Below are 72,089 nucleotides of genomic sequence, written 5' to 3' on the forward strand. Positions count from 1 at the left end.
TAAAGTAACAATTAAATCCCCAATCGTTGCTATTAAGAAATTGATTTTATTCCGTGAAGTGTTTGTCTTGTAAATAGTAAATACAATACCTTTCAGTTTTAAGATACGAGAAAACGTATTTCCTTTTAAGTGTTTCCCTGTTACCTTGGCAGTTTGCAGATAGAAAAGAAACCTCTCCATCATGTACCATTCCCAACGATCGTACTTTTTCATGTCCAGACAAAAGAGGAGAGGAAATGAGAGATAGCCGAGCGGAGATAGAGAATATAAAATCATACCCGAAAACGAAACAAAAATGTCAATTTTTCTTGATATCGCATGATAACTGAGATTTTTATTCGGAATGTCCAAAATTCAGTAAATTGATATAACTGGCATATACTAACTTATTTACATTAGTTGTTTGCTAAACCCTTTCTTCTTCCCATTTTGCGCAATACAAGTTATCCTATACGTTCCTATATTGATCTTACATACAGTTATCAATATATTTTTGATTCTTCAGATCAAGAAACGCATTTCAAATTTCTTTTGACTAAAGGTTATATTTGTTCCATGTTATTCTTTACAATTATTTTTTTTTAACATGCAATATTCTTCTGTCATCATGGAACACAAGCACAACAGAAAAACTGACATTTGATGGGGAAAAACTGTGCAAGGAAGATATCAGATAATGGAACAATGTGTTACGGCCCAATAAAACGCCTGCGCTTGCTTCGGGAATTATTTTTTTCCTTTCTTCTCTTTGTTTTGTTGTAGACAAGACAGTCTGTTCGGAATACCTCGTGTCCGGACTCTATGGCTTGGATGATTCGGCATTAACTGCATCAACTACACGAGTTCTTGGTTCCGATAATCCCAGACCAAAGAATGCCAGGCTTTATCATAATGGTTGGTGTGCGAACGACAAGGATGTGAAACCGTTTATACAGGTATCGCTTTTGATATGAAAATTCAAAGCCTAAAAAGGGCGTGGCACTTACCAGCTTATTACACCTGTATTCATAAGTACTAAAACAGAGGTATCGGTCAGAAATAAATATATCAGAAAATAAAAACGTAGGTGTCATGTAGCAAAAAAGCTCGAGAAACTTTGGACCAGATATCTCCAAGAGTAATCGACTTATTTATCGGTAACACATGCTATATTTGCAAGAGGAGTTATGACGTCATGTTTAAGTAATGATAGGTTAAAAACAACATGGTCATCATGAATGAATTACTTTGATTAGGGTATTTTATTAGGAGTATTGAATAGCATATATACGTTTTGAAGGTATTTTCATAATGATTGTAGATTCAAAGGCATCAATACGCACAATTATATACTGGGCACACTGTTGGAAGATAAATGTATCTATATCAAAGGGTAAAAAGTTTTGAGATATAAACACGAGAGAAGCTAAAGAATAATAAAACAATTTTAACCCACTTTGAATCAATGTCATTCATGTGTGTTTTGTATGATTGCACAACCCTCTAAGACAAAGTGAAAGTCCCAGTGGCGCTGAAAATTCAAAATACTTCAGTGGGTTCAGCTTCACTATCAATAGTGAGCGTGGTATCGATTGGCTCCAATAATTGCACAACAAAGTCTGTATTCGCTGTGCAAACTCGGCTTAACTCTCTGCTTCCTCATCTTTAAAACATTAGAATTTTCGGCGGGTCACTTCAGGCACATCTGTCCTACTAAATCTGATTTTCTGTTTCGATATTCGACAGGATCGCATCATCATTAACAATAATCATACTGAGTAATTGTTTATGTCACCCGTTTTCCTAAAATATACACCCAAACTTGAGGGCAAATAGCTTCCATCTTTCCTCCCTATGTGGGTATGTTATATCTCTGGTGGCTTTTACATCTTTGACGACGACGATGGCCCATCCGTCCATCATCAGAGCTGTAACTACTCCTACACTATGTGGCTTTTCCCCTCCCCCTAAGTTAGGACATCGTCTGGGGGGTTACTACTTGAAGTCCGTTTGCCTCTAAAAGTGGATTGTTATAGATCACATGAACGACATGAACCGTCAGTCAAGCGAGCCGCGTCGCGAACCATGATAGTCAACACCCACTCTCAACGCCTATATCAATCTTGGGTATGGATGGTAGGGTTCAGTCTACTAGTGGAACCCCTCCAAGTATTCGCTGGTTCTATAACCCTAAGATGAGTTCTAGATTGATTGGGGTTCCCGCTTGTAACATTGTTTTGTCCTGACAGAGAGGTCTTGAACTCTAGCAAAGAGTGGATAATCTGGGTTTGATCACCTCTTGTAACTGGGCCCCATGTACTCCTATCATCTATTTGATAACAGATTGTGGTCTGCTGATGGATGTTTGCCGGGGGTACCTAGTATCCTAGGGTGTGTCCCAATTCATGAGTAGAATAGTATCTAGAGCTAAATTACCAACCTGGAAACTTTACCCCTGTGCTTCAGGTTCTTAACCGACTGACTCCTGAGTTGACACTCTCCTGTGAATCACAAGGGTCTGATTCATATGTAAATCCTGATTTACTAGCCTTATGTTCAGCACCTGATAATGTTGAAACATGTGTATTTTGTTCCCTCACATACCTGCCGTCCCTCGGCATGGCTTGTAGCAAGGATCGAAAACAGTTACCAACTTCCTCACAGTGTGATAAAGTTGTTGATTTCTATACCTTAGTAGCAATAGTCGTGTTATCCAATAAATACAAACGTGGTGTAAAAAACTCTGAGTGTACACATATTGATATCATATTGATATTAGTGATCGTTGTCCATGTCACAGTTCCTGGGTTTGCCACATCATCAGTGTTAGTTGATTTCAGGCACTATTTTAATGCCTGCAACAGCACGTCCTGGTAGCCAACCCTGCTATATATATCCATGCCTATTTCTGATAACAGCTGGAAGACCCTAATGCTAACCCTACAAAAAACGTTTGAGCAGCGCAAGGTTTGTTCCGAACTACCTACGACTAATTGTAATAAAAAATAAAATCTAAACAAACACGCTTGATCTTGCGTTGTCCATTTCACTTTGTCAGTAGTTACAACCAGGGAAGGTAATTTTCCCCGGTTTTCACTATTATTTTGTCTAGGATCTGATAATGTGGGGGATATCAGCTGTCCAATACAGAAATGAAAACACGGTATTCCGATTGGTCAAAGTAGAGATATATTTCACAAATAACATTTCATCAATGAAAGAGAAAACAAGCATTCCCCATAGAAGTTTTAAAGGCATACTTTCCAATTAAATTCTTCAAACCAATCTTGAATAGCCAAGCAGCAATCAATAAGTAATGACTGATATATCGGCATGTTTTAGGTTCGTTTTCCGAGAGAGACAGTGTTTAACACTGTGATATTACTGGGCCGAGGAGACATGTGGTATTGGGTCAAGACATATATCGTTTGGTACAGCATGAATGGCAACTCATGGACTTTAGCGACTTCACAAAACAACCAATCGAAGGTACGCTTGACTTCAGCAGTGAACACAAGGGATTAGTGTTAAGAGTATATTTTTTTTCACAGATTGATACCAAATATCATGAAATATAAGTATTTTCTTATATACTATATAACAATCATAGGTAAGTTTGTCCTTAATGATTGAGTTGCTTTATCATGATACATTTTGTTCACCTTAGCTTATTTCAGCACCCAGGATATAATTTGCAATTACTTTAATTTAATATAACTTCATATAAATACTACTTATGCACATTAGCTTTAGTTTGCAGTTATGGAAAATGTCCTATTCTAGGTTATAAAACGCTTGTTTTGAATAAGTCGTAATCTACAAAATGATGACCAAATTGATTTAATCACATAACTGGCCTGTTATGTTATGTCATATGTCCAAGCAAAACATGTGTCTAATAACATCGATGTGACGTCATAAACAAGTTAGGTCTTGATGAATACGTACCGTTTGGGTCGAAATAAATTTGTCTTTTAGTATAATTAATTTGAGAATTTTCGTTTGTTTTTAAGAAGATTTTTATGTATCTATTTAACAAAATCTTATATTCGTGTCGATTTAATATTTAACTTCACAAATAATTTGATATGTCTATATAGGTAAGGCTCATGATATATCATTTTTTTAAAATTTGCTTGATGAATTCGGTATTCTGTTTCTTTTTCGAAATGTATTTGAAGGATTACATGTTTGACATATATCGATATGCAATTAATTCCTACATAATATGTTACACTTTCGTGTTCGCATACACTTTGTGTATTGTTTGTATCAATCAGTGTACTTGTAAACTGAAAAGGGGCGATTTAAATGACGTTTTAAAGAAATTTCGCTTATGGACTTCGTTTTGATGACTTGATCCGGTTAATTTCAAAGCTTTCTGTTTGCTAAGGTATTGTGTAGTTGTCAAATAGATTTTATTTGATTTATCACCACGCAAATTTCAAACTCCGACTTTTCTAGAATCTTATCACACAAAATAAATATTTCAGCTTGTTTCTTGATCTTGAGAAAGAGTGAAAATGTCAAAAAAATAAGATAACCACTCTTTTTGGCAAAATCTATACTGTATCGAGCATATTGAATCAAATGAAAAAATAACATTTTAACAATATCTGCTCCTTAAAATTTTAATACCATACAATAAAAGACGGAAATATATTCTTAAAAATAAAACATATTTTTTTCCTGTTACACATATTCTGACGGCTACACTGCAGTAACCTTTCTAAAATGTATTTGTTCAAATAAACCGTAGGAGTACATTCTTGATTTGTTGGAATATTATCAAACATCATATTACATTCTATAAGCATGTGTTCTGCGTCGGGTACATATATCAGTATTTTAGTTTACTATTTTTGTTTTCATGTAAAACGGTAGATATTTACCGGAAACTATGATAGCAATACCTTGGTGAAATCAACCCTTGTTCCAAACATCACTGCGCGGTACATTCGAATCTTACCCCAAAGCATACATCGACACATTTGTCTTCGATTTGACCTTAGCGGTTGCTACAATGTTGAAGAAACAGGTATGTAAAAACATCGCTATTAATTTTTTTTCCTTTCACAATACAGGACAGGGAAGCACCTATATACATGATTTGTATATGATAACGTACCACCAACACGAAAAACTCATCCTTTGGACCTTTGTAACTTGAAAACTGAAAAGAAATTAAATACTTTTTTATATATAAATTGCGATTTCAATAACTTTCTCAAAAAATATTAGGATATTTTTTTAAGTATATAAATCTGTCATTATCAGATGGCAACAGGTTTAAATCTCTTATATGTGAAAATAAAGTAATATTGTCAATTATTCTATTATCTTTCCCTTTAATATCCATGCAGAAGAAATTAACTTGTTTATTTTAAAATTATAGTCCTTTATTCCAGAGCGATACTCAGAATTCAACAGAGTGCCAATTTCACCACCTATAGAATATGAACAGCATGTTTTGCTTGAGACACAGTCAAAAAATCTTCCAGTGTGTGGTAAACTATGCCACATGGAAAAGGAATGTCGTTTCTTCAACTTTGACATCATCCAGAAAAAATGTAGTATGTTCTCCTTAATGCATACAACATCCACAACATTTTCTGCCGAAATGACGCCATTTTTTTTCAACAAAGGTAAGCTATATATGATTGAACATAATTCTTCATAAATCACCACAAATGTACAAAAATCAGGTATGTGCATTACTGAGAATCGATCTTACCTTTTAACAAACTATTCCACTTTTATGTATTAAATTGCAAATGTTATTTTCATGTAATAATGGTGAAGAGATGTCGGGGTTTAAGTAGTTTTCAATATCTTCTATGATATTCATGTAACAATGTTAGAGGACTGCGGTAGTCATGAGGTGGTTGGGATATAACGCTAATTCTTGCAATCGTAAACTATTTCATCTTAGCAGCAGTAATATTGTTAAGTTAAATGATTAAACCTTATAGCTTTTAGAGAATTGATGAACTTCAGCAACTTCACTGTCTTTTGAATTTATAGCCATAGTTTATAGTAATGCCAAACACTGCAGTTGTCTTTCAACCTTGCAAACACATGCACTGAATTATGCACGATATCGTTGCTGTTTTCCCAATATTCAAACAGCGAGTTTCTCCAATACAAAATTCATTTAATCCACTAACATAACACAATTTCCTGATCTGTAAGTAGTATTTCAGCCAGTTCCTTCAGTTCATGAAATTATCCTTTATCATCAAAGTAATTTATCATTAGCAGGCGATACCTTGATGAATATAACACCAGGCAGAAATTCCCAGTGGAAAAAAATCCACTTATATCAATAAAAGGTTAGGTTGTTTTGAACTTTTAATCATACAGTTACGGGACAATGATTTAGATTGTATAGCCATGTAGCTCTTTTTTCAACTTTAAGGTAAATATACGTCTCTTGGTTACCGTCAAATTCAACACGGAAGGTTCATGTATAAAGTGAACGAAGTCAGTATGAATCAGGAGAGTGCTTCCAAGGAGTGTATGCAGCAACGTTCATGGCTGATCAAGATCGACTCCGAATCCGCCATGTTGAGTCTACAGAATGTCATCGCCGGAAACGTTAGACTGGGTAGGAATAGACGTCCATTTTTATTTCTTTAAACTTTTAATCAGCTGTTTCGTGTCTGACAAATGGATGATATTTGATAGTTTTTTTCGCTTAATATCACATATCTCGAATTGACATCATATATAAGTACAACTAAAAAACATACATGTCGACTTTTTGGTTTGAAAAAAATTGTCGAGTTAAGTCGCGATATTTCAATAGACCTATTTTTAGTGTTTCTAACTGTTCTCCAAGTCAAGTGTTCTCAAATGAGAACAAGGTTTAATTTACCAAAGAAACCAAGCAAGCCAACAATGGTTATGAAAAATGCCAATTTCACATATAATGTACATGATGTTTGTATTTCAATAATAAGGAACATCCATCTTTATCAATAACGTAACCGACATGGATAGCTTTTCACTAAGCTTTATGGCAAGTGTGATAATTCTAATTTCCTTACGGTGAATTTTCAAAAAATTTCATAAAAAAATATATAGTATCTACAACTGATTATTCTCTGAACATGTCGAAGCTGATCTAATATTCAATAGCATAATCCAGTGTCTGGATTTTCTTGCAAAAAACACGGAAGAGTAAGCGTCTTCTGCTTCATCGTCGACACCCGCAACGTAAACTTGGTTAATCGAAATAATTAATGTCAAGTGTTCTCAAATGAGAACAAGGTATACAACAGTCTTTCCAGCAAACCTGAGGTAAGTATAAAGACCTCAATTTTATTCACACAACCCAGTAAAGTATTGGTGAAGCATCTCTTAACCGATGTAAGTATTGGTCAGTCGTTCCTAAACCGAGGTAAGTATTGGTCAATCATCTCTAAACCGAGGTATGTATTGGTCAGTCGATCCTAAACCGGGGTAAGTATTGGTCAACCATTCCTTAACCTAGTAAAGTATTGGTGAATCATCTCTTAACCGATGTAATTATTGGTCAGTCGTTCCTAAACCGAGGTAAGTATTGGTGAATCATCTCTTAATTGGTGTAAGTATTGGTCAGTCGATCCTAAACCGAGATAAGTATTAGCGAATCATCTCTAAACCGATGTAAATATTGGTGAATCATCTCTTAACCGATGTAAGAATTGGTCGGTCGTTCCTAAACCGAGGTAAGTATTGGAGAATCATCTCTAAACCGAGGTAAGTATTGGTCAGTCTTTTCTAAACCGAGATAAGTATTGGTCAATTAGTCATAAACAGAGGTAAATAATGATAAGTAACTTCTAATGATATGATATTCCTAGATCGAATTCTTTGTTCATGAATCTATCATGTTAGGCATGTAAATTGCCAGTCAATCCTATTTGTTAGTTTTAATGGCTCTCTGATATCTCATACTGTTTATTTATTTATGAAACATGACACAAATATTTTCCTTCTCATTTTTGCAGAACTTGGCTACCCTAACTTGTTTGTGTCTGGTAGGTATTTGTCCATGAAATGGCAGCACAATGACGGCTCAGCGATTAACAGCTCCCTCTGGTCGCCAGGAAACCCTGACCCAGGTCAAGGTCACTGTGTAGTGATGACACCGTCTGGCCTTGTCAGCGCTAATTGTTTGGAGAAACATTTCTCTGTTTGTGGTTTTTAGAGCAAATCACTCTGGGAAAACGCTATAGAATTAAATTATATAGTGGATTAGAATATCATTTACCACCCAAGTACCATATTGTGTTTTTAGCATAATATTGAAGTTATTTGTAAAAATCAATTAAATTAGGATCTCTGAGTATTATTCCTGAAATCAAAATATGTAACGAAGTAGACTATATATGATCAATGGAGTAATAACGACAAAACAGAGACATAAACAACAGGTAGATAAAATATTACTTATATTTGTTTATAAGGATACACACTGTCGATATAACATACTATATATAGATTTTATATTCATACGTTGAGTTTACCTTTTTACGTGTCTAACTGATGAATTTCGTATTGACTGTTCTTTTTTTCATTTCTTGTACATGGAGTTATTCTACAGATACTGAAACTAGTGACAATTTGTTTCTGTAATGTTTCTATCCATATACCACTATTCAGATTATTTCTTCAAAATACTATTTGAACTTCTGCAAAAAACGTTCCATGTCTTGGTGATAGGACATGATCGAATGGAGTTTTGGAAATGTCATTCAAAGATATAATAATAACTGTGTATTCTAAGCAGGTCTCTTTAAAATCTGAAGTGATCCGTTTTTATTGGCTGCATAATTCATTTTATCTTATACATTAGTATATTTGATAATCAAACAAATAAAAAATACTATATATTTTTTATTTTACCTCTTTTGCATTTTGTATAATTAGTATCCCTTTAGTGTGAAGTTCTGTAAAATGTACAATATGCTTTTAATTTGAAATAAAATTCGCGTTAATTTTTTTTCTTTTTTTGATAAAATATATACATTTTTTAATCTATCGTGGGGTTTTCTTTTTCAAAGCAATGATAATGCATGTAGTACTGAATTGAACGAGTTAAAAGTAGCAGTATACTGTGTTGTCACTGGCGATATATTTGTTCATTAGATTATCCCGTAATACAGGTTTTAACTAAAATTTAAAAAAAAATAGATCATTGTTAAAATTGGTCTTGCTATGTTGAAGTGGGGTCTAATTCTTTTCAGAATGATATTTTAGCCTTGTGTTCGAGATTACTATTTGCGCAGTCTCCAACCTGTGTCTAGGTACTAAAAACTAGCTTCACAGGATATGAAATTTTCATAGTGTTTACACGTGGTCATGTTGTGAAGGATTTTCAAGTTGGAATTGCTGAACAGTAAGTAGTTTGTTACAATGACAGTGTTGTTAATTCTAACCCAGGTGGTCAGAAATAAATTTCTTCTACGTTGTAGCGATAGTTTGGAATATGCATTTTTTTGTTTGTTTTTTTTTTTTTGTTTGTTTGTTTGTTTTGTCTTTTTTAATTTTCTAACTACTATACTTTATATCACCGACATTACCAATAATTCAGAAAAAATCAAATAAGCTGTTCCTGCTACCTTATTTTTAATGCATACTCATCTATATTACTCAGTCGACGTAAATCTAATAGGTTGCTTACGAATGTGCTTTCACTGTTTGATATCTTTTTATAACTAATATACATAATATTTAACTTAACAAATAATGTACGCATTTTAACATATTTATAAATCTTCCCGAAATCCTCATTAGTTACTGTATTTGTGACTTATAATTTTTGATGTGTAAAATTTACCGTTTTGGAGTGAAATATTCGAGAAATCATGAACCTTTTTCAGAAAAAAATATGCATGGAAAAAAGTTACGATCACTACGAAAAGACCGTAAAGATTCAAGGTAGTACAACATTTCTATTAGAGTTGTCGTTCTTTACAGTCACGACGTAGGGTACCACAACGCACTCTTGGATAGATTAAACCAGTCATAAATTCTTTCAGAAGTGAAAGACGAAACATTTCTACGATTGGGTTAAAGGGACCATTTTATGACCCTTGTTGTATCAACTGAATGTTTTGTGGCAATGTGTGTGTTGTTTTTGTGGCAACTATGTACTGTTTGTGGCAATGTGTGTGCTGTTTTTATGGCAAGTGTATGTGGTATTTTTGACAAATATGTGTGTTGTTTTTGTAGCACTTGTGTGTGTTGTTTTTGTGGCAACTGCGTGGTTTGTTTTTGTGGCAATGTGTGTGCTGTTATCTCGGCATTTGGGTTTTGTTTTTATGGCAACTATGTGTGTGTGGTTTTTTTTTTCAACTGTGTATTGTGTGTGATGCAGATTGTATAATCTACAATTTTGTGAATTTCATAAAGCCTTGAATTATATAGGTGAAAGGTGTCAGGTGACGGAAATGTCGTTAATTTCGAAAGAGTTGTCTCCCCTACGCCTTTTGGAATTTATTTCATTGCTAATTACTTTTTATCCTGACTCTCTTCAAATAAAATATGACACTTATATTAAAAAATATATGCAAACTAAAGGAAACAGAGCTAACATACCCACCCGCTTTAGACCACTGAAGGCTGGTAATAATTGTAAATTGTTCCATCCTCTAACCCGGACGTTTAGAGCGTCAGGAAGATTATGATTATATAACAGTTCAAGAAGTAGATCTGCAGTTATATACATATAATTGCTATATTATCTTATCATAGTACATATTCTTTAATCGAGTGTAAAAAAGACCTATATTGGATTCCGAAACTTCACATGAATCCATATATGCTGGCTCGTCTAGCTGTTTAACCAAGCCATTGTCGAATCTTCTTACCATTGTTAGTACTTTCAAATCAAGGTCTTATTGTGATAATGATTAATTTAGAAGGAAGTGGAATTAATGTTAAGTCGATTTTTAAGAACTCAAAAAGAGATTTTGACAAACTACCAACACCCTTGTATAAACATATTTGATTTCCCTACTCTGTACACCACGATACCCAATCCTAATTGAGAGATCGCCTTTGATTACTCTTGATAACTTTCCTTTCCAAGAAAGGTATACGGTGGTGCAAATATATGGTTGTGAATTCTACTGACACGTAAACTTCCATATCAAAGCAAACCATAAACGCTGGACGCAATCATACAAATACACGAGTTTCTGCTCAACTACATCTTCGTCAACAGCATTATGGTATACCTATGAAAACTTGCTTTTGTTTTCAAACAAGGCAGAATTTATCGAAATGTTTATCAAGACTTTGCAAGGTCCTTCAATTTCACCTTCATATATATTTTGTTTGTGTCTTATCCTTAAAAAGTCAGGGCCATGGTAGATTCTTCTACGATAGCCACTTTTCGTGATCATTTCCTATATTGAAACCAACAAGGGCAGCTTTCAATAAAGTTGTATGAGTAGCGTACATCACAGGCAAATATGGAGTATTGTTACAGTTGATAAATAGCGATCTCATTGGTAAATATGTTATTTTGTATGTGATATGAAGCTTGACGTGTTTGATGCTCGTTCGTTTCCTTCTTGATATTGTATTTGTGTACCCTGTTCTATGTTTAGAATGTTACATTACATACATGTATAGACAAGGATTTACATGGCGGGTGTCATCGATGAAGCAGAAGACACTTTTCTGGAATATGTTTTTTATCTCCAATTATTTCTCAGGAGTCTCGGTGTAATTTTTTGTTTTCATATTTTGCCCCGATCGATTTCATCCCATTTGGGTATAGTATAAGATTATAATGACGTTTTTATTCTATTGGTTCTTATTGTAGAGTTAATGTATAGGAGGTTTAACAAGAGTTTCAATTCATGCGAAATAGTTCTACTTAGAAATTTCAAATGGTCGAACGAAAATTAGAATATCGAGTCGATCATTCTGCAATAAGTCTTAAACACTTTTGAAACAAATGAGAACATACATTTATTAAATCGGAATAATTTCAATCATCGTCGCATTAATTTTCGTTGTGCTTCATCTTAACATCCTTGTACAGCCTCACTTTTATTTGATATGATTGAACGCGTTACATATTTGTATTCATATGTTCAAATCAAAGCTTTAGTCAAGTTTATTTGTCACTTAGATAAACGGTTATTCTGCATTAAAATGAATGATTACTTATTTAAGGGACTAAATGGTAGGGAATGTCGACCAGGGTTAATTTGAAGCTGATAATCTTTATCAATCAATTTATTTCCATAAAGTGCTAAAATATGGTGAATAATCTACTTTTAAGTATCACAACGCTTGCCCGATATAAAACGCACGAACAAAATAACGAAATATAACCATTTAGTCCCTTCAAGTTGTTTATGTTTTGTTGAATACATTGTACAAGTATGCAGTTGGCTTTCATCAATTTTATCCGTAACAAATAGGAGTTTAATGTCTAGATCTTGTATTTAGCAATAACGCAAACAACAGCTAGTTTGATTATGTTGTGTTAGATATCGTTTGTATGTATATAATAAATATTTGGGCAAAATCCATATGAGTTTTTCTTGTTATCTCAGAACAAACGCAGATACCGCAAATTATATATTGTGGTTTTCCTGGATACTCTTCTTCTTTTTAGAAATAGCAGATCTCTTTTGATATTGTTTTCATATATATGAAGGCCCGTCTGTCTGTAGTTTGAAACTTTTGACTGAAAGTGTTTTACGAAGGTATACAAAGTTAACTGCCTCCTCGGTAAATCAACCAAGAAACTTTTGATCTAGAAGATGTCACTTGTCAACTTGTACTTGGTGGTAAAACATATCACTACAAAGGTCAACAAAGGTCACTGGTATATTGCTTATCAATATGGTATACTTTCAATGAATTGTACTCAAACAGATATGAAAATCAAAGATATATCTATATTGATTAACACCATTGACTTACTTGACCTTTGATCTATGGTTACCTATGTATTGACCTTTGACATAATATGATGTTCTGAAATAAAATAGTATACATGCAATCTGTTCTCTGATATCAAAATGTATGAAATATCAATAAAACTCGATGACCAATTTGAATTGTGACCTTGACCTTGGATCACAGATATACATGTATTGACCTGTGTAATATTTTTGTACTAAATGTGCTATTCGTTGGAAAGTATACACTATTGATAAGCAATGATGACCTATGCTAACTTTTATCATAGTAAAAATCTAATATAAAAATATATGAAATTCGAAAAGAGCCAACCAGCATTTTCCAAGAAAACGCGATAGCAAAGTTTCGTTGTCAAATCTAAAGGATAGTTGAAAGGATAGTTGCCTGTCTGATTTCCTTTTGATAAGTCACAAAATAACATAGGCACAACAGGGACCATGGGCAACATACATATGATATTTGAGATAACTTCATAGAGTATTGTCCAAGAATTAGCGACAACAATTATTAATTATCGAAATCGAAGATGGCTGCCTGTCAGTTATGATTTTGTTTTTGATTATCCCATAAGCAAAATGAAAAATAAAATAATACAAAAATACAAGAGGAACCTACATGTGAAATTTCGAAAAGATCCATCCAGTATTACTGAAGGAAAGGCAATTAGAAATTGCATTGTCAAAATCTAAGATGGCCGGATGGCAGTCTCTAGATATCTTTTTGTTTTGTTTTTGCAAGAAAATCCAGACACTGGATTATGCTATTGAATATTGGATCAACTTCGACATGTTAAGACAATAATTTGGAGATACAGGACAATTTTTCATGGACGTTGTGACCTGCTTCGATACGCTCTTTGGTAAATTAAACCAGGGAACACAAGAGAACAGTTAGAAACACTACAAATAGGTCTGTTGAAAATATTGTGACTTTATTCGACAAAAATATTCAAACCAGAAAGTCGACATGTATATTTTTTTAGTTGTACTCATATATGATGGTGTGATATCCATCTGCAAGGTATCGCCTACGCTAATGATAAATTACTTTGATGATAAAGGATAATTTCATGAACTGAAGGAACTGGCTGAAATACTACTTACAGATCAGGGAATTGTGTTATGTTAATGGATTAAATCAATTTTGTATTGGAGAATCTCGCTGTTTGAATATTTGGAAAACAGCAATGATATCGTGCATAATCCAGTGCATGTGTCTGTAATGTCGAAAGACGACAGCAGTGTTTGTTTGGCATTATTATAAACTATGACTATCAATTCAAAAGACAGTGAAGTTGCTGAAGTTCATCAATTCCCTAAAAGCTATAAGGTTTAATCATTTAACTTAACAATATTACTGCTGCTAAGATGGAAATAGTTTACGATTGCAAGAATTAGCATTATATCCCAACCACCTCATGACTACCGCAGTCCTCTAACAATGTTACATGAATATCATAGAAGATATTGAAAACTATTTGGTAGCTTCAAACTTCAAAACAAACCAGAAATGTAGGAATTCCTCAAAAATTCAAATTATCTGAACGCCCGTCATTGTAGACTCAAAATGATGCTTCTTTTTCAAAATGAGTTTTAGGACCCTTCACTACATATCAAGTGTCTCAAGCAAAACATGCTGTTCATATTCTATAGGTGGTAAAATTGGCCCTCTGTTGAATTCTGAGTATCGCTCTGGAATAAAAGATTATAATTTACAAATAAGCAAGTTAATTTCTTCTGCAGGGATATTAAAGGGAAAGATAATAGAATAATTGACAATATTACTTTATTTTTTCTTATCAGAGATTAAACCTGTTGCCATCTGATAATAACAGATGTATATACTTAAAAAATATCCTAATATTTTTTTGAGAAAGTTATTGAAATCGTAATTTATATAAAAAACGTATTTAATTTCTTTTTCAGTTTTCAAGTTACGAAGGTCCAAAGGATGGGTTTTTCGTGTTGGTGGTACGTTATCATATAAAAATCATGTACATAGGTGCTTCCCTGTCCTGTAGGGATGGCAGGTTTGTGAGGGAACAAAGTACATGTGTTAACATTATCAGGTGCTGAACAGAAGGCTAGTAAATCGGGATATAAACATGAATCAGACCTTTGTGATTTACAATGGAGAGTGTCAACCCAGGAGTCAGTCGCTTAACACTTTATAACCAAAAGCACAGGGTTGTAATATCCAAGCTGGTAATTTAGCTCCCTTGGATAGGGACACACCCTAGGATAATAGGTACAACCAGGCTGACATCCACCAACTGACCACCATCGGTTATCAGATGATAGGAATACATGGGACCCAGATTATGCACTCGTTGCTAGAGTGCATGGACTCTCAGCCAGGACAAAACAATGTTAAAAACGAGAACCTCAATCATGATGAAGTACAGTTAGCTAGAACTAATAATAGGGTTACTGAACATCGGTTCCACTAGTAGACTGAACCCTACCATCCATACCCAATAGGGATATAGGCGTTGACAGAGAGTAGAATAAATGTTGACTATCATAACTCGCGACGCGGCCCGGTTGACTGACGAGACAAAGGTTTAAGTCGTTCATGTGACCAATATCAAACTACATTTTAGAAGCAGACGTACAAGTCCCTCAAGTAGTAACCCTCATGCGATTTCTCAACTTAGGGGGAGGGGAGTAGTCACGTAATGTAAGAGAGATGACAGCCCTGATGTTGGACGGATCGGCGATCATCGTTGACACAGATGTAATTATGGCCATGTAGTCAGGGAAGGGAAGATGAAAGCAATTTGCCCTCAAGTTAGGTTGTATAATTTAGGAAAACGCATGGAGCCTTTAAAGAATTACTCAATTTGTTTACTGTTATATTGGTGATGCAATCCTTTTAAATATTGAAACAGAAAATAAAAGAGATTTAGTAATAAAGATCTCACTGTAGTGACCCACCGGGAAATCTAGTGTGATAAACAGGAGGAAACACAGAGTTTAGCCGAGTTTGCACAGCGAATACAGACTTTGCTATAAGCTATTGCTCAGATTTATTTCTGGTAAAACACAATATTAAGATACATACAAACATGTAAAGTAACAATTTTGTTGAACCAGGATAACACAGTAAAGACCGAAGACTTAATTCCGCTGTGGTCCCTTTACTTAAAAAAAAGTTACATTACAACATGAAATACCTTACATAATACAAAATGCACAAATATTATTGATATAATATATATATTTTGTAAAGAACCTAAAACTATTTAAACTAAAAGTTTGGCAGGAATATCATTGTATCACAGAAAATGTATCCAATTATGAGGTATTTTGTAAAAAAAATCTCGAACAGCTTTTTTAAAACTTTGTTTCCCGCTAGACAAATGTATTTCCACGGGAAGAGAGTTCCAGGCCTTTACTCCGTTAAAATAAAACGTTTTTGAAATTTGACCTTTACAAGAAGGCACAGCAAAATTCAGACTAGAATTCCTTGTACTATAATAGTGTTGGTCACAAACCGATGTCGTGCAATTATTGGGGCCAATCGATAACATACTCACTATTGATAATGTCGCTGAACCCAATGAAAAATTTGAATTTTCAGCGCCAGTGGGCCTTTCACTTTGTTTTAGAGGGTTATGAACCTTTTGTGAAATCATACACGACACACATGAATGATGCTCATGCATACAACACCACATAGGACCAGCTTGATGCGGAAACATCTCTGAGGGCTGTAGAAAAAAGATGACAGCACAACGTGTGATAGAAATAAATGCTAAAACAATAAATAAGTATTTAATAAGTATTTTAAGGCATCGGTAGCTAACCACTGAGCGTTGTTTGAATCTCGAGTCCGACACCCATTCAGTTTTATATTGTCATAATGAAAAAGAAACAATAAAAAGCACTTCAACAAGTAGCGAAATAGTTAAGAAAGTCATGTCACGTATACATGTAGGTAGCGGATATCACCGTCCATACCACTGTATCTGAAAGATCAAAGTTCCATAAACAGGGAGATTTCGTTTCATGCTCCCTGAAACTAATGGAAAATTTCCACGTCGGTCAAGTTCTCCGACTCCCCCACCTACATCATCAAGAGACCAGTCTCCTATGAGGGAGGTGGAGCTAGTGGTTTCCCTTAATGTAACTCAAATCAATGCCGAAGTGGTCATGTGGATGACATGATGTTAGGAACTAACTATTTATCACATGAACGTGTGTGTGTGTGATCGACGACATATATCGCGCTTATGGACTGGCCTAATCTCCATCCGACCTCAACTGAACTGGCATACGTGGGACGTGTTACAGCCACGCATTAACGATCGTCCACGACTTCATGTCAACATACAAGAGCTTGCTATTGATATTCGTCATAAATTTTCATGGATTCCACAAACAACTATACGGTTCCTGATTCGCAACTTCAATAATCCTAATATAAAACCCTAATCAAAGTTTTTCATGCATGATTATTATGTTGTTGTTAACCCATCATTACTTAAACATGACGTCATACCGATAAAGAAGTCTTTTACTTTTGACGATACCTGGTCCTATGTTTCTCGAGCCTATTCGCTACATGACACCAGCTTTCTTTTTTTGTTTCCTCATATCGTTACAGATACCTATGAATTATTTCAGTCCGATACCGCTGTTGTAGTAATTACGAATACATGTGTACTAAGCTGGTAAATGCCATGCCTTTTCAGGCTTGGCCTTTTCATATAAAAAACGATACCTGTATATACGGTCGAGTATCCTCGTTTTTCGAACACCAAGCAGAGAGCTTTCCATTAGTATAAAGCCTGGCATTTTGTGGACTGAGAATACCGCCGAAACCTGAAGTCTTTGAAGATGATGCATCTAAAGCCGAATCATCCAAGCCATAGAGTCCTGACACAAGGTATTCCGAACAGACTGTCTGGTCTAGAACAAAGCAAAGAGAAAATACAAGAAAATATAATTCCCAAAGCAAGCGCTGGCGTTTTATTGTGCCGGAAAACATTGTTCCATTGTAAGATATCTCAAGCAGTGTAACGTTCGTTCCTTGAACCTTTTTTCATCAAATGTCATTTTTGCTGTTGTATTTGTGTTGTATGTTCACAGTTGCATGTCCAGTAAAACAGAAAAAAATATTGGATGTACAAAAAACAATATATTGTAAAGAGTAACATGAAACAAATATAGGATCTGATCAGAAGGAATTTGAATTGCATTTCTTGATATGAAGAATCTGCAATTTATCTATAACTGTATGTAGGATAAATATAGGAACATATAAGATAACTAGTCATGCGCACATTAGACGGACGAAAGGGTTTAGCAAACATTTACTGTAGATAAATTAGTATAAGTCATTTATATCAATTAAAACCGTCATATCACAATCTTAACATTGACAACAATAGAAATTTCTAGACAAAGACTGTGTATTGGCATGTAAACGGAAAATAGAAATGTAAATCTAGTTTCAACAAAACAATGGAGAAAGGAAAACAGATGAAACAAGTAATTACTAAAATAAACATAACAAACTGGAAAACACCTTTAGGTTAAACGATATTTTCTTATAGCTGTAACTGATTCAGTCATCATTCAAAGGGAGAAAACACTTACCGGCAATGACGTGACATAAATTCCACCATGTCGTGGCAAAGTCAATCCAAAATCGAAGTTTTCTCACTTTTACATCCATCTTTCCCATAAGTGAAATTAAATTGTGTCACACGTGGTCTTATATTTTGTAATGGTAAATGTTCGGCACCTGGAGAAAACTACCTCAACCGACCAGCTCAGTCGATTACTCAAGATAGGTATGGCAACGTTCTAGTGGATATTAGGTTTGTGATAACACATCTGTTTAAACGATCCACGTAAAATAAATGATGACAGCGACGCAAATAAATATTTTCGTTAATTGTTATAGTATAGCTAATTCAAATGAACAAGCATAAACGCAGATTAATCAGAATTTTAAGGACTAATATTCTGATATAGAGTTTTCGTCTCGGAGAAAACATCTGCTGGTGAACCCATCAAGCAACTTGATTCTATTCCTCTCAGTAGTGATGGGAAAATACATATATATTTCAATATTTCATTTCAAACTATCGATTTTTTATGGAACATGACTTCATCAAGGAATGTAACGACGACAACAAACTTACAAATAAACTATAATTCATCGGTATACATATTATAGTGGGAGTATGATTAGTACAGTACAATATTAACACATGAAGAAGGCGAGAGGAGACGTTATAAAACAATGCTATATACGAGGGCTCCATGAACGCGGCGTGCGGTAAGTGTCGATTTGCTGTCGTTTTGATGATAATAATACATTTTATTTCTGAGGATTACATATTTAGCCAACGGCTAATCTTCCATATGGGCCTCTTGTTAGTAAAATACATTATATATGTGCTAGTTAAAAGTTACATATGGTATATACATAGTAAACCTGTAGTAAGATAATAATCTGCTAAAATATTGAATACACTTTAAAAAGTTCTTTAGATAATTTTCTTATAAAATCTGTTCATCCATGCTCCATGAGGTGATTACTGAGGGAACGTTTAAAGATTGCAAAACGTGTTGCCGTCCTTACCTAATTCGGCAAATTGTTTCAGAGTTGGCTTCCTGCAACTACAAAAGTTTTCCCATAAAACTTGGTACGATGTTTAGGAATATGTAAAATATTGCTATAGCTTGATCTTGTACATCTGGTATGGATATCAGACTTTAAGTCAAACAAACTACATAAATATTCAGGAACAAGAGGATGAACACATTTGTTTACCATTGAACTTATCCTGTAACGATAAAAATCAGCTAAAGGCAACCAGTTTAAAACACAAGACAAATCAGCAGATGGAGTGTCATATGGTACATCTAAAATCACCTTTGCTGCCTGCTTTTGAGCTTTGTAAAGCTTTTGTGACGGATTGTTTTAAACATCCGCTCCAGACTAGTGAACAATACAGGAAGTGGGGGAAAACGCATACATTAAAATATTTGATTCTAGCGTTCTTTAGAAGGTATGTCTTAATTCTTCTCAACAGACACACACCTTTAATTATTTTTCCTAATACATATTTGACATGATCTTCCCAGCATAAACACTTATCAATTTTTTACATCCATCATTTTAGCAGACTGTACCTGGTCAAGCTCTGTATTGTTTAAAGACAGATCTAAGACATAATCATTTCTACTATGTTTCTGCTTTGTGGTTATAACCATACAGTTTGTTTTGTCAGCATTAATAATCATTCTATTTTCTGTACACCAGTTTTCGACTGCATTTAGATCACATTGTAATTTATTTTGGACATTTAAAATAGAAGAAACAGAAGCTGATAGAGTTGTATCATGTGAGTACATATCAGTTTTACACTATATTTCTCAGGGAAGATCATTAATAAAAGTTAAGAATAAAACAGGTCCCAATATAGATCCCTGAGTAATAGTCATGCTTTGGTAAAATTCACCTGAAATACTTACTTTTTGTATTCTATTGGTGGGATAGGATTTAAACCAGCTCACCACTAAATCATTGCTGTGGTAGAGTTTCAACTTTTGGATTAAAACTGATCTACGCAGTCAAACGCTTTTCTAAAGTCTAAAAATACAACACCATTTATATTACCTTGAGCAACTTCCTGTGTCCATGAGTTAACAATATTCAATAAGGCAGTTGCACAGGAGTGATCTTTTCTAAAAACAGATTGAGGGGACACCGACAGGTTATTTGCACATGGATATTTGTAAAATTCACAGTGTACATGCCTCTCAGGAATCTTAGATAATGCATTTAAGACAGATATGGGTCTAAAATGGGACACATCTGATTTAGATCCACTTCTTTGAATTGGTAAAACTTTTGCAAGTTTCCAATCACTAGGGAACTTACCAGACTTTATGCTAAGGTTACAAATATATGTAAAAGGCCTAGAAACATGAGCATTTGATGATTTGAGTACTTTAAAATTAATTTCATCCAGACCAACGGACTTATGCTCGTCAAGACTTTTAAGAAAGTTTTGGACAAATTTACCAGTAATTAGTGGGATAGAAAATATGCTGTTTTTTCTTTCACAAACTCAGTAAATTTGACAAAATTTGACGAAACTTTAGAAAGGTATTCTGTAAATTTACTAGCAATAGCAGTGAAAAAATGGTTAAAAGTTTCAGCTATTTCACATTTGTAAAATATTTCACAATTTCCGTTTAGGACCATGCCAGACGTTGAAATATTCTTTTTCAGGGCAAGATCCCATACAAATTTTCATAGTCTACTAGGATTCTTTAAGTTACTTTCGATGATAGATTGGTAATATGAGGATTTTGCCTCCTGACCTTTTTTCAGATCAACCAAACGCTCACCATACCATTTCTTCCGTAGCTAGATGGCATGGACGCCAACAAAACGCTTGTGAAGGATTTGTGTAAATATTTGTAAATAATGAGAATTTTACAAGTAATCGCTTACACAATGAAATTTTGACCATGATTAAGTCTTACATAAAAAAGAGAACGGCTAAGATCTTAACTCCATATGTTCTGATAAATTCAGTTTAATGGTATTACATATTTAAACTATTGTGTTATTTAAAACTTGCGTTATTTGTTCTCACCGTGGACTTTTGCTTCTATATAACCTGCACATGCAACTTGTGCGTTTCATTTCTAGTGTAGCCTCTCTGTTTCCCTATATTTCGCTATTTGGTATTCATTTGTGTGTTTCTGTATTTGTTGTGGTGTGTGTATGTGTATGTGTGTGGTGTGTGTGTGCGTGTGCATGTGTGTTTGTGTGTGTGTGTGTGTGTGTGTGTGTGTGTGTGTGTGTGTGTGTGTGTGAGAGAGAGAGAGAGAGAGAGAGAGAGAGAGAGAGAGAGAGAGAGAGAGGAGTATGTATACGTATAAATGATGGTAATGATAATAATGTGTATATATGCCAGTTGATGAATATGCTGATGAATGCGATAATGTACCAATATGAAGACATAGTAAACACTCTTGGTAGCAGTGCAGTTTATTTGTGCATTAGATTATACCATTATAAAGGTTAAATTAAAATTTCAAAAAAATAAATCCTTGCTAAAATTGTTCATATCATGTTGAAGTGGACAATGCGGGGCTTCGTAATTTTTTTCAGAATAATATTTTTCCATTGTGTTGGATATTACTATCAGTCTCGAAACTACGTCTACACACCAAAAGCTAGCTTTAGAGGAAGTGAAATGTTCATAGTGTTTACACGTGGTCATGTTATGGAGGATTTCCGAGTTGAAATTTGCTGAAATGTAAGTAGTTTGTTGCCATGACAATGTTGTTGATTTTAAAACAGGGCTTCAGAAAACCATTTCTGCTATATATTTGTAGCTGTAGTGTCAGGTTGAAATTAGCATTTGTTGAGGTGGTAACAATGACAATCACATGTCAGAAATTTAAACAATTTTAATATCATTAATATCAATGTAATTGTTATGTAGTTTATAAATATATATGCATGTAAGGATGTATTTTCATAACCAAACTGCTACACTTGTATATCTCAAACAGGACTGTTCAAAAAGATTTACAAATAAACTGTTCCCTGCAACTAATCCCCGTAATAATGTGTACATGTAAACTGATGATGATGATGATGTTTACATGTTACATGTAAACTGTTGATGATGATGATGTTTAAGTGTAAACTGATGATGATGATGATGATGATGATGATGATGATGATGATGATGATGATGATGATGACGATGATGATGTGTAAATGTAAACCGAGCATTGATGAAAAAATATAAACAGTATATCATTCTTAAAAGAATATGCAGCTTGAAAGATAAACTCAAGTCTGTTCTCCAGGATCCTGGTGTTGAATTAATACATCAAGATTTACATAAAACCTTTGTGATTGTTCCGACACACAAGATATCTAGTTATTTGATCCTTGATTGCATTTTTGTACTTCTTGCAAATAAAAATAACAAGGCTCAATAATGGCGGAATCTATACCTGTTCACTATTCAATATTAACAAAGAAAAAAAACCTGGCAAATCAGGATTCATTGAACATCAAGAAAATATCAACTTGGCAACATTATCATACTTCAAACTCAAATTCAATAAAACTAGTACAAGGATAATAATACCAGATGTTCTGAAAGAGTAAGCGTCTTCTGCTACGGTTACGACACCTGTTGTGTAAGCCTTAATCAATCCAAGCAAATAATGTCACGTTCTCAAATGAGAACAAGGTATATATCAACGGAACCAATAACCAAACTAAAGAGCTTCAAATACGTCCACCTTCATGTCACACACAGAAATAGAGTAGTTCTCAATCAGATCACTAATTTTGATTCTAATTACATTCAGTTATACTTACAAATAATGATACGGGTACAGACCTTTCTTGTTTTTAATAGATTCCCAAACTTCATCAGAGCGCATAAAATCAACGTTTGGTTGCAGACCCATCTAGATTGAAGTTCCTCAACTTAACATTTACCTGGTTTTACGAACAAAATATTCGTATAAAAAGGTATTATACACTTGTGTCTTGTAAAATATTCAGGAATGTTCTTCACCAATAGTTTCACATTCAGTGTCGTTCTATGTATCGACATCATTCAAATGCCATAACTGCACATTTTCTATGGATACAAGGAATTTTTATATACATGACAAAAGATGAATATGGATAGAAAAATAATCATTTTGAAACTGTGTGGGCTTCATGAACTGGGCCGCAGAGGGGATTAACAGTATCATGGCGCTGCAGATTTAATCGCTACGAAGCAATTGACACCGCAGATTGATAACTACTTTACTAATTCTCTGTTTCTCAGTATAAGTGTATATTTAAAAAATCAAAATTTTCGATATTTACTATGTCATAACCGCATTGATTTGGTGATGATATCATAGTAGTGTATGATTCATTAATCATTTAAATATATATATCTATATATATATATATTATATATATATATATATATATATTTAAAGATGCATTGCCAACAAATTTGCGGAGACGCCGAAAACGTCAGTAAAAATATGCTTAACAAACAAGTTTTATGCTGTCGCCTTTAGAAAAAGCATTATTGGAGTTTCAGGCAAAAATATATAATTAATTGTTTGCAAATTAGATTGGGAAGACCTAATTACATTTTTACTTGTAGTTGATGACATTTAAACAGTGTTGTTCAGGATTGCTCAGAATTTTATAATTTAGTTTAAAATATTTCAGCGGGATTATATAACTCTTGGCACACAGATGAACAACAGGAATTTAAAGTCACAAAGTGTAAAAATCCACGCTGTGGTACATGCGATTACATGATGGAAGGAAAATCATATAGTTTTGAAACAAAAGAGTTCACCGTAACTTGTGATATGACATGTTATACAAAAATGTTATTTATGTGATAACATGCCCAGGCTGCAAGGAATTTTACATCGGAGAAACTAGTAATAAATTACAAGCTCGAGTCCGTGTACATAAACTACATATAAATGTACCACAGTATCGCCAGATTAAATTAAGCAAACATTTGGACATATGGGGAAAAAAGAACTTTCTTATATTTCCATTTTATCAAGTCTAGTCAGACAGTCATATTGTTAGAAAAAAGAAGAAAAAATATTTCATCAAAACATTTAATTCCAAACTAAATAGCTTAACCTAGACTTATCTTATTGTACATTTATTATCTCCCATATAAATATGACGTCACTATTGAGTAGCATTGTTCATGACGTCACAATTGTAGCTATGTACACAATGTAAAACATCTGAAGAAGAAATGAAAGCAGTAATGTTTTACAGCTCATCGTGTTTTCCGTTATTTTATTTTTTTTTTAGTTTTTATATGTTTTCTAGACATGGAGAATTTACCATATTTTCACTATATATATAATTTAATCGTTAAAACACATCCTGTTCATGGCTATGATTTTCTCTGCGCAATGTCACGGTTAACAGTCCAGTGATGCGGCTCCGTCATCCGCTGTACTCGGTTCGGATGTGTGTATCAACTGTGATCCGAAGTGATATATACATATCCAGCATTAGTGTTAAATGTTTAAAGGTATATCATCATCTGAATTGATTTCATCCTCACCGATTACTCACCGAATCTATCACTGACTATAATACCTAACAGAACAGGGATTATCTAGCTTTCATAGTCATAAGAAACACATCTTACTGGTGTGTTTCATATAGTTGATGGCAGCAGAGATGGAAATTTGGTTTGTTTTTTTTTTTTAAATTACGTTTTGGTGTGAAATGACTCCGTGTTTCAAAATGTTTTGAGAAAAAATCGAAACCAATTACAGGTATAACACCAAAACACTCGACATCTTGTTTATGTTATAGAAATGGAAAAAAAAAAGGCAAAAATAGTTTTGTTGCAAATGTATTCGAACATGAGGCTACGTTAAGTTTTTGAAGTATAACTATATATAATGAAATTATAATCACGGCAAACTACCACCACACAAACTACGATTATTGTTCTTCGTCTTCCTCACAAAATCCTGTTTGAAAACAGATTTCACGATAACGTCCTCAGAAATTTCAGCAGTATTAACTAGGGTGTTGTCATCACTGACAAAATCGATCATTGAAAAACAGTCACGTGTTTATTCTCACTCTCATATCTTCGCTTCTGGATCGAATTCTTGTTAAAGGGAGATTGCCCTCATCCTCGTGATCATCACTATATTTTTTTTAATGTTATCTCCCTTCATCAATGGCTAAAATTATCATGTACCTTATCCGCAGTGTCAACGGCGAAGTCATTACTGTAATTTGCATAATTTACCCGTGCAAACAAAGGTATCACAAGGAAATCCCAATTCAACACTGGAGAGTATTACTAATTTATCCATTTAATAAACTCTTCAATATTACCCTATGGGGAGCCCCATTATATCGTTACACAAATTTCAATGATGCGTGAAGAACATTGTTGTGGTTAGTTAGCGATTCATTATATAATCGTTGAAAAACAAGTAACGGGAGGTCCAAAATGAGTTCCTTATGAACAAAATTTCTTTATAAAAATTTGCTGTACCTGTGGTTATATAACAAATGATATAGAGTGATGTAGGCGGGGAATTGTCTCAAGTTCGTTGTATACAAACAATCTACAAACCGTGTTCGTTATATTCGAGTTTTGCTGTACTTCTGTATAGTGTTGACAGTTTTTAATGACACCGGAAAACAATATGTCTCAGCACGTTTCGGAAAGTTCGTAATGTGACCTTCATTCTACGTTTTTCCACGTTGATAACTTCTTTGAATATAGAAATTAACAGCAGCTAATGACAACACATTGAAATGAACAAACACACTAAAGCATTGATTGAAATAAACACCTGACTAAAGGATATTACTGACCCTAAGTGAGACGTAGTGTACTCTAGACAATTATCAATAACGAAGCATACATACATACATTGGTAGGTTTTTCCACGGTGAAGCATTTGATAATCACAATTCTGTAATATACCCGAGAAGAAGTTACTTTCGGTCCAATCATTTGTATTGACAATAAATCTTTTTTCCCGCTAATTTTCCCAACAATTTTGACAACAATAGATTACATGGAAATAAAACTGTAACCCATTGATACTCAAAATACAATGCATATGAAAATCGTTATCAATATCATCATAGTACAACTTCAAATGTCCAAAATGCTAATGTTATCAAGTTAGCCTCCAATTTATTATCATGAATAATCATATTTTCGTATTATTTCGTTGCAAAAGACGAGAGTCCTTTATCACCTACCTTGCGAAATTTATGCCTCCTCACCTAAAAATGCCTCACATCAAATTTGGTCATAATCAAATCATTCCTACAGGAAGCGTAGGATTTAAAAGAATTTGTTCAATTTACCCTGTAGGACCCTGCCCCTCCTGCCTCAGTGATCCGAGAGCTACCGTTGATACAAAGGTGATTTTCCTTTATCTGAGAATACTTTAAACAAATTTGGGCAAAATTCAATCATTCTTACAAGAAGAGTAAGATGTCATAGAATTAGCTTTATTTCCTCTGTAGGCCCGCACCAGGGAACCTAGGTCCAAGGTTTAAACAAAATTTATTTCACTCAGCTAAAAATGCTTCAGACCGAATTTGGAAAATGAATCAAATGATTGTTACAGGAGGATTACGATTTAAAAGAAACTGATCTATTTCCATTATTAGACAAAGTTCCTCGCGATCCCAAGGCTCAAGAACAACTATTATAGGCAATTGATTCCAATTCACCTAAAATACATCATTCCAAATTTTGGCAATATCCATTACGCCACGGTATGCCACAAGCTCACTCTGCCCTCCGGGCAATGTGAGATAAAAATACATATTCTAACGGTATGATAGAATATGAGTATCGTGTTTAAGAATATAAGAGGTCTCTCGAGTTGAACCATAATGAGATTTTATAAATCGGCAACTTTAACTTTTAAAATATATGCATTCATTGCTCTTTTAAGAATCGGAGAACGCCAAGTCGCTTGGTTCAATGGATATTCTCAACTGATCAGATAGTCAAATCTGTTGTTTTATCTATACCAAAACACCCAAAGATACCAAAGTTTTTCAATGTCCTGTATAGGCTTTGGAAATAATTCTAGACTACTTATAAATCAATATCCAACCCGCAGTTCCCCAGACCACTCTTTTATCGCATGTTACCAGCTCAGAATAAAAATAAAACTATTATGGTGTGTTTGATATCATAAAAACACACACCAGTTATGATCACTCATCGTAATCAGAAATAAAGGAAGATGTTAATGGAAATTTGTCGCATTTAAGTTGTATTCCACTTAATAAACATAATCTACCTACAGACATTGCATAGCGGTTCACACAGGATAGGCATATGTCATATTGGCATTTTCACCGCTTACTGAAAGGGCGTTTTGGCATTGATAATCCTTTATAAAGAATATTTTAAAACTGCTATGAAAATCGCAACCGTCATGATGGCACAATCTTAACATTCATAACAATAGAGATTTTTAGGCAAAGACTGTGTATTGGCATGTACAAGGAAAACAAAAATGTAAATCTAGCTTCAACAAATCAATGAAAAAAGGAATACAAATGAAACAAGTAATTACTAAAAACAAACATAGCAAACAAACAACTCCTTAAGGTTAAACGATATTTTCTTATAGGTGTAACTGATTCAGTCGTTTTCAAAGGGAGAAAACACTTACCCGCAATGACGTTGCATAAATTCCACCATGTCATGGCAAAGTCAATCCAAAATCGAAGTTTTCTCACTTTTACATCCATCTTTTCCATAAGTGAAATCAAATCGTGTCAAAACGTGGTCTTATATTTCGTAATGGTACATATTCGGTACCTGGGGAATACTTCCTCTGCCGACCAGCTCAGTCTTTTACTCAAGATAGGTATGGTAACGATCTAATGGATACTAGGTTCGTGATAACGCACCTGTTTAAACGACCAATTAAAATAGATGTTGAGAGCAACGCAAATCAATATTTTCTTTAAGTGTTATAGTATAATACATATTTATGAACATGCAGAAGCGGAGATCAGTTTGCAACGTAAATATTCTATTTGATGGTGATGATTTGAAATAGCACATGCCATTGGTAATGATAGATCATGTTTAAACGTACAGAAACACAGACCTTTCTGCATTATCAATATTATTTGTGGTGAAAATTTTGAATAACGCAGACCACTCTGCATTTTAAAAATTAGACTAATAATCTGATATAGGTTTTTCGTCTCGGGGGCAAATCTGTGAACCTGTGAAGCAATATGATTGTATGTCTCGTGGTAGTTATGGAAATGAACACATATGTTCCAATATTTCATTTCAAACAATCGATTTTACGAATTACTTCAATAACCTAATACAGAGCCCTGTTGAATTGATTCTATTATTTTCAATATTTTCACACTAAATGAGATAAACTGCGTTCTTTTCCCCGCCGATTTCTGACTAGCAAGGAGAAGCTCATTAAGCTAGTATACCTGCATTGTACAGGAGGTGCAGTATGCCTAAATTATCTAAGATGAAGTCGTATGATATACATATCAAGGGTCTGTCAACTGCCTATCAGTATTCTGAATCGATATGTGACTAGCAATCGTACTGAAGATCAGTTATAGCACATTCCGACCAACTTCGGCTATGTCATATTTCATTGGACTCCAGGAACCTTCGCCTGCCGCTTCCTCGCTGTCACTTGGCCTCACGTCTTCCGAATTTGCTGCACCGCCGTTCAATCTAGGCTCAAACTGATATGGAAGTACTTCCATGTGCCTGGGGATTTCTTCGAAGTCTAAGTCTTCCCCGCGAATAATTCCGAAAGCTGATATGCGTTACCTCAATTGTTTTGCTTTTGTTTACACTTTCGGCATGCTGGTTTTGCTAGTCTGACGTCACGAAGTCACGTGAAAAGGTAAATTCATTATAGACCGACAACCGCGCGCATTCCAACGAAACTAAACAAATAAAAAGAAACATTCACGCCGCTGAAAATATTTTATTTGTTTCATAATGTTTTTATATAACATTTGAAAACAATTAAGTAGAAAGAGCACGTTATAAGATATTGATAAAAGTCCGTTAAAGTCATTTCTAGATCAGGTTCACGAAAGTGATTTTCAGCACTACAGTTACTATATGCCCGTGCTCACAAATACGGACATCCGGATAAGCGGATTCCCATAGGGAAACTCACTTTTTATACTACTTTTTGACATGTCAAAGATCCCATTGAAGTATTTATTGAGGTAACAGTGGGTTAAGTTTTTATTGCTTATCATAGGAATAATCAAGAAACTGCATACGAGTTATAAGGTTAGTGCCAATAGATGATTTTTATATGTATGGGTCATGCTATAATATCATACTTAATGAACTACTAAGCATCACGGTATGACGTCAGATCCGGTTAAATATACTTGCACCAGACAATCCCTGTTATACAATTGTTTCTCAAAGCTGTACACCAGGCAAGATATATCAAGTGAATTATTGATAACTTCCATTTGTAGCTGACTGAGAACAAAAAATGTTCACGGCCTTCATCTCATGTTTTATACATACATAATATTTCTGCACCATGAAGCATTTGTAATAAACACTATTGACTAATAAGTTAATAAATGAGGTCGATAAGTACACATAATTAATTGGGCGAATGCTGACAATATACAAGAGACAGGGTGATGGAGAAGTAAAAGTTGTTTATAGTAGTTTATATACGCTATCTCTCCTGGATAGGAAGAGAACAGTTGTACGCTACGTTATTGTCACTGGCATCAACTCTCGTGGAGAGGAAAGGAGACATTAGACAGGTTATACATCAGGTTGATGTCATTGATATCAGTTTGACTCTCCTGGACAGGAAGGGATATATTAAACAAGTTATACGTAAGGTTGATGTGGTTGACATCAGTGTATCTCTCCTGGACAGGAAAGGAGACATGAAACAAGTTATACGTAAGGTTGATGTGGTTGACATCAGTTTATCTCTCTTGGACAGGAAGGGAGACATTAGACAGGTTATACATCAGGTTGATGTCATTGATATCAGTTTGACTCTCCTGGACAGGAAGGGGTACAATAGACAGGTTATACACCATGTTAATGTTATTGACATCAGTTAACTCTCTCTATTTATATACACATTTTGGTTCTGATACAGAAATATCGACATTATTGAGGTAAGGCAACTTAAACCTTAGTTCACAACCCAGAAGAATTCTGTTTTATTAGTTAACATGACTTGTGATTTTGTGGTAGTCTCCAATTTTACTTCACCAGCTCATATAGACTTACTTATCTCCATAATTAGGGGAACGATTTTTCTCTGAGATTATATCAGTTCATGCTGACATTGTACCTATGTCTAGCGTGTTGGTGAGCAATGTCTCAAGCGTACTTAAGGACAATTAAAATACCAAGGCAGTAGTCGATATGTAGTAGTCATTGCGCTGTTGTATATGAAATTTCACAAACAAAAATTTTCAATCTGCTGTAAACAACACATGTTTGCTTGATTGTCTTGCACCATTTGAAATTGTCATATCTGGATATACTGTATTTACCATACCCTCGCTATAATATACTAAAAGGATAAAGAAACGCAGGGTGAACTTTAAACCAGAAATTAAGTATGATATCGGGCTTCATTCAAAACGAAATTTTGTATACTTATAGAAAAATTAAAGCTTAAAAATTTCCAAAGTCTGTATTTTGCATCTGACAATTGGTTTAGAGGTACTAACGATTAAATTTAATGGACTCATAGGATTTTGAAATTGAAATTGAACTGAGTCATCAATATCTTGTGTGTCCGCCGTTTGCTGTGGTCACGGCCCTTATTCTTCTGGTCATAGAGTTCATGAGAGCGTTAATCCGTCTTATGGGGATGTTGTCCCACTCTTCAATCAGAGCTCTGGTCAACTGCTCTCGAGTAGCAGGGGGTGGCTGGCGCTTTCGAACCTGTCTATCCAACTGGTCCCAAAGATGCTCGATCGGAGACAAATCAGGGCTATATGGCGGCCAATCAAGTGGTTGAATGTTGTTGTTGGCCAGAAAGACTTGGCAAATCCTTGCTACGTGGGGCCTAGCATTATCCTGCTGGAGGGTTAGATTATGCTGCTGTAAGAAAGAGATAACATGGGGTCGGAGGATCTCATCTCTATACTTAGCTGCTGTTAAATTGCCATCAATAACAACCAATTGTGATTTTAACCCGTGTGAGATTCCTCCCCACACCATTACTGAACCGCCCCCAAACCTATCCCTCTCTACAACGCAAGCGTCCGTAAAACGTTCGCCACGACGTCGGTAGACACGTTGACGACCGTCAGATCGATAAAGACAGAATCGAGCCTCGTCCGTGAAGAAAACTTGTCTCCACTGCCTCCGTGGAAACCGTCGTGGAGCATGTTGCAGCGACCCAGGCCATACGACGCCGACGTCGAGCAGGGGTAAGGTGTGGACCTACGTAGGGGCGACGTGCTCTTACACCAACTTCTCGTAATCGATTCCTTACAGTTTTTGAACTTATAGGACGCCCATGATTTCCACGAACATTAAGTGCACTCTCAACGACAGTAAGGCGCCGATTACGCACATGAGAGACGACGATATAGCGATCCTGACGTCGTGACGTTACGCGCGGACGTCCTGACCTAGGTCGATCGGCCAATCGCCCAGTTTCCCGAAGACGTCTTACAGGACGTTCTATGGTGGAAACATTAACACCAAAGTGCCTAGCAACCTGATTTTGCAGCTGTCCTTGCATCAGCATCTGAATGGCCTGACCCCTCTGGACTTCTGTGAGTCCTGCCATTCTTAAAACGAATCAAATTCTCAATTAATTTCAGGGAAGCAGTTAGTCTGTATAAAGACTAACGAAGAGTGACTTGACCAACGCTGCATGAGACCAGAACAACACGGTGCACGAGATTCTTGTTTTTTCCTTCCTCCATTTACCAGAGCTACGCACTGTACCGTGACTAAATTTTCGATACATGACAAGGTGTAATATGACCTAATCACTCAATCCACAAAGTTTCACTTTATTTTGAGAACGCGTTTTCATAATATCGGAATAAATATTACCCCGCGTTTCTTTATCCTTTCAGTATATGTACACCAACGAATTATTATGTTTATTTGTAAGGTCATTTTATCACTATTACATTCCTTAATGAAGTAATGTGAAACAAAATTCGATTGTTTGAAATGAAATATTGAAATAAAACGTATATCAGATTATTAGTCTAATTTTTAAAATGCAGAGTGGTCTTCGTTATTCAAAGTTTTCACCACAAATAACAATATTAATAATACAGAAAGGTCTGTGTTTCTGTACGTTTAAACATAGTCTATCATTACCGTGTGCTATTTCAAATCATCACCATCAAATAGAATATTTACGTTGCAAACTGATCTCCGCTTCTGCATGTTCATAAATATGTATTATTCTATAACACTTCAAGAAAATATTGATGTGCGTTTCTCTCAACATTTATTTTAATTGGTCGTTTAAACAGGTGCGTTATCACGAACCTAGTATCCATTAGATCGTCACCATACGTATCTTAAGTAAAAGACTGAGCTGGCTGGTAGAGGTAGTATTCCCCAGGTACCGAATACGTACCATTACGAAATATAAGACCACGTTTGACACAATTTGATTTCACTTATGGAAAAGATGGATATATAGGTGAGAAAACTTCAATTTTGGATTGACTTTGCGATGACATGGTGGAATTTATACAACGTTATTGCGGGTAAGTGTTTTCTCCCTTTGAATGATGACTGAATCAGTTACAGCTATAAGAAAATATCATTTAACCTTAAGGTGTTTTCCAGTTTGTTATCTTTATTTTAGTAATTACTTGTTTCATCTGTTTTCATTTCTTCATTGTTTTGTTGAAACTAGATTTATATTTTTGTTTTCCGTTTACTTGCCAATACACAGTCTTTGTCTAGAAATTCCTATTGTTGTCAATGTTAAGATTGTGATATGACGGCTTTAATTGATATAAATGACTTATACTAATTTATCTACAGTAAATGTTTGCTAAACCCTTTCGTTCGTCTAATGTGCGCATGACTAGTTATCTTATATGTTCCTATATTTATCCTACATACAGTTATAGATAAATTGCAGATTCTTCATATCAAGAAATTCAATTCAAATTCCTTCTGATCAGATCCTATATTTTTCATGTTACTCTTTACAATGTATATATTTTTTTGTACATCCAATATTTTTTTCTGTTTTACTGGACATGCAACTGTGAACATACAACACAAATACAACAGAAAATCTGACATCTGATGAAAAAAAGGTTCACGGAACGAACGTTACACTGCTTGAGATATCTTACAATGGAACAATGTTTTCCGGCACAATAAAACGCCAGCGCTTGCTTTGGGAATTATATTTTCTTGTATTTTCTCTTTGCTTTGTTCTAGACCAGACAGTCTGTTCGGAATACCTTGTGTCAGGACTCTATGGCTTGGATGATTCGGCTTTAGATGCATCATCTTCAAAGCCTTCAGGTATCGGCGGTATTCTCAGTCCACAAAATGCCAGGCTTTATACTAATGGAAAGCTCTCTGCTTGGTGTTCGAAAAACGAGGATACTCAACCGTATATACAGGTATCGTTTTTTATATGAAAAGGCCAAGCCTGAAAAGGCATGGCATTTACCAGCTTAGTACACATGTATTCGTACTTACTACAACAGCGGTATCGGACTGAAATAACTCATAGGTATCTGTAACGATATGAGGAAACAAAAAAAAGAAAGCTGGTGTCATGTAGCGAATAGGCTTGAGAAACATAGGACCAGGTATCGTCAAAAGTAAAAGACTTCTTTATCGGTATGACGTCATGTTTAAGTAATAATGGGTTAACAACAACATAATAATCATGCATGAAAAACTTTGATTAGGGTATTATATTAGGAGTATTGAATAGTATAAATAAGTTTTGAAGGTAGTTTCATAATGACTATAGATTCAAAGGTATTAATACGAAGATTTAAATACTGGGCACACTATTGAAAAATAAATATATGTATCAAAGGGTAAAAATATTTTAGATATGAACACCGGAGAGAAGCTTAACAAAAACAACACAATTCTGACCCACTTTTTATCAGTATCATTCATGTGTATCGTGTATGATTTCAGAAAAGGTTCATAACCCTCTAAAACAAAGTGAAAGGCCCACTAACGCTGAAAATTCAATTTTTTTCAATGGGTTCAGCGACGTTATGAATAATGAGTGTGTTATCGATTGGCCCCAACTATTGCACGAAATTGGTTTGACATGTTGCGAATCAGGAACTGTATAGTTGTTTGTGTAATCCATGAAAATTTATGACGAATATCAACAGCAAGCTCTTGTATGTTGAAATGAAGTCGTGGACGATCGTTAATGCGTTGCTGTAACATGTCCCACATTTGCCAGATCAGTTAAGGTCGGATGGAGATTAGGCCAGTCCATAAGCGCGATATATGTCGTCGATCACAAACACACACGTTCATGTGATAAATAGTTAGTTCCTAACATTATGTCATCCACATGACCACTTCGGCATTGATTTGAGTTCCATTAAGGGAAACCACTAGCTCCACCTCCCTCATAGGAGACTGGTCTCTTGATGATGTAGGTGGGGGAGTCGGAGAACTTGACCGACTTGGAAAGTTTCCGTTAGGTTCAGGGAGCATGAAACGAAATCTCCCTGTTTATGGAACTCTGATCTTTCAGATACAGTGGTATGGACGGTGATATCCGGTACCTACAAGTATACGTGACATGACTTTCTTAACTATTTCGCTACTTGTTGAAGTGCTTTTTATTGTTTCTTTTTCATTATGACAATATAAAACCGAATGGGTGTCGGACTCGAGATTCAAACATGGCTCAGTGGTTAGCTACCGATGCCTTAAAATACTTATTAAATACTTATTTATTGTTTTAGCATTTATTTCTTCCATCTTTTCTCTACAGCCCTCAGAGATGTTTCTGCATCACGCTGGTCATATGTGGTGTTGTCGGCATGAGCAATAGCATATAGCAAAGTCTGTATTCGCTGTGCAAACTCGGCTAAACTCTCTGTTTCCTCCTGTTTATCACGTTAGCTTTCCCGGTCGGTCACTGCAGTGAGATCTTTATTACTAAATCTCTTTTATTTTCTGTTTCAATATTTCAAAGGATTGCATCACCAACATAACAGTAAACAAATTGAGTAATTCTTTAAAGGCTCCATGCGTTTTCCTAAATTATACAACCTAACTTGAGGGCAAATTGCTTTCATCTTCCCATCCCTGACTACATGGCCATATTGACATCTGTGACAACGATGATCGCCCATCCGTCCAACATCAGGGCTGTCACTACTCCTACATTACGTGACTACTCCTCTCCCCTAAGTTGAGAAATCGTATGAGAGTTACTACTTGAGGGACTTGTACGTCTGCCTCTAAAAGTAGTTTGATATTGGTCACATGAACGACTTAAACCTGTGTCTCGTCAGTCAACCGGGCCGCGTCGCGAGTTATCATAGTCAACATTCATTCTACTCTCTGTCAACGCCTATATTCTTATTGGGTATGGATGGTAGGGTTCAGTCTACTAGTGGAACCGATGTTCATTAACCCTATTATTAGTTCTAGCTAACTGTACTTCATCATGATTGAGGTTCTCGCTTTTAACATTGTTTTGTCCTGGCTGAGAGTCCATGCACTCTAGCAACGAGTGCATAATCTGGGTCCCATGTATTCATATCATCTGATAACCGATGGTGGTCAGTTGGTGGATGTCAGCCTGGTTGTACCTATTGTCCTAGGGTGTGTCCATATCCAAGGGAGCTAAATTACCAACATGGATATCACAACCCTGTGCTTTTGGTTATAAAGTGTTAAGCGACTGACTCCTGGATTGACACTCTCCACTGTAAATCACAAAGGTCTGATTCATGTTTAAATCCCGATTTACTAGCCTTCTGTTCAGCATCTGATAATGTTAACACGTGTACTTTGTTCCCTCACATACCTGCCATCCCTAGGCATGACCTGTAGTTTGGATCCAAAACAGTTATCAACGTCCTAACAGTGTGATAAAGTTGTTGGTGCCTGTACCTTAGTAGTAATAGAATAATTCGGTGTACGAAACCATGAGTGTGCACATATTGACTTCTCCGAGACGTTGGCCATGTTACAGTTCCTGGGTTTGAATCAACATCAGTCTCTGACATAATTAAGGGCATCTGTGTACTTGTCAACATTAATTCTTTTGAGCTCCTTCTGCAGTTCCCTGAAGTACTTGGTTTCCATGAAGTCCATCTTCAGTTTACCAGTGATTGTATTACTACGTAGGGACATAAAATTGTATAACTAGTTGTTTTCAGGCACTAATTTAATGCCTGTAACAACTCGTTCTGAAAGCCATCCTTGCTACATATATCCATACCTGTTGTTATTTTCTTAACAAACACAGAAAAAAGACGCACACCCGGCCTTTATTTGGCAATAATTGAAAAAGACGGGTAAGAAGCGCAAGGTTTGTTCAAAATTACCTACGGCTAATCATAATGAAAATAAATTCTAAACTAGCACGCTTGAGAACAGGCTTGAGAACCGGCCTGGTCTGAATGCGTAGTTTGAAAGTTAGAAGTCAAAAGAGCGCCCTCGTGCAGGTTCGCGCCAAACTTCACAGGGGTTCTACGATATCTCGCGTCGTCCATGTCACTTTGTCAGTATTGACAACCAGGAGAGATAATTTCCCCCGGTTTTCCATAAAATTTAATTTAGGATCTGATAACGTGATGGATATCAGCTTTCGAATAGAGAAAAGAAAACACAGCATTCTGATCGTTCAAAGTTGTGATATATTTCATAAATTATATTTCATTAATGAAAGGGAAAACAAACATTCCCCATAAAAGTTTTAAAGGCATAAATTCCCATTTACTTGTTCTAACAAATCTTTAATAACCAAGCGCCAGTAAATAACGAACGACTGATATATCGGCATGTTTTAGGTTCGGTTTCCGAGAGAAGTCACTGGAATTGGGTCAAGACATATTACATTTCGTACAGCATTGATGGCAACACATGGACTGTAGTGACTTCACAAAACAACCAACCGAAGGTACGCTTGACTACAGCAGTGAACACAGAGGATTAGTGTTAAGAGTATATTTTGTTTACAGATTGATACCAAATATCATGAAATATAAGTATTTTCTTATATACTATATAACAATCATAGGTAATTTTGTCCTTGATGATTGAGTTGCTTTATCATGATACATTTTGTTCATTTTAGCTTATTTCAGTCCCCGGGATATACATTTGCAATTATTATCATTTAATATAACTTCATATTACTCGTAAAATATAGAGAGATATATGATTTCATCATCAAGATGCTGAATCTGAGGAAGTGTTTCGTATCTATTTAAACAAATCTCACATTCGTGTCGATTTGATATTTAACTTCACAAATAATTTGATATGTCTGTATAGGTAAGGCTCATGATATATCTTTTTTTTTAATTCACTTGATGAATTCGGCATTCTGTTTCTTTTTCGAAATGTATTTGAAGGATTACATGTTTGACATATTTCGATATGCAATTAATTCCTACATAATATGCTACACTTTCGTGTTCGCATACACTTTGTGTATTGTTTGTGTCAATCAGTGTACTTGTAAATTGCAAAAGGGCGATTTAAATGACGTTTTAAAGAAATTTCGATTGTGGATTTCGTTTTGACGGCTTGATCCGGTTAATTTCAATGCTTTCTGGTTGCTAAGGTCTTTTGTAGTTCTCAAATAGATTTTATTTGATTTATCACAATTTATCGCAGATTTCAAACTCCAAATTTCCTGGAAACTTATCACACAAAATAAATATTTCAGCTTGTTTCTTGATCTTGAGAAAGAGTGAAAATGTCAAAAAAATAAGATAACCACTCTTTTTGGCAAAATCTATACTGTATCGAGCATATTGAATCAAATGAAAAAATAACATTTTAACAATATCTGCTCCTTAAAATTTTAATACCATGCAATAAAAGACGGAAATATATTCTTAAAAATAAATCATGTTTTTTTCCTGTTACACATATTCTGACGGCTACACAGGTAAACGGATTGCCTTTTACCTTTCTAAAATGTATCCGTACAAATACACCGTAGGAGTACATTCTTGGTTTGTTGGAATAGTATCAAACATCATAACTCATTCTATAAGCATGTGTTCTGCGGCGGGTACATATATCAGTATTTTAGTTTACTATTTTTGTTTTCATGTAAAACGGTAGATATTTACCGGAAACTATGATCGCAATACCTTGGTGAAATCGAACCTTGTTCCAAATATCACTGCGCGGTACATTCGAATCAATCCCCAAAGTTACAATAAACACAATTGTCTTCGATTTGACCTTAGCGGTTGCTACAAAGTTGAAGAAACAGGTATGTAAAAACATCGCTATTGAATTTCTTTCCTTTCACAATACAGGACAGGGAAGCACCTCTGTACATGATTTTTATATGATAACGTACCACCAACACGAAAAACCCATCCTTTGGACCTTCGTAACTTGAAAACTGGAAAGAAATTAAATATTTTTTTTATATAAATTACGATTTCAATAAATTACGATTTCAATAACTTTCTCAAAAAAATATTAGGATATTTTCTAAGTATATACATCTGTCATTATCAGATGGCAACAGGTTTAATCTCTGATAAGAGAAAATAAAGTAATATTGTCAATTATTCTATTATCTTTCCCTTTAATATCCCTGCAGAAGAAAATTAACTTGCTTATTTGTAAATTATAATCTTTTATTCCAGAGCGATACTCAGAATTCAACAGAGTGCCAATTTTACCACCTATAGAATATGAACAGCATGTTTTGCTTGAGACACAGTCAAAAAACCTCCCAGCGTGTGGTAAACTATGCCACATGGACAAGGAATGTCGTTTCTTCAACTTTGACATGATCCAGAAAAAATGTAATATGTTCTCCTCAATGCATACAACATACACAACATTTTCTGCCGAAATGACGCCATTTTTTGTCAACAAAGGTAAGCTATATATGATTGAACATAATTCTTCATAAATCACTAAAAATGTACAAAAATCAGGTATGTGCATTACTGAGAATCGATGTTACCTTTAAACAAACAATTCCATTTTCATAGATTAAATTGCAGATGTAATTTTCATTGTAATAATGGTGAAGAGATGTCGGGGTTTAATGATTTTCAGGAATATGTTTATAATACAGCACCAAATGAAAAAAATGCTAAGATATTCAAGAGTGAAGGCCTTTGAAAAGTTGGTTTATCAATCAAACTATACTTGATATATAGTGAAGGGTCCTAAAACTCATTTTGAAAAAGAAGCATCATTTTGAGTCTACAATGACGGGCGTTCAGATAATTTGAATTATTGAGAAATTCCTACATTTCTGGTTTGTTTTGAAGTTTGAAGCTACCAAATAGTTTTCAATATCTTCTATGATATTCATGTAACAATGTTAGAGGACTGCGGTAGTCATGAGGTGGTTGGGATATAATGCTATTTCTTGCAATCGTAAGTTATTTTCATCTTAGCAGCAGTAATATTGTTAAGTTAAATGATTAAACCTTATAGCTTTCAGAGAATTGATTAACTTCAGCAACTTTACTGTCTTTTGAATTTATAGTCATAGTTTATAATAATGCCAAACAAACACTGCTGTCGTCTTTCGACATTACAGACACATGCACTGGATTATGCACGATATCATTGCTGTTTTCCAAATATTCAAACAGCGAGATTCTCCAATTGATTTAATCCAATAACATAACACAATTTCCTGATGTGTAAGTAGTATTTAGCCAGTTCCTTCAGTTCATGAAATTATCCTTTATCATCAAACTAATTTATCATTAGCGGAGGCGATACCTTGCAGATGGATATCACACCAGGTAGAAATTCCCAGTGGAAAAAATCCACTTATAACAATAAAAGGTTAGGTTGTTTTGAACTTTTAATCATACTTTTACGGGACAATGATTTAGATTGTATAGCCCTGTAGGTCTTTTTTCAACTTTAAGGTAAATATACGTCTCTTGGTTACCGTCAAATTCAACAAGGAAGGTTCATGTATAAAGTGAACGAAGTCAGTATGAATCAGGAGAGTGCTTCAAAGGAGTGTATGCAGCAACGTTCATGGCTGATCAAGATCGACTCCGCATCCGACATGTTGAGTCTACAGAATGTCATCACCGGAAACATTACACTGGGTAGGAATAGACGTACCCCCCCCTTTTTTTTAATCAGTTGTTTTGTGCTTGATAGATTGATGATATTTGATAGTTTTTCACTAAATATAATATATCTCGAATTGACAGTATATATGAGTACAACTAAAAAAAATATACATGTCGACTTTCTGGTTTGAATATTTTTGTCGAATTAAGTCGCAATATTTTCAACAGACCTATTTTTAGTGTTTCTAACTGTTCTCTTCTGATCCCTGGTTTAATTTACCAAAGAGCGTATCGAAGCAGGTCACAACGTCCATGAAAAAATGTCCTGTATCTCCAAATTATTGTCTTAACATGTCGAAGTTGATCCAATATTCAATAGCATAATCCAGTGTCTGGATTTTCTTGCAAAAAAAAAAAAAAAACAAACAAACAAAAAAACAAAAAAACGGAAGAGTAAGCGTCTTCTGCTTCATCGTCGACACCCGCAACGAAACTTGGTCACTCGAAGTAATTAATGTCAAGTGTTCTAAAACGAGAACAAGGTATACAACAACGGAACCAACAAACAAAATCCTCCAGATTTTATATCACACATCTTCCCCATAATTTCCATCAACAAGTTTGAACACCTAAGTTGAATTATGTGTATGTGGATAAAGATGAATTTACATATAAATACCGTTTTTTAGGCTTATCGACCACAATTGACAAAGCAAACCAAGGTGAATATTTGTCAATCAACGTTAAATCGAGATAGGAAATTGCCAACAGATCCTAAACCGAGGTAAAACAAAATTATAGTCATTCATAAACTGATTAAACTATTGGCGAATTATTTCTAAACCGAAGTAAGCATTGATAAATTATCCCTAAACTGAGGTAACCATTGGTCAATCATTCCTAAACGAGGTGATTATTGGTCAATCAGTCATAAACTGAGGTAAGTATTGATCAGTCGTTCCTTAACAGAGGTAAGTATTGGTGAATCATCTCTAAACCGAGGTAAGTATTGGTGAATCAATCCTCTGACCGAGGTAATTATTGGTCAATCATTCCTTAACCGAGTTTAGCATTGGTGAATCATCTCTAAACCGAGGTCAGTATTGGTGAATCATCTCTAAACCGAGGTAAGTATTGGTCAGTCGTTCCTAAACCGAGTTAAGTATTGGTCAATCATTCCTTAACCGGAGTTAGTATTGGTCAATCATTCCTAAACCGAGGTAAATATTGGTCAATCAAGCCTTTGACCGAGGTAAGTATTGGTCAATCATCTCTAAACCGAGGTAAGTATTGGTCAGTCGTTCCTAAACCGAGATAAGTATTGGTCAATCATTCCTTAACCGAGGTAAGTATTGGTCAATCATCTCTAAACCGAGGTAAATATTGGTGAATTATCTCTAAACCGAGGTAAATATTGGTCAATCATTCCTTAACCGAGGTAAGTATTGGTCAATCAGCAGTAAACAGAGGTAAATAATGATCAGTAACTTCTAATGATATGATATTCCTAGATCGAATTCTTTATTTATGAATCTATCACGTTAGGCATGTAAATTGCCAGTCAATCACATTGGTTAGTTTTAATGGCTTGTCTGATATCTCATACTGTTTATTTATTTTAATGACATTCTATAACTAATTGTATAAAAAGATATTGTTCTGTATCAAAACATGACACATGACACAAATATTTTCCTTCTCTTTTTTGCAGAACTTGGCTACTCTCACTTGTTTGTGTCCGGTAGGTATTTGTCAATGAAATGGCAGCACAAAGACGGCTCAACGATTAACAGCTCCCTCTGGTCGCCAGGAAACCCTTACCCAGGTCAAGGTCACTGTGTGGTGATGACACCGACTGGCCTTGTCAGCGCTAATTGTTTGGAGAAACATTTCTCTGTTTGTGGTTTTTAGAGCAAATCACTCTGAGAAAACGCTACAGAATTAAATTATATAGTGGATTAGAATATCATTCACCACCCAAGTACCATATTGTATTTTAGCATAATATTGAAGTTATTTGTAAAAAAATCAATTAAGTCCGGATCTCTGAGCATTAATCCTGATATCAAAACATGTAACTTAGTAGATTATGTATGATCTATGGAGTAATAACGACAGGACAGACAAATAAACAACAGATAGATAAAAATATTTCTTATATTTGTTTATTAGGATACAGAACTAATATTGGTCCACACTGTCGATATAACGTACTATATATAAAATTTATATTCATGCGGTTGAGTTTACCTTTTACGTGTCTAACCGATGAACATCGTATTGACAAGTTAAACCTTTATATATGAAAAATGCATACATATCTATTTTCAATTAATATTGTTCACTTTTTAAGTGCACTCAATACATTGCATGATGAAGAGGGACTGTTCTTTTTCCTTTGCTATAATCTAACAAAGAAAACACTTCTTGTACATGGAGTTATTCTACAGATACTGAAACTAGTAACAATTTGTTTCTGTAATGTTTAGCATTTTATATAATTAGTATTTCTTTATTGTTAAGTTCCATAAACTGGACAATATGATTTTAATTAGAAATAAAATTCGCTTTGATTTTATTTAATTAATTTTGAAAATATATATATATACATTTTTAATCCATCTATGGGTTTTCTTTCTCAAAGCAATGATAATGCATGTAGTACTGAATTGAATGAGTTAAAGGTAGCAGCACACAATGTTATCACTGGCGATTTATTTGTTCATTAGATTATCCCATGATAAAGGTCTTAACTATTTTTTTGTTATAAATAGATAATCGTTAAAATTGGTTTCGTTATGTTGAAGTGGGGTTTAATTCTTTTCAGAATGATATTTTAGCCTTGTGTTCGAGATTACTATTTGGGCAGTCTCGAATCTGTGTCTAGGCACCAAAACTAGCTTCAAAGGATATGAAATTTTCATAATGTTTACACGTGGTCATGTTGTGAAGGATTTTCAAGTTGGAATTGCTGAAATGTAAGTAGTTTGCTACAACGACAGTGTTGTTACTTTTAAGAGAGGTGTTCAGAAATAAATTTCTTCTACAACGTTGTACTGTTAGTTTGGAATACACATTTATTTATTTTTGTTTTTGGTTTTTTTGATGTTGTTGCTTTTCTGGCATTTAATTCTAATTTTCAAGCTACTACCTTTTTTCACCGACATTACCAATAATTTAAGGAAAAATTCAAATAAGCTGTTTCCTGCTACCTTATTTTTAATGCATACTCATAGATATTACTTAGTCGACGTAAATCTAATAGATTGTTTTTCGACTGTGCTTTCACTGTTTAATATCTTTTTATAACTAATATACATAATCTTTAACTTAACAAATAATGTATGCATGTTAACATATTTACAAATCTCCCCGAAATCCTCATAAGTTACCTTATTTGTGACTTATGGTTTTATGATGTGTAAAATTGATCCTTTTGAGGTGAAATATTCGAGAAATCATGAACTTTTTTCAAAAAAAAAAGTTACGATGCACTACGAAAAGACCGTAAAGATTCAAGGTAGTACAAGGTTTCTACTAGAGTTGTAGTTCTTTACAGTCATGTAGGGTACTACAACGAACTGTTGGACAGATTAAACCAGTCATAAATTCTTTCAGAAGTGAAAAATTAAATTTGTTGTTTTTGTGGCAACTGTGTGTTGTTTGTGGCAATGTGTGTGCTGGTTTTTTTTGGCAAGTGTGTATGGTCTTTTTGACAAATGTGTGTGTTGTTTTTGTAGCACTTGTGTGTGTTGTTTTTGTGACAACTGTGTCGGTTGTTTCTGTGGCAATGTGTGTGCTTTTACCTCGGCAAGTGTGTGTTGTTTTCGTGGCAAATATGTGTGTGTTTTTTTCAACTGTGTACTGTGTGTGATGCTGGTTGTATAATCTACAATTTTGTGAATTTCATAAAACCTTGGATTAGATTGGTGATAGGTGTCAGGTGACAGAAATGTCGTTACTTTTAAAGAGTTGTCTCCCCTACGCCTTTTGAATGTATTTCATTGCTAATTACTTTCATCCTGACTCTGTTCAAATAAGATATGACACTAATATTAAAAAATATGTGCAACTAAAGGAAACAGAGCTAACATACCCACCCGCTTTTGACCACTGATGGCCGGTAATAATTATGAATTGTTCCATGTTCTAACCTGGACGTTTAGAGCGTCAGGAAGATTATGATTATTAACAGATCAAGAAGTAGATGCAAATATTTATATTTTGTACGTATGAATGTTGTATGGTGTGTGGTGTGCGAGAACCCTTCTGCGGAGAGGGCATTATTTGTAAGGGACAGATCCAAGGGCCCCAACCCTGACAGTCTTAATTATCAATGGAATAATAAAATATTTGTAAAAAAAGTAGATCTGCAGTTATATACACATAACTGCTATATATCATTGAACATATTCTTTAATAGAGTATCAAAAAGACCTTCTTCTATATTGGATTCCGAAACTTCACATGAATCCATATATGCTGGCTCGTCTAGCTGTTTAACCAAGCCATTGTCGAATCTTCTTACCATTGTTAGTACTTTCAAATCAAGGTCTTATTGTGATAATGATTATTTTAGAAGGAAGTGGAATTAATGTTATGTAGATTTTTAAGAACTCAAAAAGAGATTTTGACAAACTCCAAACACCCTTCTATAAACATATTTGATCTCCCCACTCTGTACACCACGATACCCAATCCTAATTGAGAGATTACTTTTGATTACTCCTGACAACTTTCCTTTCCAAGAAAGGTAAACGGTGGTGCAAATATCTGGTTGTGAATTCTACTGACACGTAAACGTCCAAATCAAAGCAGAACATATACGCAGGACGCAATCATACAAATGCCTGAGTTCCTGCCCAACTACATATTCGTCAACAGCATAATGGTATACCTATGAAAACTTGCTTTTGTTTTCAAACAATGCTACATTTATCGAAAAGTTTATCAAAATCAGATCAAAGACTTTGCAAGTTCCTTCAATTTCTCCTTCATATATATTTTGTTGGTATCTTATCCTTAAAAAGTCAGGGTCACTGTAGATTCTCCTACAATTGCCACTTTCCGTGATCATTTCCTATACTGAAACCAAAAAGGGCAGCTTTCAATAAAGTTATATGACTAGCGTACATCACAGGCAAACATGGACTATTGTTACTGTTGACATATAGCGATCTCATTGGTAAATATGTTATTCTGTATGTGATATGAAGCTTGACGTGTTTGATGCTCGTTCGTTTCCTTCTTGGTATTGTATTTGTGTACCCTGTTCTATTTTTAGAATGTTACAATACATACGTGTATAGAACAGGATTAACATGGCGGGTGTCATTGATGAAGCAGAAGACACTTTTCTGGAATACGTTTTTATGTCCAATTATTTCTCAGGAGTCTCGGTGGAATATTTTGTTTTCATATTTTGCCCCGATCGATTTCATCCCATTTGAGTATAGTATAAGATCATAATGACATGTTTTTATTCTATTGGTTCTTATTGTAGAGTTAATGTATAGAGGGTTTAACAAGAGTTTCAATTCATGCGAAATAGTTATACTTAGAAATTTCAAATGGTCGAACGAAAATTAGAATATCGAGTCGATCATTCTTAAATCAGTCTTAAATACTTTTGAAACAAATGAAAACATCAATTTATTTAATCGGTACAAATTAAAATTTTGCCATGTCCTGCAAAAAATTAATTTCAATCATCATCGCATTAATTTCCTTGTGCTTCATCTTAACATCTTTGTACAGCCTCACTTTTATTAGATATGATTGATCGCGTTACATATTCGTATTCATATGTTCAAATTAAAGCTTTAGTCAAGTTTATTTGTCAGATAAATGGTTATTCCGCATTTAAATTAAAGATTACTAAATTAAAGGGGACTAAATGGTAGACACATTAGGGAATGTCGACCAAGGTTAGTTTGAAACTGATAATCATTATCAATCAATGTATTTCAATAAAGTGCTACAACTTGGTGAATAGTCTACTTTTAAGTATAACAACGCTTGCAAGAAATAAAACTCATGAACAAAATAACGAAATATAACCATTTAGTCCCTTCAAGTTGTTTATGTTTTGTTGAATACATTGTACAAGTATACAGTTGGCTTTCATCAATTTTATCCGTAACAAATAGGAGTTTAATGTCTATATCTTAAATCTGGTAATGATGCATTCAAAATCTTGTTTGATTCTTTTGTGTTAGATATCGTTTGTATGTGTATAATAAATATGGGCAAAATCCATATGAGTTTTTCTTCTTATGTCCGAACTAACGCAGATACCATAAAATCATATATTGTGGTTTTCTTGGAGACTCTTCTTTGTAGAAATAGCAGAGTTCTTTTGATATTGTTTTCATATATATGAAGGTCCGTCTGTCTGTAGGTTGAAACATTTGACTGAAAGTGTTTTACGAAGGTATACAAAGTTAACTGCCTCCTCGGTAAATCAACCAAGAAACTTTTGATCTAGAAGATATCACTTGTCAACCTGTACTTGGTGGTAAAATATATCACTACAAAGGTCAAAAAGATCGCTGGTATATTGCTTATCAATATGGTATTCTTTCAATGAATTGTACTCAAACATATATGAAAATCAAAGATATATTGATATTGATTAACATCATTGACTTACTTGACCTTTGATCTATGGTTACCTATGTATTGACCTTTGACATAATAGGATTTTCTGAAATAAAATAGTATACATGTACCCTGTTCTCTGATAGTGAGATGAATTGTTTTGACCTTAGACCTTTCCATTGACATTTGGTGCAACTTTCCATTGTTATGTGGTGTTCAAACAAGAAGTATAGCATACTGGTTGACATTGATCTACAATGTATGATTTACTTTGTGACATTTACTGCATTTCGTATTGACCTTCGACTTATATCAAGATTATTTTGTGATGTTCAACAAAACCATTGTACCATTGTGATTGAAATTGGGAATTCATTTTGCCTTCTTTACAGATTTATTCACAAGGTATCAAAAAGTATAAAATATCAATAAAACTCGATGACCAATTTGAATTGTGACTTTGACCCTTAGATCACAGATATACATGTATTGACCTGTGTTATATTTTTGTATTAAATGTGCTATTCGATGAAAAGTATACACTATTGATAAGCATTGATGACATATGTTAACTTTTATCATAGTAAAAATCAAATATAAAAATATATGAAATTCGAAAAGAGCCATCCAGCTTTTTCCAAGAAAACGCGATAGCAAAGTTTCGTTGTCAAATCTAAAGGATAGTTGCCTGTCTGATTTCCTTTTGATCAGTCACAAAATAACAGGCACAGCAGGGATCATTAGGAACAAACATATGCCAGTTTTACTGAAGGAAAGGCAATCAGAAATTGCATTGTCAAAATCTAAGATGGCCGGATGGCAGTCTCTAGATATCTTTTCCAGACACGAATTTATGTAACGTTTCATTTACCAATTATTGCCCAACAGACACATGTCCCTTCTGCTTAACAAGTTACTAACATAATTTGTCCACAAACATATACTAAAACTCCTATACAGTTTCAATAATATATTTTGTATTTCAAGATTAATTACCAAGATGGTGTTCATCTTCAATCTTAAAACCTTGGACAGAAATTTATCAGTACAGAAATGATCAATCGCATGAAATTTCAACAACATTGATCAAGAAAAGTTTACAGACGACGAAGAGAGGGCGATGTACAACAGATGTAGTCCCATAGAATAACAAACATGAGAAGTAAGCATCTGGAGCGCTAGAGTACATCAATGACTCACTTTTATCTTAAAGGCACATTGTGCATCGCTTATACATGTCCCAACATTATCATTTGGATTGTATCTCTTGTTTATTTTGAGTGAAACGTGGGAAAAATTCAGCATGATACCGGCAAGAGAATTCTCTCCAATTGTAACATAAGCCTTCTGTATCGATTCCAATAGTTTCCTGTAATAACAAGGCTTTGCTACCTTCAAATGTATCATTCAGATATAATTCCATTGGTTCACTCATCTATACACAATGAAATGTACAATACCACACCTTTGCTAAATTCTGTCCTTAGACGAGAAAAAGAGGAGTGCCAGTTTGGGTCTGATGGTGGCCATTACGAATACTTTTTAATTTTTTTTATCAAAAACTTGAGGTCAGGCGATTATGACATGACATTAATTTAAGGTCAGCTCAAGGCTGTTCAGTTGTTATGGGGGGGACGAGTGGGGGATCAAATTCATAATTATTGCAATAGTTATCAAACTAAAATATCTTTTTTTTTTAGTTTTTTTCTCTTAAATGTCATTTAATGATATATTTCAAAACCTTCATTAGAAAAAATGACCAAAAAATATGCCATTGTTGAAAAGTAGGTCACGGTTATTAAGTGCTCTAATTACTAATTAAGTCACACTTCAGCACCGTTTTTTGTCTTAATGCACCTATAAACAATACGTTCATCACGTGCAGTGTATTTATTTGAAATATTTTTTGCATGAATTAGAACAATGAAAAAGTTACATTCAGGGTAAGAGAGGCATGCCTTTTAAATAGACTAGTTACAATTTAAAGTGCAAGAGCACCAATCACTATCTTATTCCAGTGAATGAAAATGAGTATTGAATTATACTGTATGAAAAATTATTTCAAATAAATTTCACAGTATATAATTCTTCCATGCTTTAGTTGTTTTCTTGAGCTTTAACATAAGATGGTTTGACACTAGAGCGTTAACATAAAATAGTATGACATCATGGCATCTCCCTGGTGTATATCTTGTTATTGGTCTTGTTTCAAACATTAGCAAACTTCAATCTACAATGCAGTGTATGTAACACATATATCCAGATATATAAGTATACTTTGTTCTATGCAGTTCGTAAATGCATTGACTTATGCACATATATTGTGTATCACTTAACCGTTAAATATAATTTCATTCATACAAGTGTGACATATTTATAATAGTATTATAGTATTTTGTTTAATTTTTATTAACTTTTTGTTATTTTTGTAAAATGCCAGTACACAAGCAGTGTGCTTACTGCGAAGCAGATTATAAAGACAGAATATATTGTCTGAATCAGGCAGATGTTCTGTCTTTCTTGAAAGATAACATCAATAAAGATTTATGTTTAGGTGACCCTGTATGTAAGAAATGCAGAGGGAGATTCTACAAACACCATTAACCAGTAGAACATTCTAACAATGGTTTAGACCATCATAATGAGACACCTGACCCTAAAACTTGATATTCCTCGAGATACGCTTACTGAATCGCGATGTTTCGTTTGTGGAAAGTCCAGAGATGAAAAAAGAAAAAATGGTGAAACCATGCACGGAAATAAGAGTTAAGATTTTCATTAAGACAGGTGTTTTGATTCCAAACACATCTAGGTGCTGTACATTCCGATGTTCTTCAGTCACTCACTCCTACCAATGAATACCCGGAACTGAATTCATCTGAAATATCAGAAATCCTGCTCCCACTGAGATCACTGGCTTCTAGAAAAAGTTGTTTGGACTTTGATTCACCTGATGGATTAACTGATAAATATTATTATCGACTCACAGGACTTTATAAATCTCAGTTTTCCGAACTTTTACTGTCAGTTAACACGTCTCTGTACTCTTCACTAAACAGAAATGCAAGGACTGCATTAGCTGTTCTTCTTGTAAAGTTGAAAGTGGGTATGTCCCTAGCTATTGTAGCTACGTTGTTCAATATAACAGAGCGAACGTGTGGAAAATGTATACACTATGCTCGAAAAGAATTAATGAATCACTTTCTTCCTTCCCAGACTGGCCTGCATCACATCACAAGATAACAAGTTATCCAAAACCATACTTCAGTGTTTGCAAAGACAATGGTTGCCTCAGGTGATGATGTATCTGTGGTTGTTGCTGATGGCACTTATATTCATGTTGAAAAATCCAGTAATTACACATTCCAACGTCGCTCCTTCTCAATGCACAAGGGACCACCTCTGTTGAAGCCAATGCTTCTTGTAGCTTCTGATGGTTATATCTTGTCTGTTCTTGGTCCGTACTTAGCAGATGGTCGAAACGATGATGCCAATATCACAAAGCACATGCTCAAAACTAACACTGAGTACATCAATGATTGGTATCAAGATGATGATGTCCTTGTTGTTGACAGGGGCTTTAGAGATGTGACAGATTTATTTTGAGGGATTCTGGTATCAAAACATTTTTTTCTACTGAAGGGTCAGAAGCAGCATACAGTCAAAGAAGCAAATGAATCCCGTCTTGTTACAAAAGTAAGGTGGGTTGTTGAGTCAGCCAATGGATGGATTAAGCAGTGGAAGACGTTGGGACATGTACTGCCAAACACACTAATTCCCGTTGTAGGAGATTTTGTACGAATTGTCTGTGCAATTTGCAATGCCTTTCGCCCCCCACTTGCTTCGAATCCTCCCAATGACATTGTAATTGCCAGTTTGCCTGATTTCCCAAAGTTATCAGAACCAGAGTTGAGAGATCTTACCATGGGGGTATATCAGCTGAAACAGGCAAAATCCTACACCAAAGAGCACTTAGCTGAAGATTGTCAGTATGAACTTATGCTATGCAGGGAGAAACCTGACTTGATCAAAGTTCAGATTCGTTCACGACATGTTGTTTCGAAGGTGTACAATCTTTTGATTGAATATTCTAATGGACTGGCCCCAATATCATGCTGGTATTGTCAATGTAAGGTTGGTGCTAAAGTAGTCGGCTGCTGTGCCCACATTGCATCTGTCCTATGGTATCTTTCTTATGACCGACACTAGTCTGAAACTGCACAAACAACTGTCTCCTCAAGTTTCCTTAGTTGTGTTGATGGCGCAATGACGTTGGAGAACTGGTCAGTTTGTGACAGCGACAGTGACTCCTAAAATAATATCCCAACACTACCATTCCTCTTACTAAAGCAATGAACAAAAATACAATCCCGTAAGTAATAGAAAAGGTCATTTATCATCCTGTGAAACCCGGTGCTAAATTGATTTTTCCCCATTTTAATATCATCCGTATTTGCAAAAATATTTCAAATAAATACATTACACGTGATAAACGTATTGTTTATAGATGCATTAAGACAAAAAACGGTGCTCAAGTGTGACTTAATTAGTAATTAAGGCACTTAATTACCGTGACCTGCTTTTCAACAATGGCATATTTTTTGTTCATTTTTTTCTAATGAAGGTTTTGACATTTAAGAGAAAAAAAATTAAAAAAATATTTTAGTTTGATAACTATTGCAATAATTATGAATTTGATCCCCCATTCGTCCCCCTATATCAACTGAACATCCTTTAGCTGACCTTAGATTAATGTCATGTCATTACCGCCTGACCTCAAGTTTTTAATATACAAAAAATAAAAAGGATTCGTCATGGCCACCAGAAGGCCAAAACTGGCACTCCTCCTTTCATGCCACTTATTTTTGCGGGTCCTTAGCAACGTTTCCACAGAAAATGAGATCTTCTGATCTGGAGAAAATAGGTTTAAAACAGAAAACTACATTGGTTTTAAGGAACGTGATATTAACTCTGGAACTTGGCATGTAAAATAAACCATGGAAGTTGGGACTTGGTATCAACCCTGGAAGTTGGGACGTGATAAAAATACATTGGAAAGTGGCACGTGGAATAAACCTTGGTACTTGGCATGTGTTAATGAATATTATACTTCTTAAAATAGACTTATCAAGGGACAAAATGAAATTGGTCATGTAGTGTCAAATTATCCTACCTAGGGATGACATGTAGGTTTTCAAAACATACAGTAAGGTCATTCTGTTTATGGCGATAATATTTCTCTCTTACAAGTAATGGATTCTTTCCAAGTGGGCTTCATAATATCATATGGTTAATATGTTATTTACTATCAGTATCTTAGAGTTTGTACATCTGCAAGTTGTAAGTCATGTCTGGAAATATTTTTGTTGGCTAGATTCATACAACTAATATGTATAAATTTGATAAAGGGATATACTGTGCCAGTTTAAAAAGTGGATGCTCTGTACCTTTTAACAACTCAATCTAATGACTTATAAAACTATTATTAGCATTAGAATGTCTCTCCTGTGGTAAGATTGGACAGGCGAAATCGGTGGTAATACTTCAAATCAAATTGTCGAAATATAGCACAAAGGAAAATTTGGAACTGAAAGGTCACTGGATTTCAGATTTTATGCGGAGTATTTGGTCAATGATGAATATGACAGTAAAGCTTTCTACAGTGATTACAATTCAATTACATCATTAGGCTTGTTTGTGCTAATTCTATAATGTTCACAAATATTTACTTACTACGCAAACCTGTTATGATGCAATCAGGGTGCCTGAACGTTTGGAATTTTATCTAACTAGATCTATAAGGAATTTGTGCAAATTGAATATTGTTTGTTTGTGTAAATGGTACATTTGAGGTGTAGAATTTCCGTAAGTACAGACACAGTGTAAATAAATGATCATTTTTACAAGCAACCTATGAAATCTTAGCTTGTGCGAAATGTCCTTTTGATACTTTGGAAATTGTTGTTACTCTTGTTTTATTTGCAGAACTCTCCATTAGCTTGTCTAATTAATGATAATGGGCATCATATCAAAATACCTGTAATCAAACTTTTTGTGTTTACAGATTTGGAGAGAGACATCCATCTTCAGGATAAAATTCTGTTACTAGGTGCTAGCTTTATAACTGATTACAATTTTTTTCAAGCGTCAACAAAGGACATGTCGTTGACTGATAATTATATATCATATCCCTCCTTCGGTAAGAAAGGGAATTCCAAGATTATACAAGAAAAGTCTAACAGACAGGAAATTGCTATTCTACATGGATCTAAGCTGGTTCTTTGAAAACAATATGAAAGACAGCCTTTTATCTTTTCTATATTTTTAATGTTATTATTATCAGTCTTGCACTTAAACCTTCGATGCTCCATGTTTTGTCATATATACCTACATTATAGTACCTACATTTACACGATATTGAAGAGAGCTAACTTTCTAATATCACCTAACAAATAACGTTTTGGAAAAAAACCTACTTTGCGTTTTACTACTATGCATACTTGCAGATATTTAGCTTCTTATTACAAACATTCTGTGATATATAATTCCGTACTTGGATACTTGTATTAAATCCTTTGATACAATTTTATATTTTGTGTGTTTGTAATGATCCAGATTTTTTTCTTTGTGTCACTCATCCTTGATGCTCTAGAAGTTACCATTAATTTCACTCTCTGCACCCCTAGAGCATTAGAGTCCTAAGCAAAGTTATTTGATTGGACTAGAATAAAACAGAAGAAAATGACCAATCAAACACTGGTTGAAGAATACAAAGGAGCGACACACAACATCAAAACCAGTACAACATATATCTGTACCCTGCATTAAAGGATCAACTTAATCTAATCTTATCCACAAGGTGTCACACATGGAACTTTCAATTTTGCCGTGAAATGTGCAAGAGATGTAGAGAGCAATACTGAGTGTTACCATTGTATTATCAAGGATGGTTCCAGAGGTGTAGAGAGTAATAGTAAGCATAACCCGTGAAGTATCAAGGAGGATTGCAAGGGTGTAGCCAACGATAATGAGAATAACTCCTGAAGTATCATGGATGAACTTAGGGGTACAGAGAGTGATGGTGAGCATAACATCCGAAGACCTGATGATGGTTGTTGGGGAGTATTGAGTTTATAGGATGGTCCCACGGGTACAGAAAGGGAAACGTAGTGTAACCTCTGGAGCATAGATTTTATAGGATGGTTCCAGGGGGACAGAGAGTAATAGGTAGCGAAACCCCTGGAATATAGTGGATGGTTCCAGGGGTGCAGAGAGTGATAGGTAGTGTAACCCCTGGAGTATAGAGGATGGTTCCAGGGTTGTAGAGAGTGATAGGTAGTGTAACCCCTGGAGTATCGAGGATGGTCCCAGGGGTGTAGAGAGTGATAGTGAGTATTGAAGATGACATGTTCATAAGACAAAATGTGTATATATAGAATCATTGACAGTATACACAGTGTAAAAATGTTTTAAAAAAAACATATTTTTATAGAGTTGCGGATATTTATCCTCATTTCTTCCAAAGATCTATGAAATGAAAAATTTAAGATATATAATTACAAAGTAACACCATATGCATATCTTTTTTCATTTGTTGGGTTCGTCATCAAGGAAACAAACAGTACTGTATTCAAGCAAAGTTGGACATTGTTGGAATCAAGAGGGCTGATGCTGATTATAATGGGAGAGAATTCCCTTGCCGGAATCATGCGGAATTTCTTCCACGTTTCACTCAAAATAAACAAGAGATACAATTCAATTGATAATGCTGGGACACATATAAACGATCCACAAGGTGCCTTTATGATAAAAGTAAGTCATTGATGGACTCTAGCACTCCAGAGCCTTATTTCTCAAGTTTGTTATTCCAATAGGACTGCATCTGTCGTGTATCATCCTCTGTTCGTCGTCTGTAAGCTTTTCTTGACAAATGTTGATGAAATTTCAGGTGATTGATCATTCCTGTACTGATAAATTTCTGTCCAAGGTTTACACAGGTCAATACCCGTATGTCTGTGATCCAAGGTCAAGGTCTCAATTCAAATTGGTCATCGAGTTTTATTGATATTTCAGACATTTTGATATCAGAGAACAAATGCATGTATACTATTTTATTTCAGAACATCATATTATGTCAAAGGTCAACACATAGGTAACCATAGATCAAAGGTCAAATAAGTCAATGATGTTAATCAATATAAAAATGTCTTTGATTTTCAAATCTGTTTGAGTACAATTCATTGAAATAATACCATACTGATAAACAATATACCAGCGACCTTTGTTGACCTTTGTAGTGATATATTTTACCACCAAGTACAGGTGGACAAGTGACATGTTCTAGATCAAAAGTTTCTTGGTTGATTTACCGAGGAGGCAATTAACTTTGTATACCTTCGTTAAACACTTTCAGTCAAAAGTTTCAAACTACAGACAGACGGACCTTCATATATATGAAAACAATATCAAAAGAAATCTGCTATTTCTACAAAGAAGAGTCTCCAGGAAAACCACAATATATAATTTACGGTATCTGCGTTTGTTCTGAGATAACAAGAAAAACTCATATGGAATTTGCCCAAATATTTATTATATACATACAAACGATATCTAACACAACAGAATCAAACTAGCTGTTGTTTGCGTCATTGCTAAATACAAGATCTAGACATTAAACTCCTATTTGTTACGGATAAAATTGATGAAAACCAACTGTATACTTGTACAATGTATTCAACAAAACATAAACAACTTGAAGGGACTAAATGGTTATATTTCGTTATTTTTTTCATGCGTTTGATATCGGGCAAGCGTTGTGATACTTAAAAGTAGATTATTCACCATATTTTAGCACTTTATGGAAATAAATTGATTGATAAAGATTATCAGCTTCAAACTAACCCTGGTCGACATTCCCTACCATTTAGTCCCTTGAATTAGTAATCATTCATTTAAATGCAGAATAACCATTTATCTAAGTGACAAATAAACCTGACTAAAGCTTTGATTTGAACATATGAATACAAATATGTAACGCGTTCAATCATATCAAATAAAAGTGAGGCTGTACAAAGATGTTAAGATGAAGCACAAAGAAAATTAATGCGACGATGATTGAAATTATTCTTTTGCAGGACATCGCAAAATTATAATTTGAACCGATTTAATAAATTTATGTTCTCATTTGTTTAAAAAAGTGTTTAAGACTTATTACAGAATGATCGACTCGATATTCTAATTTTCGTTCGACCATTTGAAATTTCTTAGTATAACTATTTCGCATGAATTGAAACTCTTGTTAAACCCTCTATACATTAACTCTACAATAAGAACCAATAGAATAAAAACGTCATTATAATCGTATACTATACTCAAATGGGATGAAATCGACCGGGGCAAAATATGAAAACAAAAAATTCCACCGAGACTCCTGAGAAATAATTGGAGATAAAAACGTATTCCAGAAAGGTGTCTTCTGCTTCATCGATGACACCCGCCAGGTAAATCCTTGTCTATACACGTATGTAATGTTACATTCTAAAAATAGAACAGGGTACACAAATACAATATCAAGAAGGAAACGAACGAGCATCAAACACGTCAAGCTTCATATCACATACAAAATAAAATATTTATCAATGAGATCGCTATATGTCAACTGTAACAATACTCCATATTTGCCTGTGATGTACGCTACACATACAACTTTATTGAAAGCTGCCCTTGTTGGTTTTAATATAGGAAATGATCACGGAAAGTGGCTATCGTAGAAGAATCTACCATGGCCCTGACTTTTTAAGGATAAGACACAAACAAAATATATATGAAGGTGAAATTGAAGGAACTTGCAAAGTCTTGATAAACATTTCGATAAATTCAGCCTTGTTTGAAAACAAAAGCAAGTTTTCATAGGTATACCATAATGCTGTTGACGAATATGTAGTTGGGCAGGAACTCATGCATTTGTATGATTGCGTCCTGCGTATATGTTCTGCTTTGATTTGGACGTTTACGTGTCAGTAGAATTCACAACCAGATATTTGCACCACCGTATACCTTTCTTGGAAAGGAAAGTTATCAAGAGTAATCAAAGGCGATCTCTCAATTTGGATTGGGTATCGTGGTGTACAGCGTGGGGAAATCAAATATGTTTATAGAAGGGTGTTGGCAGTTTGTCAAAATCTCTTTTTGAGTTCTTAAAAATCTACATAACATTAATTCCACTTCCTTCTAAATTAATCATTATCACAATAAGACCTTGATTTGAAAGTACTAACAATGGTAAGAAGATTCGACAATGGCTTGGTTAAACAGCTAGACGAGCCAGCATATATGGATTCATGTGAAGTTTCGGAATCCAATATAGAAGGTCTTTTTGATACTATATATTACTATGTACTATGATAAGATAATATAGCAATTATATGTATATAACTGCAGATCTACTTCTTGAACTGTTGTTATATAATCATGACGCTCTAAACGTCCGGGTTAGAGGATGGAACAATTTACAATCATTACCGGCCTTCAGTGGTCTAAAGCGGGTGGGTATGTTAGCTTTGTTTCCTTTAGTTTGCATATATTTTTTGATATCAGTGTCATATTTTATTTGAAGAGAGTCAGGATAAAAAGTAATTAGCAACGAAATAATTCCAAAAGGCGTAGGGGAGACAACTCTTTCGAAACTAACGACATTTCCGTCACCTGACACCTTTCACCTATATAATTCAAGGCTTTATGAAATTCACAAAATTGTAGATTATACAATCTGCATCACACACAATACACAGTTGAAAAAAAACGCACACACACATAGTTGCCACAAAAACAACACCCAATTGCCGAGATAACAGCACACACATTGCCACAAAAACAACCCACGCAGTTGCCACAAAAACAACACACACAAGTGCTACAAAAACAGCACACATATTTGTCAAAAATACCACACACACTTGCCATAAAAACAACACACACATTGCCACAAACAGTACATAGTTGCCACAAAAACAACACACACATTGCCATAAAACATTCAGTTGATACAACAAGGGTCATAAAATGGTCCCTTTAACCCAATCGTAGAAATGTTTCGTTTTTCACTTCTGAAAGAATTTATGACTAGTTAAATTGATCCAAGAGTGCGTTGTGGTATCCTACGTCGTGACTGTAAAGAACGACAACTCTAGTAGAAATATTGTACTACCTTGAATCTTTACGGTCTTTTCGTAGTGATCGTAACTCTTTTTCCAAGCATATTTTTTTCTGAAAAAGGTTCATGATTTTTCGATTATTTCACCCCAAATGGGTCAATTTTACACATCAAAAATTATAAGTAACAAATACAGTAACTAATGAGGATTTCGGGATGATTTATAAATATGTTAACATGCGTACATTATTTGTTAAGTTAAATATTATGTATATTAGCAATAAAAAGATATCAAACAGTGAAAGCACAGTCGTAAAACAACTTATTAGATGCACGTCGACTGAGTAATATTGATGAGTATGCATTAAAAATAAGGTATTAGGAAACAGCTTATTTGAATTTTTTTCTGAATTATTGGTAATGTCGGTTATATAAAGTATAGTAGTTAGAAAATTAAAAAAAAAAAAAAAAAAAAAAAACCAAAAAAAAAAAAAAAAAAAAAAGAAAAAACTGCATATTCCAAACTAACGCTACAACGTAGAAGAAATTTATTTCTGAACATCTGGGTTAGAATTAACAACACTGTTTTTGGTGCCTAGACACAGGTTGGAGACTGCTCAAATAGTAATCTCGAACACAAGGCTAAAATATCATTCTGAAAAGAATTAAACCCCACTTCAACATAGCAAGACCAATTTTAACAATGATCTATTTTTTTTTAAATTTTAGTTAAAACCTTTATTACGCGATAATCTAATGAACAAATAACTCGCCAGTGACTACACTGTGTACTGCTACCTTTAACTCGTTCAATTCAGTACTATATGTTTTATCATTGCTTTGAGAAAGAAAACCCTACGATAGAAATATTTTATCAAAATTTAAATCATATTGTACAGTTTACTGAACTTCACAATAAAGATATACTAATTATATGCAAAAAAAGTAAAAGAAAAATATACATTATTTTATATTAGTTTCATACTTAAATATACTAATGTATAAGATAAAATGAATTATGCAGCCAATAAAAACTGATCACTTCAGATATTAAAGAGACCTGCTGAGAATGCACAATTATTTTTATATTTTTAAATGACATTACCAAATCTCCTTTCGATCATATCATATCACCAAGATATGGAAAGTTCTTGACAGAAGTTCAAATAGTACTTTGATAGATGTAATCTGAATAGTGGTATATGGATAGAAACATTACAGAAACAAATTGTCACTATTTCAGTATCTGTAAATAACTCCAAGAACAAGAAGTGTATTCTTTGTTAGATTATAGCAATGGAAAAAGAACAGTCACTCTTGAGTGCACTTAAAAAGCTAGAATAATAAAAAAAAGTAAAAAGGTAAACTCAACCGCATGGATATAAATTTTATATATAGTACGTTATATCGACAGTGTGGTCCAATATTAGTTATGTATCCTAATAAGCAAATATAAGTAATATTTTATCTATTTATTGTTTATTTGTCTGTCCTGTCTTATTACTCCATTGATCATATATTGATTTCAAGAATAATTCTCAGAGATCCTAATTTAATTGATTTTTACAAATAACTTCAATATTATGCTAAAAATACAATATGGCACTTAGGTGGTGAATGATATTCTAATCCACTATATAATTTAATTCTATAGCGTTTTCTCAGAGTGATTTGCTCTAAAAACCACAAATAGAGAAATGTTTCTCCAAACAATTAGCGCTGACAAGGCCAGTCGGTGTCATCACTACACAGTGACCTTGACCTGGGTCAGGGTTGCCTGACGACCAGAGGGAGCTGTTTAACGCTGAGCCGTCATTGTGCTGCCATGTCATGGACAAATACCTACCGGACACAAACAAGTGAGAGTAGCCAAGTTCTGCAAAAAAGAGAAGGAAAATATTTGTGTCATGTTTCATGTTTTGATACAGAACAATATCTTTTATAAAATTAGTTCTAGAATGTCATTAAAATAAAATAAAAAGTATGATAAATCAGACAAGCCATTAAAACTAACCAATATATTTGACTGGCAATTTACCTGCCTAGCATGATAGTTTCATGAACAAAGAATTAGATCTAGGAATATCATATCATTAGAAGTTACTGATCATTATTTACCCCTGGTTATGACTGATTGACCAATACTTACCTCGGTTTAGAGATGATTGACCAATACTTACATCGGTTAAGAGATGATTCACCAATACTTACCTCGGTTTAGAGATGATTGACCAATACTTATCTCGGTTTAGGACGGATTGACCAATATTGATCTCGGTCAGAGGATTGGTTGACCGATACCTTAGTTTAGGAATGATTGACCAATACTTATCTCGGTCAGAGGACTGATTGACCAATACTTTCCTCGGTTGAGGAATGATTGACCAATACTTACATCGTTTAAGAGATGATTCACCAAAACTTACCTTGGTTTAGAGATGATTTACCAATACTTATCTCGGTTTAGAACGGACTGACCAATACTTATCTCGGTTTAGGAATGATTGACCACTACTTACCTCGGTTTAACCACTTACACATAATTCAACTTAAGTGTTCAAACTTGTTGATGAAACTTACGGGGAAGTTGTGTGGTATAAAATCTAGAGGTCTTTAGTATTCGTCAGTTTGTTTGCTGGTTCCACTGTTGTATACCTTGTTCTGATTTGAGAACACTTGGCATTAATTATTTCGATTAACCAAGTTTACGTTGCGGGTGTCGACGATGAAGCAGAAGACGCTTACTCTTCCGTGTTTTTTGCAAGAAAATCCAGACCCTGGATTATGCTATTGGATATTAGATCAGCTTCGACATGTTCAGAGAATAATTTGTAGATACAGGACTATTGTTGTCTTTGAAAGGAAAATTCACCGTAAGGAAATTAGAATTATCACACTTGCCATAAAGCTTGGTGAAAAGCTATCCATGTTGGTTACGTTATTGATAAAGATGGATGTTCCTTATTATTGAAATACAAGACATCATCAGTACATTTGATGGTGAAATTGGCGATTTTTCATAGACGTTGTGACCTGCTTCGATACGCTCTTTAGTAAATTAAACCAGGGAACAGAAGAGAACAGTTAGAAACACTAAAAATAGGTCTATTGAAAATATTGCGACTTAACTCGACAATTTTTTTCAAACCAAAAAGTCGACATGTATGTTTTTTAGTTGTACTTATATATGATGTCAATTCGAGATATGTGATATTAAGCGAAAAAACTATCAAATATCATCCATTTGTCAGACACGAAACAGCTGATTAAAAGTTTAAAGAAATAAAAATGGACGTCTATTCCTACCCAGTCTAACGTTTCCGGCGATGACATTCTGTAGACTCAACATGGCGGATGCGGAGTCGATCTTGATCAGACATGAACGTTGCTGCATACACTCCTTGGAAGCACTCTCCTGATTCATACTGACTTCGTTCACTTTATACATGAACCTTCCGTGTTGAATTTGACGGTAACCAAGAGACGTATATTTACCTTAAAGTTGAAAAAAAGAGCTACAGGGCTATACAATCTAAATCATTGTCCCGTAACTGTATGATTAAAAGTTCAAAACAACCTAACCTTTTAATGATATAAGTGGATTTTTTCCACTGAGAATTTCTACCTGGTGTGATATCCATCTGCAAGGTATCGCCTACGCTAATGATAAATTACTTTGATGATAAAGGATAATTTCATGAACTGAAGAAATTGGCTGAAATACTACTTACAGATCAGGAAGTTGTGTTATGTTAGTGGATTAAATGAATTTTGTATTGGAGAAACTCGCTGTTTGAATATTGGGAAAACAGCAACGATATCGTGCATAATTCAGTGCATGTGTTTGCAAGGTTGAAAGACAACTGCAGTGTTTGGCATTACTATAAACTATGGCTATAAATTCAAAAGACAGTGAAGTTGCTGAAGTTCATCAATTCTCTAAAAGCTATAAGGTTTAATCATTTAACTTAACAATATTACTGCTGCTAAGATGAAATAGTTTACGATTGCAAGAATTAGCGTTATATCCCAACCACCTCATGACTACCGCAGTCCTCTAACATTGTTACATGAATATCATAGAAGATATTGAAAACTACTTAAACCCCGACATCTCTTCACCATTATTACATGAAAATAACATTTGCAATTTAATACATAAAAGTGGAATAGTTTGTTAAAAGGTAACATCGATTCTCAGTAATGCACATACCTGATTTTTGTACATTTGTGGTGATTTATGAAATATTATGTTCAATCATATATAGCTAACCTTTGTTGAAAAAAAATGGCGTCATTTCGGCAGAAAATGTTGTGGATGTTGTATGCATTAAGGAGAACATACTACATTTTTTCTGGATGATGTCAAAGTTGAAGAAACGACATTCCTTTTCCATGTGGCATAGTTTACCACACGCTGGAAGATTTTTTGACTGTATCTCAAGCAAAACATGCTGTTCATATTCTATAGGTGGTAAGATTGGCACTCTGTTGAATTCTGAGTATCGCTCTGGAATAAAGGACTATAATTTTAAAATAAACAAGTTAATTTCTTCTGCATGGATATTAAAGGGAAAGATAATAGAATAATTGACAATATTACTTTATTTTCACATATAAGAGATTTAAACCTGTTGCCATCTGATAATGACAGATTCATATACTTAAAAAATATCCTAATATTTTTTGAGAAAGTTATTGAAATCGCAATTTATATATAAAAAAGTATTTAATTTCTTTTCAATTTTCAAGTTACAAAGGTCCAAAAGATGAGTTTTTCGTGTTGGTGGTACGTTATCATATACAAATCATGTATATAGGTGCTTCCCTGTCCTGTATTGTGAAAGGAAAAAAAATTAATAGCGATGTTTTTACATACCTGTTTCTTCAACTTTGTAGCAACCGCTAAGGTCAAATCGAAGACAAATGTGTCGATGTATGCTTTGGGGATAGATTCGAATGTACCGCGCAGTGATATTTGGAACAAGGTTCGATTTCACCAAGGTATTGCTATCATAGTTTCCAGTAAACATCTACCGTTTTGCAAAAAACAAAAAATAGGAAACTAAAATACTGATATATGTACCCGACGCAGAACACATGCTTATAGAATGAGTTATGACGTTTGATACTATTCCAACAAATCAAGAATGTACTCCTACAGTTTATTTGTACGGATACATTTTAGAAAGGTAAAAGGCAATCCTTTTACTAATGTAGCCGTCAGAATATATGTAACAGGAAAAAAAACATGATTTATTTTTAAGAATATATTTCCGTCTTTTATTGCATGGTATTAAAATTGTAAGGAGCAGATATTGTTAAAATGTTATTTTTTCATTTGATTCAATATGCTCGATACAGTATAGATTTTGCCAAAAAGAGTGGTTATCTTATTTTTTTTTTTTTTTTGACATTTTCATTCTTTCTCAAGATCAAGAAACAAGCTGAAATATTTATTTTGTGTGATAAGATTCCAGGAAATTTGGAGTTTGAAATCTGCGATAAATTGTGATAAATCAAATAAAATCTATTTGACAACTACAAAAGACCTTAGCAACCAGAAAGCGTTGAAATTAACCGGATCAAGCCGTCAAAACGAAATCAACAATCGAAGTTTCTTTAAAACGTCATTTAAATCGCCCTTTTGCAGTTTACAAGTACACTGATTGACACAAACAATACACAAAGTGTATGCGAACACGAAAGTGTAACACATTATGTTGGAATTAATTGCATATCGAAATATGTCAAACATGTAATCCTTCAAATACATTTCGAAAAAGAAACAGAATACCGAATTCATCAAGTGAATTTAAAAAAAGGATATATCATGAGCCTTACCTATACAGACATATCAAGTTATTTGTGAAGTTAAATATCAAATCGACACGAATGTGAGATTTTTTTAAATAGATACGAAACACTTCCTCAGATTCAGCATCTTGATGATGAAATACACATCTCTCTCTATATTTTACGAATAATATGAAGTAATATTAAATGATAATAATTGCAAATGTATATACTGGGGATTGAAATAAGCTAAGATGAACAAAATGTATGATGATAAAGCAACTCAATCATCAAGGACAAAATTACCTATGATTGTTACATAGTATATAAATAAAATACTTATATTTCATGATATTTGGTATCAATTTGTGATAAAATATACTCTTAACACTAATCCTTTGTGTTCACTGCTGTAGTCAAGCGTACCTTCGGTTGGTTGTTTTGTGAAGTCACTACAGTCCATGTGTTGCCATCAATGCTGTACGAAATGTAATATGTCTTGACCCAAGTCCGGTGACTTCCTCGGCCCTGTAATATCACAGTGTCAACAACTGTCTCTCTCGGAAACCGAACCTAAAACATGCCGGTATATCAGTCAATTGTTATTTACTGGCGCTTGGTTATTAAAGTAAATGGGAATTTATGCCTTTAAAACTTTTATGGGGAATGTTTGTTTTCCCTTTCATTTATGAAATATAATTTATGAAATGTATCACAACGATCAGAATGCTGTGTTTTCTTTTCTATATTCGAAAGCTGATATCCATCATGTTATCAGATCCTAAATTAAATTTTATGGAAAACCGGGGAAAATTATCTCCCCTGGTTGTCAATACTGACAAAGTGACATGGACGACGCGAGATATCGTAGAACCCCTGTGAAGTTTGGCGCGAACCTGCACGAAGGTGCTCTTTGGACTTCTAACTTTCAAACTACGCATTTAGACCAGGCCTGTTCTCAAGCGTGCTAGTTTAGAATTTGTTTTTATTATGATTAGCCGTAGGTAATTTTGAACAAACCTTGCGCTTCTTACACGTTGTTTTCAATTATTGCCAAATAAAGGCCGGGTGTGCGTCTTTTAGATCGTTAGGGACCTTAAAAAGGTATTATTTTTCTTTTTTCTGTGTTTGTTTAGAAAATAACAACAGGTATGGATATATAGGTATGGATATATGTAGCAGGGATGGCTTTCAGAAAGAGTTGTTACAGGCATTAAATTAGTGCCTTGAAAACAACTAGTTTTACAATTTTATGTCCCTACGTAGTAATACAATCACTGGTAAACTGAAGATGGACTTCATGGAAACCAGGTACTTCAGAAAACTGCAGAAGGAGCTCAAAAGAATTAATGTTGACAAGTACACAGATGCCCTTAATTAGGTCAGAGACTGATGTTGGTTCAAATCCAGGAACTGTAACATGGCCAACGTCTCGGAGAAGTCAATATGTGCACACTCATGGTTTCGTACACCGAATTATTCTATTACTACTAAGGTACAGGCACCAACAACTTTATCACACTGTTAGGACGTTGATAACTGTTTTGGATCCACACTACAGGCCATGCCTAGGGATGGCAGATTTGTGAGGGAACAAAGTACACGTGTTAACATTATCAGGTGCTGAACAGAAGGCTAGTCAATCGGGATATAAACATGAATCAGACCTTTGTGATTTACAGTGGAGAGTGTCAACCTAGGAGTCAGTCGCTTAACACTTTATAACCAAAAGCACAGGGTTGTGATATCCAAGTTGGTAATTTAGCTCCCTTGGATAGGGACACACCCTAGGATAATAGGTACAACCAGGCTGACATCCACCAACTGACCACCATCGGTTATCAGATGATAGGAATACATGGGACCCAGATTATGCACTCGTTGCTAGAGTGCATGGACTCTCAGCCAGGACAAAACAATGTTAAAAGCGAGAACCCCAATCATGATGATGTACAGTTAGCTAGAACTAATAATAGGGTTAAAGAACAGCGGTTCCACTAGTAGACTGAAACCTACCATCCATACCCAATAGAAATATAGCCGTTGACAGAGAGTAGAATGAATGTTGACTATCATAACTCGCGACGCGGCCCGGTTGACTGACGAGACACAGGTTTAAGTCGTTCATGTGACCAATATCAAACTACTTTTAGAGGCAGACGTACAAGTCCCTCAAGTAGTAACTCTCATACGATTTCTCAACTTAGGGGAGAGGAGTAGTCACGTAATGTAGGAGTAGTGACAGCCCTGATGTTGGACGGATGGGCGATCATCGTTGTCACAGATGTCAATATGGCCATGTAGTCAGGGATGGGAAGATGAAAGCAATTTGCCCTCAAGTTAGGTTGTATAATTTAGGAAAACGCATGGAGCCTTTAAAGAATTACTCAATTTGTTTACTGTTATGTTGGTGATGCAATCATTTGAAATATTGAAACAGAAAATAAAAGAGATTTAGTAATAAAGATCTCACTGTAGTGACCGACCGGGAAAGCTAATGTGATAAACAGGAGGAAACAGAGAGTTTAGCCGAGTTTGCACAGCGAATACAGACTTTGCTATATGTTATTGCTCATGCAGACAACACCACATATGACCAGCGTGATGCAGAAACATCTCTGAGGGCTGTAGAGAAAAGATGGAAGAAATAAATGCTAAAACAATAAATAAGTATTTAATAAGTATTTTAAGGCATCGGTAGCTAACCACTGAGCCATGTTTGAATCTCGAGTCCGACACCCATTCAGTTTTATATTGTCATAATGAAAAAGAAACAATAAAAAGCACTTCAACAAGTAGCGAAATAGTTAAGAAAGTCATGTCACGTATACTTGTAGGTACCGGATATCACCGTCCATACCACTGTATCTGAAAGATCAGAGTTCCATAAACAGGGAGATTTCGTTTCATGCTCCCTGAACCTAACGGAAACTTTCCAAGTCGGTCAAGTTCTCCGACTCCCCCACCTACATCATCAAGAGACCAGTCTCCTATGAGGGAGGTGGAGCTAGTGGTTTCCCTTAATGGAACTCAAATCAATGCCGAAGTGGTCATGTGGATGACATAATGTTAGGAACAAACTATTTATCACATGAACGCGTGTGTTTGTGATCGACGACATATATCGCGCTTATGGACTGGCCTAATCTCCATCCGACCTTAACTGATCTGGCAAATGTGGGACATGTTACAGCAACGCATTAACGATCGTTTACGACTTCATGTCAACATACAAGAGCTTGCTGTTGATATTCGTCATAAATTTTCATGGATTCCACAAACAACTATACGGTTCCTGATTCGCAACATGCCAAACCGATGTCGTGCAATTATTGGGGCCAATCGATAACACACTCACTATTCATAACGTCGCTGAACCCACTGAAGAATTTTGAATTTTCAGCGCCAGTGGGCCTTTCACTTTGTTTTAGAGGGTTATGAACCTTTTCTGAAATCATACACGACACACATGAATGATACTGATAAAAAGTGGGTCAGAATTGTGTTGTTTTTGTTAAGCTTCTCTCCGGTGTTCATATCTAAAATATTTTTACCCTTTGACACAAATATTTATCTTTCAATAGTGTGCCCAGTATATAAATCTTCGTATTAATACCTTTGAATCTATAGTCATTATGAAACTACCTTCAAAACTTATCTATACTATTCAATACTTCTGATATAATACCCTAATCAAAGTATTTTATGCATGATTATTATGTTGTTGTTAACCCATTATTACTTAAACATGACGTCATACCGATAAATAAGTCTTTTACTTTTGGCGATACCTGGTCCTATGTTTCTCGAGCCTATTCGCTACATGACACCAGCTTTCTTTTTTTGTTTTCTGATATCGTTACAGATACCTATGAATTATTTCAGTCCGATACCGCTGTTGTAGTAATTACGAATACATGTGTACTAAGCTGGTAAATGCAATGCCTTTTCAGGCTTGGCCTTTTCACATAAAAAAACATACCTGTATATACTGTCAAGTATCCTCGTTTTTCGAATGCCAAGCAGAGCTTTCCATTAGTATAAAGCCTGGCATTTTGTGGACTGAGAATACCGCCGAAACTTGAAGGCTTTGAAGATGATGCATCTAAAGCCGAATCATCCAAGCCATAGAGTCCTGACACAAGGTATTCCGAACAGACTGTCTGGTCTAGAACAGAGCAAAGAGAAAATACAAGAAAATATAATTCCCAAAGCAAGCGCTGGCGTTTTATTGTGCCGGAAAACATTGTTCCATTGTAAGATATCTCAAGCAGTGTAACGTTCGTTCCCTGAACCTTTTTTCATCAAATGTCATTTTTGCTGTTGTATTTGTGTTGTATGTTCACAGTTGCATGTCCAGTGTAACAGAAAAAAATATTGAATGTACAAAAAATATATACTGTAAAGAGTAACATGAAACAAATATAGGATCTGATCAGAAGGAATTTGAATTGCATTTCTTGATATGAAGAATCTGTAATTTATCTATAACTGTATGTAGGATAAATATAGGAACATATAAGATAACTAGTCATGCGCACATTAGACGGACGAAAGGGTTTAGCAAACATTTACTGTAGATAAATTAGTATAAGTCATTTATATCAATTAAAACCGTCATATCACAATCTTAACATTGACAACAATAGAAATTTCTAGACAAAGACTGTGTATTGGCATGTAAACGGAAAACAAAAATGTAAATCTAGTCTCAACAAAACAATGAAGAAAGGAAAACAGATGAAACAAGTAATTACTAAAATAAACATAACAAACTGGAAAACACCTTAAGGTTGAACGATATTTTCTTATAGCTGTAACTGATTCAGTCGTCATTCAAAGGGAGAAAACACTTACCCGCAATGACGTGACATAAATTCCACCATGTCATCGCAAAGTCAATCCAAAATCGAAGTTTTCTCACCTTTATATCCATCTTTTCCATAAGTGAAATCAAATTGTGTCAAACGTGGTCTTATATTTCGTAATGGTACATATTCGGTATCTGGGGAATACTACCTCTACCGGCCAGCTCAGTCTTTTACTCAAGATAAGTATGGTAACGATCTAATGGATACTAGGTTCGTGATAACGCACCTATTTAAACGATGCACGTAAAATAAATGATGAAATCTACGCAAATAAATATTTTTTATAACTGTTATAGTATAGCTAATTTCAATGAACAAGCATAAACGCAGATTAATCAGAATTTTAAGGATTAATATTCTGATATAGAGTTTTCTTCTCGGGGGAAATATCCGCCGATGATCCCATGAAGTAACCTGATTCTATTCCTCTAAGTAGTGATGGAAAGATACAAATATATTTCAATATTTCATTTCAAACTATCGATATTTTTATGGAACATGACTTCATCAAGGGATGTAAAGGTGACAACAAACTTACAAATAAACTATAATTCATTGTTATACATATTATAGTGAGATTATGATTAGTAAAGTACAATACTAACACATGAAGAAGGCGAGTGGAAACGGTATAACACTATGCTATATACGTGAGCTTCATGAACGCGACGTGCGGTAAGCGTCGTTTTGCTGTCGTTTTGATAATAATAAAAAAAAATATTTTCTGAGGATTACATATTTAGCCAACGGCTAATCTTCCATATGGTCCTCTTGTTAGTAAAATACATTATATATGTGCTAGTTAAAAGTTACATATGGTATATACATAGTGAACCTGTAGTAAGAAAGCAAGATATCACAGATAACAATTTAGATTGGCATAAATATAATAATGTGTGTTTGCAATGTTGACACAAGACATACTCTGGATGATAAACAGTTAATTATGGGTTAAAATTTGATAGGTAAGACAGTAGGATAATAATATGCTAAAATATTGAATACACTTTAAAAAGTTCTTTATACAATTTTATTTTGAAATCTGTTCATCCATGCTCCATGAGGTGATTACTGAGGGAACGTTTAAAGAAAGTAAAACGTGTTGCCGTCCTTACCTAATTCAGCAAATTGTTTCAGAGTTGGCTTCCTGTAACTACAAAATTATTCCCATAAAACTTGGTACGATGTTTAGGAATATGTAAAATACTGTCATGGCTTGATCTTGTACATCTGGTATCGATATCAGACTTTAAGTCAAACAAACTACATAAATATTCAGGAACAAGATGATGAACATATTTGTATACCATTGAACCTATCCTGTAACGATAAAAATCAGCTAATGACAACCAGTTTTAAACACAAGACAAATCAGCAGATGGAGTGTCATATGGTACATCTAAAATCACTCTTGCTGCCTGCTTTTGAGCTTTGTAAAGCGTTTGTGACAATTTCTTTTAAACCTACGCTCCAGACTATTGAACAATACAGGAAGTGGGGGAAAACGCATACATTAAAATATTTGATTCTAGCGTTCCTTAGCAGGTATTCCCTTAATTCTTCTCAACAGACACACACACATTTTTCCTAATACATATTTGACATGATCTTCCCAGCATAAACACTTATCAATTTTTACATCCAGTATTTTAGCAGACTGTACCTGGTCATGCTCTGTATTGTTTAAAGACAGATCTAAGATATAATCATTTCTACTATGTTTCCGCTTAGTGGTTATAACCATACAGTTTGTTTTGTCAGCACTAATAATCATTCTATTTTCTGTACACCAGTTTTCGACTGCATTTAGGTCACATTGTAATTATTTTTTGACATTTAAAATAGAAGAATCAGAAGCTGATAGAGTTGTGTCATCAACGTACATATCAGTTTTACACTGTATTTCTAAGGGAAGATCATTTATAAAAGTTAAAAATAAAAGAGGTCCCAATATAGATCCCTGAGTAATAGTCATGCTTTGGGACAAGATCCCTTACGAATTTTCATAATTTACTAGGATTGTTTAGGTTACTTTCGATGATAGATTGGTAATATGTGGATTTTGCCTCCTGACCTTTTTTCAGATCAACAAAACGCTCACCATACCATTTCTTCCGTAGCTAGATGGTATTGACCCCAACAAAACACTTGTGACAAAATTGACGGATTTGTGTAAATATTTGTAAATAATGAGAATCTTACAAGTTATCGCTTACACAATGAAATTTTGATCATGATTAAGTCTTACATAAAAAAGAGAACGGCTAAGATCTTAACTCCATATGTTCTGATAAATTCAGTTTAATGGTATTACATATTTAAACTATTGCGTTATTTAAAACTTACGTTATTACTTCTCACCGTGGACTTTTGGTTCTATATAACTTGCACATGCAACTTGTGCGTTTCATTCCTAGTCTAGCCTCTCTGTCTCTCTGTATTTCGCTATTTGGTATTCATTTGTGTGTTTATGTATTTGTTATGGTGTGTGTGTGTGTGTGTGTGTGTGTGTGTGTGTGTGTGTGAGAGAGAGAGAGAGAGAGAGAGAGAGAGAGAGAGAGAGAGAGAGAGAGAGAGAGAAAGGAGTATGTTTATGTATAAATGATGGTAATGGTAATAATGTGTATATATGCCAGTTGATGAATATGCTGATGAATGTGATAATGTACCAATATATAGACATAGTAAACACTCTTGGTAGCAGTACAGTTTTTCGGTGTGGCCAGGGGTGATATATTTGTTCATTAGATTATACCATTATAAAGGTTAAATTAAAATTTGAAAAAATAAATCCTTGCTAAAATTGTTCATGTCATGTTGAAGTGGACACTGCGGGGCTTCGTATTTTTTTCAGAATAATATTTTTCCATTGTGTTGGATATTACTATAAGAGCAGTCTCGAAACTACGTCTACACACCAAAAGCTAGCTTTAGAG

At 34.5% G+C, this 72,089-nt stretch overlaps 2 protein-coding genes across 2 annotated transcripts; one reads left to right on the top strand and one right to left on the bottom strand.

Annotated features, from left to right (window-relative positions):
* The first annotated feature begins 5,002 nt into the window (after nucleotides 1-5,002).
* LOC132564745 (uncharacterized) lies at nucleotides 5,003-42,645 on the top strand. Its single transcript, XM_060229375.1, has 9 exons — nucleotides 5,003-5,017; nucleotides 5,375-5,624; nucleotides 6,398-6,586; nucleotides 33,920-34,006; nucleotides 37,498-37,607; nucleotides 38,786-38,939; nucleotides 39,325-39,561; nucleotides 40,579-40,767; nucleotides 42,446-42,645. The coding sequence occupies exons 1-9, from the start codon at nucleotides 5,003-5,005 to the stop codon at nucleotides 42,643-42,645; spliced, it is 1,431 nt and encodes a 476-aa protein (XP_060085358.1).
* Nucleotides 42,646-60,162: 17,517 nt separating this feature from the next.
* On the bottom strand, nucleotides 60,163-69,218 carry LOC132564746 (adipocyte enhancer-binding protein 1-like). Its single transcript, XM_060229376.1, is given in 8 exon segments — nucleotides 60,163-60,362; nucleotides 61,793-61,981; nucleotides 62,832-62,996; nucleotides 63,366-63,519; nucleotides 64,709-64,855; nucleotides 68,265-68,313; nucleotides 68,315-68,450; nucleotides 69,140-69,218. Coding segments are annotated over 8 exon segments (1,119 nt in total).
* Nucleotides 69,219-72,089: the final 2,871 nt, after the last annotated feature.

Source organism: Ylistrum balloti, unplaced genomic scaffold (assembly GCF_031769215.1).
Source record: "Ylistrum balloti isolate Yb309-2 unplaced genomic scaffold, AGI_CSIRO_Ybal_v1 Utg372688, whole genome shotgun sequence".
Classification (NCBI taxonomy): Eukaryota; Metazoa; Mollusca; class Bivalvia; order Pectinida; family Pectinidae; genus Ylistrum; species Ylistrum balloti.

Excerpts from the sequence above, each read along its gene's own strand:
- LOC132564745 (XM_060229375.1), top strand. Across the intron at positions 34,007-37,497 it reads ATCATCTTCAAAGCCTTCAG|GTTCGGTTTCCGAGAGAAGT; the intron begins GTATCGGCGGTA and ends GGCATGTTTTAG. Across the intron at positions 37,608-38,785 it reads CACAAAACAACCAACCGAAG|ATATTTACCGGAAACTATGA; the intron begins GTACGCTTGACT and ends GTAAAACGGTAG.